Genomic DNA, 72,089 nt, shown 5'->3' with positions numbered 1-72,089 from the left:
TCTCGGGGTCCTGGGATTGAGCCCCGCATTGGGCTTTCTGCTGGGCAGGGAGCCTGCTTCCTCCTCTCTCTCTGCCTGACTCTCTGACTACTTGTGATCTGTCTGTCAAATAAATAAATAAAATCTTTAAAAAAAAAAAAAGAAAAGAAAATAAGCAGGGCCTCTTTTGGTAATGGATGTCAGAAATGTGATTACATTTTCAAAGGGCTAATAATTGAGTAAAGGCATAAAGGATATTCTAAAGGTTAGTTATACACTATATTTTGATAAATTTGATGGTTCTACAGGAAAGTCCACTTTTAAAAATCCAGTGATTTATATGCTTATAATTTATTCATTTTAATTCATGAGGAGTCTATCTTAATTTAAAAAGATAAGAATAAAACTTGATTATATTTAGATCTTACCTCATTTGTAGAACGTGGTTGAATTTAAATATGAAAATTAGTGCACAAATTTCTGTGATTTTTGGTAAATGAGATAATCTCTTTATTATTTTTTACTACATTTATAATAGATTGCAAATCACTCTATCCCCAGATGATTTGCACCTCCCAAAGCATTTACCATATTTTCTTATTTCACCCATTCGATGTTTTGTATCTTAATGAAAATCCTGTCTATGGACAAAATTTTTAAAATACCAATGTAAGTATTTTTATTCCCCTATGAAAATCTATTTGCTTAGGGTTTAATTGAAAGAAACAGAAAAAAGGATTATGTAGGAGAAACGGTACTCAGTGCTTTCACAGTATTTTATGTTGCTAGGAAAAATACGTGTGTTTGTGTTTAATAATTGGGTTCTGCATTAACCTCTGGTTAATTTATGTGTTATTGGAAATTTATAATGAAATTTGAAAATCACTGATTTCAGAGGACAATTTATAGCTAAAACCAGAGATTAGAAGATAAAACATCACAATACAAGCAACCCTACTTAGCCCTTTCTTGAAATGTAAATGAAAAGCTGATAGCCTATATTGATAGTTATATACAGATCCACATGCTTTATTACCCGGGTTGGGGCTTTATTTATCACTCATTCTTTTTATTCTTATTTACCATAAATTTCTCACTGTATAACATGTGCCTCTTAGGATTATAGAAAAATTAACATACATCCTTCCTAACTATAAAGCCACACATCACCTACTACTTCCAGGAGCTTGACAGGTACAACAGTCAGAGAAAGACTTTCCCCAAAATACTGTTTGGAGTTTAATAACACACATAGTAGCACAATTAAGGCTTCAAATTTTTGTGCGACAATATGTGAACACACTTTTAGCTGGTGTTCTTTTCTTTTTTTCTTTCTTTCTTTCTTTCTTTCTTTCTTTCTTTTTTTTTTAGATTTTATTTATTTATTTGAGAGAGAGACAGTGAGAGAGAGCATGAGAGGAGAGAAGGTCAGAGGGAGCAGACTCCCCATGGAGCAAGGAGCCTGATTGGGACTCGATCCCAGGACTCTGGGATCATGACCTGAGTTGAAGGTAGTTGCTTAACCAACTGAGCCACCCAGGTGCCCCAGCTGGTGTTATTTTCTATCAATCAAACAAATTTTAAAATGTTAATTTTTCATCAAAATGTATTTCTATACATCATTTTAGAGGAAGTTTTAATAAAAAGCAGGTGTAAGAATTAAGTACTTAAAAAGAAATTAAAGGAAACGATTGTTCGGGTGACATTGGTAGTTTATTATTTTATAAATAAAACTTCAGTGTTTCTTTCTTATCTAGAATAAAGTCACATTTACCTTCCAGTTGCTTCCAAATCAGGCTCATGCTAATATTTCTCAAATAATACTTGTTAATTCTATTGAGTAGTCTTTGCTATGTGCTGGGTATTTTGCAAATATTAAGTCTTATGTGGAATTATATATGAAGCAGCTATTCTCTGTATTACAAAAAGTCAAGGTATCTGATGTCCCATTATGTCATCAATGGACTGAAATTGTTAGTAACAAGTGGACCAGTCAGACAAGTGTCTGTGTCACGTATTGCTTTTTCATTGTGAAACTGTGAAGTGCTAATAGTATTTGTTTCACAGGTAGCTTTTCTCACTCTTTTGTTGTAATAAATACGAATGTGGTGAGGGAAAAGAAATGCAGGTCAAAGGAGTGATTTCCTTATATAGGAGACAATATATTACTCAAAAACTGGAAAATTTTCCTAACCAGATAATGCCAAATTTAAGGGATTCCAAATTCATAATTTTGGATCTGCTTAAGCTCTGTTCAGTTAACAGGCACATTATGTAATCACAGTCATTTAACTTTGAATGAAAGCTCTTTACATTTTAGAGCATTTTATAATGTATCCATTATATTTATTGGTTGTGGTACATTTGATATATTCAAGTTTAACCACTCTAAAAATACATTTTAAAAATTACTGGTGACTTCTGACTTCCAGTTACACATGTAGAGAGCTCAAGAGCCAGCACTTCATCCTAACAAGTAAAAAAAAAAAAAAAAAGGAAAAGACCAAAAAATCAACAGGTCTTGTATCCATAAAAGAAGAGAGAACACAGGGCAAAACACTGCCCCTTATATCGGGGAGACAGATAGGTTGGCATAAGAAATCATGACTTACCAGAGCAAAGACTGAAGAGCTAAAACTGTCACAGGAATCAGGGCTTAGTAGGAAAACTGGCACTATGATGAATTTCTGAAGGCTTAGTGTGGTTAACACTGAGAATTAAAATTTTCAGGGGAAAAAAAAAAAACAGTCAGTTTGGCCTTATTCTCACAGTAAACACAGCAGAAAAATCACCTCCTGTTTCCTGCAAGGAAAGGGGGAAATGAACCATTTTAAAAATCACCAGAGCACTCTCTTCTTTTTATTTATTTTTTTAATATTTTATTTATTTGACAGAGAGAAATCACAACTAGACAGAGAGGCAGGCAGAGAGAGAGGAGGACGCACGCTCACTGCAGAGCAGAAAGCCCCATGTGGGGCTCGATCCCAGGACCCTGGGATCATGACCTGAGCCAAAGGCAGAGGCTTTAACCCACTGAGCCACCCAGGCACCCCCAGAGCACTCTCTTCTTAATAAGGTCTGCCCTCTGGTGAAAATAGGTTACAGGAATTTAAACTGCTGGGGTATATTCAGATCCTAACCAACCCAGGGATGGGAAATACCCAAACCTCCAACCTACTTGAGCCATCTTCTTCCATTTAAAGATTGTAGGAAAACAAGCAAACAAACAAACAAACAACTGAGAAATTCTCCTGAAGCTCACATTCCAGAGGCATAGGTTGATTACAAGACAGAGACCTAATCATTGGACTATAGAGCACTCCCCCTCCGTCCACACCTTACCTCTACATTACTAAAGGCCTATTTACAGCAGTCCTTATGACATAGTACCTCATGTCTTGTTAACAAGAAAATATTACAGGGCATATCAAAGAATGAAAAAAAAAAGGCATGGTAAACATCAGAACCAAAAATGGCAGATATGCTGAATTATAAGACTGGGAATTTAAAATAAATATAATTAAAATACTAAGGGCTCTAATGGATAAACTAGCATTCAATGTAAGAGAGAGATGGAAATCATAAGAATCAAAAAGAAATATTAGAAGTCAAAAATACTACAATAAAAATGAAGAATTACTCTGATGAGCTCATTGCTGAGGGAAGACTCCCTGAGCTTGAAGATATTTCAATAAAAACATCCAAACCCAGAAAAAAAAGAGAAAAAGGACTGGAGAAAAAAAAAAAAAAAAAAAAAAAAAACAGAACAGAATATCCAAGAACTGTGAGACAACTACAAAATGTATAATATACACATCATGAGAGTACTAGAAGGAGAGAAAAGGGAGAGAAACAGAAGAAATATTTGAAGTATTAATAAATAAGAAGTTTCTCAAATTTATTTCAGACACAACCCATAGATCCTGGAAACCCACAGGCCACAACATAGAATAAGTTAAAAACAAACAAACAAAAAAATACTGCAACTACACATAAGCATATCATTTTTAAACTGCAGAACTGAAGAAAGTTAAAAATAAAGGGAAAAGCCCTGAAATGAACCTGGAGGTGGGGGAAGGGGTAGCGGATAAATTACCTATGCAGGAAGAACTATAGGGATTACATAGAAAAGAGAGTGAATGAAATAGTGTTGAGTGAAATATGTATATATTCCAACCCAGAATTCTGTACTCTGAGAAATTATCCTTCAAGAATGAAGGACAGATAAAGACCTTCTCAGACAAAAATTGAGGGAATTTGTTGGCAGTAGTCCCACCTTGCAAGAAATGTGACAATTATTTAGAGAAAAGGAAAGTGATATTGGTCAGAAACTCTTAATTGAGCTAACAGATAAGATATTGTTCAAAATAATAACAGCAACAGTGTATCCAATTATATATGTAAATGCATGAATCCCATATATGCTTATGTAAGTGAAATGAGTTACAGCAACAAGATAAGGGATGGGAGAAAAGAATTAGGATTATTTTGTTATTATAAGGTACTCCCACTACCTGTGAAATGTTGGAGTATTATTTGAAAGTGAACTTGGATTAGCTGTAATGTGTATTGCAAATTCTAGGGAATAACTGAAAAAGTAATAAAGAATAACTGATTTGTCAAGAGAGAGAGAAATATAATCATATACAATGTTAGATTAAAATCAAAAGGGCAGAAAGAGTGGAAGAAATAAGAACAAAGACTATGGGTAATAAATAGAACAAAGTAGCAATATTGTAAATATTAATCAAACTACCTAAATAATCATTTTAAACATCAAAATTCTAAATGCACCAATTAAAAGAGAGTTTTTCAGAGCATGTCAAAAAAACAAGACCTAACTATATGTGTCACATAAACACACATACCAATTAAGAGTAGATGGAGAGGGGCACCTGGTGGCTCAGTGGGTTAAAGCCTCTGCCTTCTGCTCAGGTCATGATCTCAGGGTCCTGGATCGAGCCCTGCATCGGGCTCTCTGCTCAGCAGGGAACCTGCTTCCTCCTCTCTTTCTCTGCCTGCCTCTCTGCCTACTTGTGATACCTCTCTCTCTGTCAAATAAATAAATAAAATCTTAAAAAAAAAGAGTAGATGGAGAAAATATACCACAATAATCCTAATTAAATGAAAGAAAAAGTAGCTATATTAATTTCAGACAGAACAGATTTTAAAACAAGGAAATCCATCAGAAATAAACAAGGACACTACATAATGAATGATAAAGGGGTCAATTCTCCAGAAACCATAATAATCCAAATACCTATTGAGCATGCACCTAACCACAGAGCATCAAGTTATGAGAAACAAAAACTCATGGAATTGCAAGAAGAAATAGATGAATCCAGAATCATTGTTGGAGACTGATACCCCTATACACAATTGGATGATCTAGCAGGTAGAAAATCTGTAAGGACATAGAGGAATTCAGCAACAATATAAATCAAAAGGATTTAATTGACTTCTATGGATTACTTAATCCAACACCAGTAGAATACATGTTCTACTCAAGCTCACAAAGAATATTTACTAAAACAGAATACATTTGGGCCCCAAAATCACACTTACGACATTTGAAAGAATAGATATCATACAATGTCTGCTCTCAGATCACTATGGAATTAAACTAGATATTAATAAGAAAGATAACTGCAAAATCCTAAAATACATAAATATTAAGCAACCAACACTTGTCTAAATAACACAGTGGTTACAGAAGAAATCAAGAGAAATTTTAAAGTATTTGAACAAAATGAAAGTGAAAGCACAAATAATCAAAATTTGCAGAATTTTGCAACACTTAGGAAAGGAACACTTAGAGGAAAACATAATGCATTGAATGCTTATATTAAAGCAGAAAGATCCTAAATCAATAATCTAGACTTCTGCTTTAGGAAAGTAAAAAAAAAGAAGAGCAAATTAAGTCCAAAGTAAACTGAAGAAAAAAAAATAACAATGAGAGAAGACATAAATGAAGTTGAAAACAGAAAATCAATAGAGACAATTAACAAAACCAACACTGGTTCTTTGAAAAGAACACTGAAATTGAATCACCAATAACCAGGGTAATTAAGAAAAAAAGAGAGAAGATACACATTACTAATATCAGAAATGAAAGAAGGGACATCACTACAGATCCTATGGACATTAAATAGATTAAAAAGGAATACTATGAACAACTCTAAACCCACAGATTTGATAACTTAGATGAAATGGACCATCCCTTGAAAGACACAATCTGCCAAGCCTCACACAAAAACAAATAGATCATCTGAGTGTACCTATATTAAAGAAATTGAATCAGTAATCAATATCCTTCCCAAATAGTAAGCACCAGGTCCAGAAGGATTCTCTGGTGAATTCAAATATTTAATATATAAGAAATATATTTAAGAAAGAAATTGTGTCAATTCTCAACAATCTCTTTCGCAAGGATAAAAACAGAAGAAATACTTCCTAACTAATTCAAGAAACCAATATACCTCTATACTAAAGCCAGACAAAAACATTACAAGAAAACTACAAATCAGTATTTCTCAAGAACATAGATGTAAAAATCCTCAATGAAATATTACCAAAACAAATCCAGTATTGTATAAAAAGAAATATACATCACAACCAAGTCAGATTTATCTCAGGTATACAAGGCTGGTTCAACATTTGAAAACTAATTAATGTAGTTCAGCATATCAACTGATGAAAGAAGGAAAATCACATCATCTTGTGAATAGTTGCAAAAACAGCATATGACAAAATTCAATATACATTCATTATAAAAATTCAGTAAACTAGGAATAACAGGCAAGCTCCTCAACCCAACAAAGATAATCTACAAAAACCTTCCAGCTAATATCATACTTAATGGTGAAGAAATCAAAGCTTTCCCATTAAGACCAATAGCAAGGCAAGCATATTCCTTCTTACCACACTTTTTTCAATATCATTAAAATTTCTGATTCAGTTAATAAAAAAATAATAAAAGTTATGCTGATTGTAAAGGAAGAAATAAAACTAATTTTGCTTTCAGGTGACATGGTTTTCTATGTAAAAACTTGTAAGAAAGAAAACTCTTGGAACTAATAAACATTTATAGCAAGGTTGTCGGATACAAGGTTATTATACAAAAGTTAGTCACTTTCTTACATACTAGCAATGTAAAAGTTGAATTTGATGGGTAAATTAGGTGAAGGGGATTAAAGGGCAAAATCTTTCAGTTACAAAATAAATCACAGGGATGAAAAGTATAGTGGAGGGAATATAGTCAATACTTTTGCAATAACATTGTGGTGACAGATGATACCTACACCTCCGGTGTCGAGTATTGGTAATATATAGAATTGTTGATTCACTATGTTGTACACATGAAACTAATATAACAGTGTAGGTCAACTATAGTTCAATAAAAATGTACCATTTATATTAATACCCATAAAGTGAAATATTTGAGTGTAAATATAACAAAATATCAGTAAGACTTATATGAGGAAAATATAAAACTCTGAACAAAATCAAAGAAAAACTAAATAAATGGAGAGATATTCATGTTCATGATGAGAAGATGAAATATTGTCAAGAGATCTGTTCTTTCCAACTTATTACATAGATTCAAGTAATCCCAATAAAAATCCAACCAAGTTATTTGATGGACTTTTGACAAGCTGATTCTAAAGTTTATATTGAGAGGCAAAAGACCAAGAATAACCAATACATTAAAAGGAAAAGTTGGAAGACTGACACTACTTGACTTCAAGACTTACTATAAAGCTACGGCATCAAAACAGTGTAGTACTAAAATAAATAGGTTAATGGAATAGAAATAGACCACATAAATATAGTCAACTGATTTCTCACAAAGGAGTAAAAGCAATACAATGGAGCAAAGGTAGTTTCTTCAACAAACAGTCTTGAAACAATTAGACATCCAACATGCAAAAAAATTATTATAGACCTAGAACTTATGGGCATGTGGGTGTCTAAGTCTATTAAGGATCAGAGTCTTGATTTTGACTCAGGTCATGATCTCAAGGTTGTGAGATTGAGCCTTGCAGGGGGATCTGTGCTTGGTGTGTGGTGGGCTCTGTTCTGGGCATGGATCCTGGTTAAGATTCTCTCTCTCCCTCTCCCCCTTCCCCTGTTTCTCTTTCCCCTTCTTAAAAAACAAATAAATAAAATAAAAATAAATAAATAAATAAATAAAATAGACCCAGAACCTAGTCCCTTTAGAAAAATTAACAAAGACGGATCACAGGCCTGAACACAAAATGCAGAACTATGAAAGTTCTAAAAGAATAACAAAGATCTGATAAAACCTAGATAATCTTGGGTATGACAATAACTTTTAGATACAACAGCAAAGGCACAAACCATGAAAAAATTAATGAATAAGCTGAATTTCATTTTTTTATGATTTTATTTATTTATTTATTTGACAGAGAAAGAGATCACAAGTAGGCAGAGAAGCAGGCAGAGACAGAAGGGGAAGCAGGTTCCCCACTGATCAGAGAGCTGGATCCCAGAACCCTGAGATCATGACTTGAGTCCAAGGCAGAGGCTTAACCCACTGAGCCACAAAGCACCACTGAATTTCATTAAAGCTAAAAAACTTCTACTCTATATAAAGACAAAGTCAAAAGAATGAGAAGCCAAGAAAGTTTTGGAAAAAATACATCTAATAGAGACCTGTTATCCAAATATACAAAGAACTCTTAAAACTGAATAATAAAACAAACAACTCAATTTAAAAAATGGTCAAAACCTTAACAAATACCTCTCCAAAGAAAAAGGAAGATGAAAAATAAATATATGAAAAGATATTCCACACCATATACCATCAAGGACATGTAAATCAAAACAATAATACCACCATTACACATTAAAAAGGTCCAAATCTGGAACACTAAGAACACTAAATGCTGATTATGATGTGATATAATGTTTCTATAATGATAGGAACTTTCATTCACTGCTGGTGGAAAGGCAAAACAGTGCAGCTACTTTAGAAGAAAGTCTGTTTTATTACCAAACTGAACTTACTAAAATAAAACTAAACTTTTCCCATATGGTCCACTCCTTGGTGTTTGTCAAAGAATATGGAAACCTATGCCCACACAAAAACCTGCACATGAATGTTTATGGCATCTTTTATTCATAATGGCCAAAAATTGAAAGCAACCAAGATGGCTTTCAGTAAGTAAATGGATATATAAAATGTGGTACATTCAGACAATGGAACGTTAACCAGTGCTAACAAGAAATGAGCTATCAAGTCATAAAAAGACATGTAGGATCCTTAAATGCATACTAAAAAGTGAAAGAAGCTAATCTGGAAAGTGTGTCTACTGTATGATCCAATATATGACATTCTAGAGAAGGCAGGTATGCAGACAGCAAAAAGATCACAGATGTTGCCAGGAGCTAGAGCAGCAGAGGGATAAATAGTCAAACACAGAGTATATTTAGGACAGTGAAAATATTCTGTATCACACTAAAATAATGGATGCATGTCACTGCACAATAGTCAAAAGCCATAAAATGAAGTACAATCTCAAAGGTGAACCCTAATGTATACTATAAACTCTGGATGATAATGATGTGTCAATATAGGTTCCTTGATTCTAATAAATGTACCACTGGGGTAGGGTGATATTGATAATAAAAGAAGCTATGCATGTGTAGGGGCAGAACATATCTAGAATGCTCTGTAATTTTGCTGTGAACATAGAATTGCTCCAAAATATTAAAGACTTAAAAAACAAAACAAAATAAAAACAATTGTTTCTACATTTTTTTCTTTTTCTAACTAGAAATAAATTGTACAGTGGTCCACATGTCATAGTTTTCTAACACTTAGTTTCCCAGTGCTTTACAGGTGTATTACAGGTGTAATTCAAGGGGTGGATTGTTGATTTTAACACCTATATATCACATAGATTTCTTAGTAACTATAAAAGATCAAACAAATGTCATTATGAATTATTTCCCAATTCTAGTTTTGGGGGGTCATTTGAAAATGTCAACTCTTAGCTCATTTATTAATTTATTTACTCACTTTATTTTATTTCCCTTGAGATTCTGTTCAATACAATACAGTATAGAAATTAAAATTGATGGAAAAGTATCATTATGTTTAAGTGATTTTTCTGTTCAAATTAATCAATAAATCAATGGGATTAAAATAATTTTTCAATGGAATACTTAATGAATTTGAGAAGCTAACCACATATTGAAGGATATCAAGTAATATCTTCATATTTGAAAATATGCTAGAATATCAAAGAAATATTGAAGAGGACTTATGTGAACGAACAGCCAGATATAAAGCTCTAAAAATTCAAAGATGCTACTGATGCAGGTAAGAGAACATGACTGTGCGTAGTGAAGATAATATTTTCATTCTTTATCCTTATATGTGTCAATATTCCTTTTTACGACAGGAAATGTATTTGTATATTATTTGTTCAATTTTTAAAAAATTAAGGAGAACAGCACTATTTATTAACATATTTGAGAGGGTGCTATAGTCTAAGAATCATTCTAGGTATTTTCATAAGTCTTGTCTCACTGACCTATGAAACCCTGCAAAGAACAGCTTTATTGTCCCTCTGTTTCAGAAGAAAAAACTGATGCTAGAAAAATTAACTTGCCTGAAGTTTCACAGCATGGAAATGCTCAGAGCTGAGATTTGACTCTGACTGGGTTTCACATGCCATACTGGTAACCATACTGCAATGCATAGAATTCTGTGACCTAAAAAGGCAATATATTTATATTAGGAAGATAATTAAACCAAATTACGGAAAAATACACGAGAGTATTCAACTTTCAAGAAAAAAAAAAGGCAACATAAAACCAAAAAAACATAAAACAGGGAGAGATACATATAACCTATATTACATATTATATGTATTACAAAATATAAAATATATCACATATACATATGTATTTCATTACAGAGACAATTTCCAGATAATCTAGAGGAATTAAAAATAATCTAAATATAAAAAGCTATAAACAGCATGTGTTAGTTTGCTTTTGTTGCCTAACAAATTACCACAGCCTCTGTGGCTTGAAAAACACCTATTTATTAGCTTACAGTTCTGCGGGTAAGAGTCTTGGATGGTAGAACTTAGTTTTCTGCTCAGATTATCATAGCACTATTCTATTTTGCATCACTAATGTGTCAGCCAGATGGAATTCTTGTCTTGAGGCTTAGAGAAGATTCTCCTTAAAAGCTCATGAAATTGTTGGCAGAATTTATTTCCCATCGTTGTAGGACTGAGATCTCCATTTGCTTGCTGTTAGCTGGGAGACTCTACTCCTTGAGGCCACCTGCCTTCTTGCCATGTGTCCTACATTATCTTCAAAGCCAGCAATGGAAAATTTCTCATAGCTCAACTCCCACTCCTGGTTCAAATGGATCTTACTTCCTCTTTTCTCAACTGTTAAACCCAGATTTAATGGGTTCCTGTTATCACATCAAACTCACCCCAATATGGCCTCTATTTTGATCAGCTGATTTGGAATCTTACTTACACCTTCAAAATCCATGCACAGCAGTGCCTAGATCAGTGTGATGATGAATTTTATGTGTCCACTTGATAAAGCTTTGATGCCCAGCTGTTCAAATATTAGTCTAGATGTGTCTGTGAAGGTATTTTTTTAGATGTGATTAACTTCGATAATCAATAACTTCAAGTAAAGCAGATAACCTCCATAATGTGAATGAACCTCATTCAATCATTTCAAAGCTGTATAAACAAAGACTGAAGTTATTCTGAAAAATTCTGCCTCAAAACTGCAACATAGAAACCCTGCCTGAGCTTTTAGCCTATTGGCCTATCCTACAAGATTACAACACTATCTGAATTTCCAACCTGTTGGCTTGCTCTGCGGAATTTTGACACCAACCTCCTTAACTGTGGGAGCCAATTCCTTAAAGTTTCTGTCTCCTGTTCTTAACTATCAAAACTTACCTGGCTTTAACACATTCTATTTTAAGTTTCAGTCACTGGTTTTTAATAGTAGAGCTTTGTATAAAATTGATGGATATAAAGAGGATTGTTCTCTGAGACAGGTTTGCTATATTTAGAAAATAAAATACAGCACGCTGAATTAAATTTGAAATTCAGACACACAAGGCATAAATTTTTTTCTTAATTTAATTTAATTTTTTTCAGTGTTCCAAAATTCATTGTTTAGGTACCACACCCAGTGCACCATGCAATACGTGCTTTCCATAATACCCACCACCAGGCTCACCCAACCCCCTATCCCCCTCCCCTCTAAAATCCTCTGCTTGTTTCTCAGACTCCACAGTCTCTCATGGTTTGTCTCCCCCTCTGATGTTTTAGTATAAGTATCTCCACAATACATATTTAGGCTAAAAAAAATTCCATTATCTTAAATTCAATTTTATCTGATGTCATTTATTATATCTGGCAACTCTACACTAAGAGCCCATATTTTCTTGAGATTTTAAGGAATGCCCCACATTTTTTAATAATTTTGTGTGCTTATTTAAGTTTTGGAAAGAAATTATTTAAATAATTAGAATGATACTTGTGTATTTAATGGTTATGGCATTCAGCATATAATTAAACCAGTTGTGTTTTAAATTGTAAATACTTCTGGAGGCAATAATAGAGAAGTTCATGTTGTTTTGAAGTCATTTTTAAATACTGATACATATTTATGTGTATAGTGCTTACAGAAAGTTAAAGGATTCTAGGAGATATTCTGAGACTTTAAAAACAAATGGCACATATTGCTAAACACACATTATCTAGAAAGCACTACAATTCACTTGTATAATAAGCTGTTCAACAATAGCATTATATACTCCTTGTCTTTCCCAAACAGACTGAAGACACTGCAGCTCTAGTCTTCCCATTAATAAAGATGGAGGCAATGTGAGGTGGGCAAGTTCGCATCCCTAGAACTCCTGAAATGCAGATCACAATCACTGTTGTGGTGGTTTCATAAGCTTTCAGATTGAAAGTTGACCCATTTTTCAAACATATAAGATGGTACCATCTTCACATAAAACAAAACCAACTTCTCATCACCCAGATTTCCAATTACTTTCTATTAAGCTGGATTGCTTTCCACACTGGGGCGGGGTGGGGGGGAGTAACAGCTGACCCTTACACAACCCAGGTTTGAACAGCATAGGTCCACTAATATGTGGATTTTTTTTCTTTTTTAAATAAATTCAGTATAGTATGGCAAGTGTATTATCGCTATGATTTCCTTAATAACATTCTTTTCTCTGGCTTATTTCTCTAGCTTATTTTATTGTTAGAATACAGTGTAATACATATACTGTATATGTATATATATTGTATATATTTTTATATGTATTATACATATACAAAATATGTATTAACCCTCTATGTTATCTGTAAGGCTTCTGGTCAATTGTGGCTTTAGTGCTGACATTTTGGGGGAGTCAAAAGTTATACGTGGATTTTTTACTGTACAGAGGATTGTTGTTCTTAACCTCTCTGTTGTTCAAGGGTCAACCATACTTCAAAGAAACTTTAAAAAGGAGGAAAAGCAAAATGACTGTCAATAGTGAGGTAGAAAGGATTCTTTTGCCTCATTTATGCTCAGATCAGCTTTATTGATATGGCCAATTACAGTTGGTCCATAAGGTAAATGTAAACAGGAGAGGCAGAAGGCAGTTCTGCAAATAAGGATGACCTTGACTGAAGGAAACTTCAAGCATTACTTGCTCACCTACCATGCTAACAGCAGGAAAAATTGCACAAATAAGGGACATTCTTACATTAAAATAGATTTTGGGGGGGGATAATGCCTCAAATATTTAAAAATAAATGTTAGGAATAATTAACATACCTGACCATAAAAACTCTCCATATTTATTTTCAGTCACTTCACTTTACTTTTTTAATATAATTCTCTTATATTTGCATAAAACCTAAATGTGTTACCATCATTTCAGTTTGTTATCCTTGTTAAGGACTTCACCATAAATGACTCTTAATCTCACAAAACAAACTGGGGGTTGCTGGGGGGAGGTGGGATTGGGAGAGGGGGTGCGGGCTATGGACATTGGGGAGGGGAGGCGAACCATAAGAGACTATGGACTCTGAAAAACAACCTGAGGGTTTTGAAGGGTCAGGGGTGGGAGGTTGGGGGAACAGGTGGTGGGTGATGGGGAGGGCACGTTTTGCATGGAGCACTGGGTGTTGTGCAAAAAGAATGAATACTGTTACGCTGAAAAAAAATAAATAAATAAATAAAAAGGGAAAAAAAAAAAAATAGACTTTAAAGCCATTTTCTTTTGTTTCCATATATCAGATGAAATCTCTTTTACTTTACTGTATCAAAGCTGATTAAGTATTGTTTTAACAGAGAAATAACATTATTTGACTATCAGTGGACTTACACACCAATACAAATTCATGATTTCTTTTTTGTAAGTTTTGAGATTTTATTCAATGTTTGAAAGGTATTTTTTTGTCTAATGGATATTTTAATTACATAATAATAAATGCATATATTTGTGATTGCAATTTTATAAGAATGTAATAAGCTATAATGCTATTAATTAAAATAACTTAATTACCTGTGAAAATAATAGCTTTCCTTTAGATTTGTTTCTGAATTTATTTATGGAAATCTTAAATTGCTGAGAAAAGTTCCAATATAGAAATATTTAATAGCTCTGGTTAAGGTTAATTGAAATCATTTTAAAAGCAACTGGGAAGAGCAGTTAAAATTTTCTCTCTATATATAGAATTCATCAAATGCATTTGTGAATAATGGCATTATATTTTGTTATGAAGTTGATATTTGACCCTAAACCTCATTAAGATAAAATTTATACTTGTGAAGTTACCTGTGGTGTTTAGAGCAAAACTGCTAAACTTCAATAATGTTAAATTTTCTGTATGGCTAGTCCTTAATTACTAAGAAAATTTTAACAAACTATAATTTAATTTTAATTATGTTGTCTGAGAAGTTATATAACAAGATATTTGTATTCCTATAGCTTCACTAATTGTAGTCTTTGTACCTTAGTTTTTTATTTCATTGTTTTGAGATCAACTGAACTACTTTGCTATTTTCTAAGGATTTAAATTTCACTATTTGACTCTTTGGAGTATACTCTTGTCTTTATTCATATGAAAAATTTCTATTAGTCTTAATAAGAATTGCAGGGAGTTCTATCAAGGGAATTATATCCCCATGTCTCTACCAAAGGAATTATTCATCCCTTTGATTGTAATAATTATCCACTTCAGCTACTTCCTTATGTATACATAGACAACCATGTTCATCTCATGAATAGTTATAACATAGTTATGGTAATATCTTTATATAGAGAAGAATGTGTTTTAACTACAAAGTAATGCCTCAGTTTCAGCTATAGCTGAATGAAATTTAGTTTATGAATATAACCATAGTCCATCTTGTGTAGACAGCATATTTACAATCATAATTGTATAAATGATTTAAAATAATACATGAACGGTGTGAGATAATGTTTTTTATCATAAAATTTTACAGTTACCTATTGTCATCTGTCAAATATAATAGGAGACACACTTTTACAAGTCCATAAAAACAACAAATTAATGACTTTAACTCCTGAAAAAGAACTGTCAGGACGAAACTCATAATTTTGTCAATGCATCAAGTATGTTGTTGTTTTTTTAAAACTTTATAAGCTCTAGTGAGATGATATGGAGTTTTCCATACCAAGAACCATGATCCTTAGTTTACACATTGACACTACTACTAAGAACACTGAGACCAGGCTATTGCCAGGCAGCTCCTGAAAGTTAGAGGCTGCTCTTCTCTTTCTCAATATGAAAAGGAAACAAATTCATATTTCAAAACATTTATAATAGTGTATGCCATAGAAATGTCACATACATTTTTATTTTAGATAAATAGAAATTAAAACATACATTTTTATTTTAGCTAAATAAAATAAATAAATAAAATAAATAATTTTATTTTAGCTAAATAAAAAATAAATACAAATATATTAATTTTCCACCTGTTTGCTTTAAGAACATAAATTTAAAAACAAAAATGTATCAAAAGTGTATACAGACCTAAGACATGGAATTTAGAAATACATATATTTAACTTACATCAATAAAAACAAAGTATGTTTTTATATCTCTGAATCTGATACATATTAAATCAGCCCATTTCACTTATTTAATACAGATCTGTAGTGGTATAGGCACATTTCCTACATCAAAAACTCATTGAAACTACCTGAGATTTCTGTCCACATTTATTTGGGAACTTCACTTGACTTAAACCCATGTCAGTGTGTCTTAGTACTGTCACTAGTAAATCATATATCACACTGTAGTTTGGTGATAACACATCGTGTGTGTGTGTGTGTGTATGTGTGTGCACATAAATGGCCAAGATTCTGAGTTTCAATGCTGTGTGAAAATGTCAAAATGAGCAAAAGATCAACAGCAAAAAGGAAGCTTCTGTTTTTCATAGAACAGAAAAATAATTACAGAAGCTTGAATGTGTTATCGAAGGGAAGCAATTTACTTAAAATATGTGGTCAGAAACTAGTACTGTATTTAATTTTTAAAAAATGCAAGTTGAAGTTTTATAAAAACAGTAAAATTAGTGAAAATATAGGGTAAAAAATCTTCTCACCATGAGGTAGCCAGAAATTACACTGAAAATTTGCTTCAGTAATGTCGAATGAAAGCTGTAACTCTGAATAATTTTCAGTGCTAACGACACAGCCTTCTACTGGTGTCATATTCTGGTAAAATGAATGAACAAAACTTTTCAGCTACAAGGTTTCACTTTGATAGAAATTTTAAAATGAAATCTGGGGGATGGTCAAAATGGGTGAAGGGGAGTGGGAAATAAAGGCTTCTGGTTATGGAATAATTAAGTCACGGGAATAAAAAGTACAACAGAGGGGACATAGTCCATGATGTTTTAATAGCATTGTATGGTGAATGCCAATAGCTGCCTTTATGCTGAGCATAATATATAGAAATATTGAATCACTACGTTGTACACCTGATACTAATGGGACTGTGTGTCAACTATATTCGAATAAAAATTAAAATTAAAATATCTTACTAAAAAAATAAAACCTCACACTTCAGTTTGATGAATTATGTCCTTGTATTAGTTTCCTAGGTCTGTCTTAACAAAGTGCTACCATGGGTGAGCAAAGAACATCATCAGATTTGTAAGATCACCAGATTGAATGTTCCTGGCCCCAGGCCCACACAAGGAAAAGACGGCAGTAATTGAAAAAAAATTCAATGCTGGAAACATTCAGACAACTTTCCTGTGTATTATTACATGTGGTTGAAAGCATGAGAAACACAAGAAAAAATTTTAGCTGGATCAGTAGCCACTTTGTACCACAAGCAAGCTCACCATAGTAGGCTGGTAAGACTGAATTTCATATAAAGAAAATATTTTCAAAATTTTCTTTTCTCCCAACTTGGATCTATAAAACAGCCATGTGACCAAGGACATTTGTGTCCCCAGGGGAGTCAGTATAAACATGTCCTTTGAGGGACTCCTGTGTGGCGCAGTCAATTGCGTCTGACTTCAGCTCAGGTCATGAGCTAGGGCACCAAGGATCAAGCCCTGCCTGGGTCTCAGCATGGGTCTTCACACTCTCCTAAGAACCTTCTTCTCTCCCTTTGCCCTTTCTCCTGCTCCTGCTCTCTCTCTCACTCTCTCTCTCTCTCTCAAATAAATAAATAAAATCTTTAAAAACAACAGAACATGTACTTTGAATTGCTGCTTGCTATATTTAGCAGAGGGCTGGAATTTGATCTTGGGGATGTCCCTCACCCCGCTCCAAGCTGCTTTATAACAATGTTTAAGAAAGAATCTGAATTCAAAGACCTTAGAAAGTCTTGCCATGCTGAGATTGTATCAAGATTTATTTTTTTAATTAATTAATTTATTTTCAGCATAACAGTACTCATTGTTTTTGCACCACACCCAGTGCTCCATGCAATACGTGCCCTCTTTATTACCCTTCACCTGGTTCCCCAACCTCCCATCCCCCACCCCTTCAAAACCCTCAGGTTGTTTTTCAGAGTCCATAGTCTCTCATATATCAAGATTTATTATTTCCACCAAAAGTTTTTAGCCAAATACATACTTGAATTTAAAGAAGCTGCAAAAAAATTAATTTTGGAGATTGGCTATTTTATAATGAATTAGAGTAAAATATGTAAAATAACCAAGAAATAGATGAGTGTCAATAACAAAGATGACGATTATAATCATAGCATTGAGAATGAGGATGAAAATATGACCATAGAATCTTGAACAAGGTACACGTGTTAGTGCTCATTTAAAAAGCTGCTTAGACGGGGCGCCTGGGTGGCTCAGTGGATTACGCCGCTGCCTTCGGCTCAGGTCATGATCTCAGGGTCCTGGGATTGAGCCCCGAATGGAGCTCTCTGCTCTGCAGGGAGCCTGCTTCCTTCTCTCTCTCTGCCTGCCTCTCTGCCTACTTGTGATGTCTCTGTCAAATAAATAAATAAAATCTTTAAAAAAAAAAAAGCTGCTTAGACAAAAGTGATGTTAAAAGAGTCAGAAGATACTAGAAGAAGTCTATTAAAAGTAGTCACTTGAGAAACCTACTTAAGGCCTATTATTTGATGTTCTCTTCAATTAATGAGTAAATTGATGTACTCTTTTCAAAAATCTTTGCTCAAACTGACAGAATAAGCATTTCAATTTACTGCATTATATATGCACAACATTCAATTTCATTTGATTTTTTCACATTTGTTGTTTTACATCTTAAGAATATTTATCATATTGGGGCGCCTGGGTGGCTCAGTGGATTAAGCTGCTGCCTTCGGCTCAGGTCATGATCTCAGGGTCCTGGGATCGAGCCCCGCATCGGGCTCTCTGCTCCGCAGGGAGCCTGCTTCCTCCTCTCTCTCTGCCTGCCTCTCTGCCTACTTGTGATCTCTCTCTCTGTCAAATAAATAAATAAAATCTTAAAAAAAAAAAGAATATTTATCATATTTACCTTGTTTACTTTGGGAATTACAATATAAAAAAAGCAGTAAATAAAATCTACCATTACGTATAGTTTTCCCATATCATATTCATATCTGTACCTATGAAAGTTTATATGATTATGAAGTATTACTTGAGGACCATCTAGGGATGTATTGTAAATGCCATTTGAAACCAAGGATTTTACACAAAAGAGCATGGACCTCTTTTAGTTGCTGGGAACCCCAAAAGAAATAGCATTATAAAACTAAATATGTCTTGAATGCACAGTTTTGACAAATTTGCTGGGGGAATCTGCGGTGATAAAATAAGCAAGCAATCAGTACTTATTGCAGAATAATAGATCTATAGGTCCTAAAATTCACCCTACGGATTTATCAGATTGGCAGACTACTCTTAATATCTATGGATTACTCTAGGAAAGTTACCTTTTTAATCCCGTAGTTATCTGCACTCATAGATGTAAATTCTAAAATATTAATAAATCTACCAAGGTCTAAGCCACATTCAGTTCAAATTAACTTCCAAACCCTTCCCCCCAAAATATTTTCTTCAGTGACCAAAGATTAAAAACTAGCACAGTGAAAATTAGGTGACACATAGCATCATTGAGAGTGGATGAGGATAAATGCCTGTATCACTGAAAAATTATTTCAGATTGTATCTTCTAGTTCTCTTCAAACTTATACTAAAGTTTATATAATTTAGTTCTATTACTCTGTTTAAAGAAAACTATAGAAAGTTTTCCTAAGTTCTGATCTTCTGATATTTTTATTATTTAATATGTTTCAGAAATTCTTCTCTAAACGATTAAGTTTCTTGAAATGATGGGTTTCTCTTACAGTTTCTTTCTTTCTTTTTTTTTTTAAGATTTTATTTATTTATTTATTTGTCAGAGAGAGAGAGCAAGCACACAAGCAGGCAGAGTAGCAGGCAGAGGCAGAGAGAGAAGCAGGCTCCCCGCTGAGCAAGGAGCCCGATGTGGGACTCGATCCCAGGACCCTGGGATCATGACCCGAGCTGAAGGCAGTGGCTTAACCAACTGAGCCACCCAGGCATCCCTCCCTTACAATTTCAATGAAAAGAGTATTGCATACTCTCTGATACCCAAATACGGTATCTCTGATACCTCAATGAGGTCAGCATGGGGAAAGATGTTGTGACTGGGTACCATGCATAAATTAACCAACTTGTGCATTTTCAATAGACACTCTAAATCTAAAACCGTATTTCTCTAACTTGTTTGCAACAAGGCTTCTAGATGTATGGAAGAAGGGGTGCACAGAGGATGGAAAGTAAACAATTAGAAATGTTTGCAATAAATTGATTTATCTTGTCAGCATTTTTGGAGAGGTTATGAGACAATTGGGCAGAGACTATAGTGTCTGGTTCCTATTTATTTATTCCCTATTTCATATTTATCTTGTGCTAAGAAACTCCAGATATTTTTAATATCTCATTTAATCCTTTAAATTAATTTTTAATTAATTTAATTAATTTTAATTAATTAATTTAATTTATTAAATTTATTAAAATAATTTAAATTAAACTCATTTAATCCTTATAATTTTAAAGTATAATCACTGTTACTATTCTCATTTTAGAGATGGAGAGAACTAAAGGACCCCTGATTTCCCAATGAGGCTAAGGTCTCAGGGTAAATGAATGGTGGAGGCAAGATGTGAATTTAGCTAGACTTGTTCCAGGGTCCATGCCCTCAACCACGATACTATGTTATTTTTTCATTCATCTTTCCTAGCATCCCTACAATTTCAGACACTGAGTAAAGTGTCAGTGAATTAATGAGATTTCTAGAATAATTTTAGAAGTATTATAGTGTGGTTATTTACTTTGGCTTCTACTGTTCCTAGCTATGCAGTTTCGAAACTGCAGCTAGGAGACTTGGGAGATTCTAAGAGATACTTAAGATGGCCTTTAATCATTAATTAGCACATGTGTTATTCCCTGGAACTGGGAATGTAAGCAATATAGTAATTGGCTACAACAGGTCCGTTCAGAAAAGACACTCTCAGGGAAATCTAGGATTAGTGATTTCACAAGTTTGAGATTAAGTCAGTGAGGACCCAATGAACACAAAAAAGGATACGACACTAGTAATCCATGACATGCAGTGACAAACTATTTACTGGGCATTCATTGGCTTGTACACATCCTCTAGTCACATGACTATCTTCTCCTTGTGTGCCTTCGTAATGTCTTCCCTCTGCACATCTGGCCATGTCCACATTTCGCCTTTTATAAGGACACAGTCACACTGGTTTATGGCCCATCCTAATAACCTCACTTTATTACTTCTCCAAAGAACTTATTTCCGATTAAATTTGCATTCTGAGGTGGGAATTAGGGCTTCAACATATATTTTTTAAGGGATAAAAATCAACTCTAATAAATATAAACGAAATACCTAGTCATTTCAAATATTTTGTTACATTAGGACATTGACTAAGAGAAAGTAGGATGGTGAAGTTTGGAAAGATATAATTTGATAGGATTCCAGTGACATGGATAGGATTCCCAAACCCCTCCAAAACCCTCTGCCAAAATATAAGACTGTTCCTGTCTTTTTCAAATACATATAATGAATCTATATGGGGGAATAATCTTGCTAAGAATGCAAATTCTCCTCATACTCCTCTCTTGTTTTCCTTGTCACCAGACCTATAAAAACACATCTAAGATGTTCCAAGGGAGAAATTACCAAGCCAAATTTTGTATAAAATGGTTTATACACCAAGATAATTGTAGAGTTGGCTTGTATATTAAGGCCTGTAATCTAGGAGTTATGTATGGAGATTTGGAACTTTCTAGATGAAAAGAGGAATAATATAATTGCACATTAGGCCAAATTTATTAATGTGCAACATCTGCCAAAAATTCTTGAATCAGTGTGCCAGCTTGAGAAATCAGATGTGGCTTTAATTGTTGGTTCATTCTGTTGATATTATTTGGAAGTCAATGGCTCATTCCATATGAAGCTGAAATTCCAGAAACTCCATGATGAAACATAAAGGAAGATACTCAAACACTGAGTGAACTGGAATGTTGGAACTGTTGGATCATGCAACATTCATTCCCTATGTCCCTGAGAGAATTTAGAAAAAACTGTTTTTTAAAGTATTGATAAATCTATTGATAAGTAGATTATCAACCCTGGAATTCTGTGAAACTATTCTTTGTATTACATAGGAAATGCTACCACTGAAGTAGATTCTCTATTTAGATTTGATTGATGGATTTCTGGAGTGGCAAAAACAAAGTAGTAACACAAAATTGCCAAGGCAATGCTGTTTTAGTCACTCTTGGTTAATTTAAGAGTCAATACTGGTGTACTGGTAATCAGAATGTAAACTTCAGGAATCATGGTGCTGGCCGAAGGATGATATTATGCCTAGGGATGTTGGGGTTAATGTAGAGCATGAAATCATCCATAATACCTTGCTTGTTAAAATGTAACATGGAGGCCGCTAGGGTAGATGGAAGGTTTCAGAGAAGGATGTTGACCTCTGGAATGCAGAGGACCACTCTGCCCTAGGAATACCTTCCCTAGTTACCTTTCTGGAAGCTTTCTTAGCCCAAACAGCCACCTTATGATCTAAGAGATGTATGCATTGTCCTCTAGAGCTATTTTTAGCAGGACAGATTAGCACATTGTATCTTTACTGTAATCAGTCTCTTCTTTTTTCTGTAAGACCCCTTGCTACACATCACTTGGTTGAGAAACAGAGAAAGACTTATAATTATCCTGAAGCATGAATAAAGGCGAAAGCAAAGAAAAGCAAAGGGTCTTCATCTCTGAGCTCTGACTCCCTTGCCTTCTCCTCTCTTTCACAGCAAAGTCCGGAGTAATCTCTCATCCTTCGGTATAGAGATTGCTGGTCATTCCCGGCATAGAACTTACTAAGTCTCACTAAGATCGCCTTTGATTTTTTAACTGGAATTGGGGTGGGGGAGTCCTCTAATTCTGGGGATTAATTTGACTCTCTTTTAATGGCTCTGGTTGTAATTCCCAATCCTGAGTTAGTTCACAAGTACAGAATTCCTTGAAAAAAGCTGAGGCTGGTTTCTACTTTGGAACAATCATGAGCTAACTCCATAAGTATGTCTTCCTCCTAGTCTTCCCCAAATGGCGCTTGCAACCATTTACCAGAGGGAATGTCTACTGGAAAAACTAAATTTGGGGAGATTTTTAGAAGTATTCACTGAGCTACCACTAATCCCTGGAGACAGAAATCTACTGTTCTCCACCATCCAGAAGAAGAGAGTTATATGGCCCAGTTGGTAAACGATTGATGTGAACTATTCTATGGTAATTTCCTTAGATCATAGTTTCATAATGTTTCAGTCTTTATTATGAAATAATTATAGATTCACAAGAAGTTAAAAAGGTGTTACTAGAGAGGACCAGCGTACTCTTCACTCAGCTTCTCCCAGGGGTTACATCTTACATAATTATAGTACAGCACCCAATCCAGGAAACATTTGTACAATATGTCTGTATAGTTCTATAGCATTTAGTTACATATGAGCATATACAATCAACATACACGCTTATTCTGTCAAAAAAATTAAAAACCCTCCCTTATGCTACATCTCTACCCCCTCCAGACATTACTAATCCTGGTATCTGTTTCCATCTCTATCATCTTCAACTTAGTCATTTTGAGAATGTTGCATACATTGAATTAAAGTTATCAGCCTATGAAGAGGCCCAGAATATTTTGGTGAGGGAAACAGACAGTTACAAAACGAATCTATAAGGAGATGATTTTTTTTAAGATATTATTTATTTATTTGACAGAGAGATAGAGAGCACAAGTAGGCAGAGTGGCAGGCAGAGGGAGAAGAAGCAGGCTCTCTGCTGAGCAGGGAGCCTGATGTGGGACTCAATCCCAGGACCCTGAGATCATGACCTGAGCTGAAGGCTTAACCGACTGAGCCAACTGAGCCACCCAGGCACCCCTAAGGAGATGATTCTAATGAAAGTTCTCAAAGTGTGGTCTCCTCCCCTCCATGGCCAGCAGGAGCCCTATCCTGATCTTACCACCTTGAGATCATGACCTGAACCCGAGACCCAGAGTTCCACCTTAACAAACTGGACCACTAAGACATCCCACCCTCCCCAACACTTGAAGGGAATGAAATTGAAAGAAGAAACAGTGAGGATCCTGTCTTGCCCTTTATTTCCTTCTTTCTTAAAATTTGCTTTTGTTGAAACAAGTATATACTATTTCATAACTTTTTAAACAATTTAGATGTATCCAGGTTCGGGTTTGGTCATTCAGGTCACACAATGTCCCCCACTACTCTACCCCCTCACTGTCTCCTGACTGTGAACTATTCCTTCTTGCTGCTTCTGCTTTCCAGTCAGACATGCCGTCTGTATCCTGCACTACCCCAACCCTCCCATTATTCAGATATCAGCACACAAACACTATATTTTGTTTCTTCTGAGAGTTCTCTTTGCTTTCTCAGCTTACTCAGGCTCGTTCCCATGCAGGGCACTCACAGTCCCTGTGGTATCACCCTGTGCCACCCCATGTGAGGTACACCTGTGCCTGCGCTGGGTGAGCCTGTGTGTGCTTGCAAGGTGTCCTGGGCTCTCTGCTGTGAAGTTAAGATTATGGAGAGCAAAAGACTCCATTTTTTGTTTGTTTTTGTTTGTTTGTTTTGCTTTGTTTTGTTTTGCTTTTCTTGTTGTTGTTTTTGTTGTTGTTGTTTTGCAGGGTTTTTTTTGTTGTTGTTGTTCTTTTTTTGTTCTTTTTTTCCTTCACTTCCTGGAGCTCAAGGCCTTACATTGTGTAGTTTAAGGGAGAACATGATGAGAGGATGCACTTATGCAGTTAGCGACTTTCCTATTACGAAAGAGAGATGATAGGATTTGCTGATTGGCTGCTGGGATGTGAACCGCAAGAGAAGAATCTCCTGGGGCCGTTCTGTACACCTCTATAGACAAGCTTCTCAAAAGATTTTGCATTTCTCCTTCAGGGAATACTGACACAGAAAAATGTCCTTTTAAATAAGGTGGATGAAGCATACAAATTGTTCCCCCTGAAACTCCCTAAAAATGCCCCTTAAAGTACAAAGGCCAAACTCCACCTCCAGCCTCACATCTCCTTTTTCTGACTCTACTTGCCTCTCTCCCTCTTTTTTTTTTCTTTTCCTTATTTTTATTTTTTTAAGATTTTATTTATTTATTTGACACAGAGAGAGAGAGAGAGCAAATGAGCATAAGGAGGGGGAGCAGCAGAGGTAGAGTGAGAAGCTCTCATGCGGGGCTTGATCCTAGGACCCTGAAATCATGACCTGAGCCAAGACCAGAAACTAAATTGACTGAGCCACCCAGGTACCCCCTCCCTTCTTCTTATAAGACCCTGTGATTATACTGGACCCATCTGAATAACCCAGGATAACCTTCCCTATCTTGAGAGCCTTTACTTCAACATACCTGCAAAGTTTCTTTTACTATGTAAAGGGGTATTTTTATAGGTTCTGAGAAAAAGGCTGTAGACATCTCTGATGAAACATTATTCTGCACCATAAGAGCTAAGGTACTCAGTGTGCTCAATGGATAAATTAAGATCTAGTTCTTCAAGTATATTATCAAGAATTAGAGAGGTAAATACCAGAAAAAAAAATCACTTTAAGGGGAGGTAGAGCCACAGATGGGGAGGCAGGGCCAGGTGACAGTTATTTTTATTATAAGCTTCTTTTTTTTTTCCCCTTTTATTTATTTTTTCAGCGTAACAGTATGACTAGTTGAGTTTTTAAACCCTGTGTATCTAAGGCCTGTCATAAAGAATAAAATGACACTGTCAGGCCCAACATCGCACCCAACAAATCAAAATTCTGAGAGGGAGCCTTAGATTCAGTGTTTTTAATTTTTAAGCCTTCTCCCCCAGTTGTTAAAGGCAGAGCCAGTCCAGGGTAGGTAACTCTGCTTTTGCCCAGCTCACGTCTGTTCCAGCCAGTAAGGGAGGGGATAGGAATCTAGGCCCATGCACCAGATTTGTTTTGGACTGTCTCTCACCCAAGTCTGTTGCATTCCATGTAGAGGCCTCCTGAATTAACATTCACTAAATGCCCATGGAATGACGCATGGACATATGACAAGTCTCAAGGGCAGGTTTCTGAGCTCCCAGAACAGTGGTTTCTTAGTACCCATCTTCTGACTAGTTTTGATTCATTTTAAAATGTTTTCCCTAGTCTTCAAAAGAAAGAAGAAAAATAAGTAATGTGTATAGGGAGTTTGCATATACATAAGTAATTTAATTGAAAAATTGTCCTTTGTTTCGAGATAACTTTCATGGTCTTTCTTTTTCTGTTAAAAAATATCCTTTCATAAAATGATAGCAATTATGAGTTTGTTTGTTTGTTTTTTATTTCTTATTTGCACAAAGGGAAAGGTTTTGTTCCTAATGAAATTGTAAATGTCTATGAAATTTAAACTCTCATAACCTCTGAAACAGAGGCTGGCTTGTGAGGTCCATAACATTTTCGTTGCCATGGTTCCTGGCCTTCATTGTATGTTGCCTTAGACCAATGTTACATGTCTAAGGGCATTGCTGTTGGGCAATTTCCTGTGTCATTTTGGACAATGACTTGTTTTGGTGACCTGATCAATCATTATTTGGTGAATAAATTAATGAGTGAGTGGATAACTCTTAGGAGCTAAGAATGTAAGCCTGATGAGAAATCATTTCTGTATGATGTTCAAGAATCATATATTCATTGATTGTACTATATAATTAACCCTGGCAGCGACTTTATCCAAATCTACATTTCAAAAGAGTCTCATGCATTTGGGTGGTTAATAGGGGTTTAGCGATGATGAGCATTCTATGGGTATCATAATTTTTTTTTCCCCTGTATCTCATCATTATTAGACTGGTCGATACAGAAGGATGCCTTTCACAGTGATCGTTATCCTGGGATGTGGCCTTCCACAGTTCTGCAGAGATGTGACAGAAATTTACTCATCCCCGAGAGAGGTTTGGGTATCAGAAGGCTACCCTAAACATCTGGAAGAGTAAGTTATACATTTTTGATGTAACTCTTTAAAAAAGACCATTATTCCTTACCACAGTGGAAAATAGGGAGCAAGCCCTTAATCCTGAAGGGAATTGATAGCATAGCGAGCTAGTTTTGATTCCGTAATGAGGAGGCGTTAACTGGGGCTGAGAGGGCTTTAGAGCAACATCAGTTCCTAGCAGGTTATCATTTTAAGGTCCAAATCTTCCATCTTGTATTTTATTGTGTTTATTTATTACCTTACATTTCCAGCTTGGACATTTCCTGTGAAAGTTCAGACCCATCAATCCATATTCCATACAACATTGTTTCTGATCAAGGAACTCACTTCACAACAAATAAAATGTCACACTGGACCCAGACTCATGAAATTCACTGGCCTTACCATGTTCCCTACCATTATGAAAACAGGATTAGTAGAATGGTGAAAGAGCCTTTGAAGACTTAGTTTCACCACCAAGTATATGGCAGTGCCTTTCAGGACTGGGATAGAGTCCTCCTGGAGGTTGTATGCTTTAAGTCAGTGCTGCCAGTATTCAAAGGTTTAGAAATCAGGAGTGGCAATGAGGGGGCATACTCACTCTTACCCCTACTGATCCCCTAGTAAAATCTGTGCTTCTTATTCCTGTGACTTTATGCTGTACTAGACTAGAGGTCTTATTTCTACAGAGAGGGAGGCATCTACTAGGAGTTATAACAATAGATTGCATTTAACTGAAAGTTAAGTTTGTCACATAGCAACTGTAGGCCCCTTGTGCCTCTGAATCAACAGACAAGAAGAGCATTATTGTACTGGCTGCAATAATTGAGCCTTACTTCCAAGAAAAAATTGAGCTGCTACTACACAATGGAATTAAGTGCATCTAGAATAGAGGAATTCTCATAGGGTGTCTCTTATTTTTACCTTGCTCTGTGATTAATACCAATGCAAAACTATAAAAACCCAATTCAGGCAAGATAACTAATGACCCAGACTCTTTAGGAATGTAGTTTTGGGTAAAGAACCATGATCAGCTGAGATCCAAGCTAAGAGCAAAAGTATACAGAATTAGATAGTGGATAAAAGAAGTTACAAATACAAACTACAACCACATAACAAGTTACAGAAATGAAGATTGTAAGTTCTATTTCGTCCTTATGGAATTATGAAAACGTTTGTTTCTTTTATCTTTTTTTGTTCTCTTTCTGATCCTCTATCACATAAAATAAAATACGTTGACTTTATATCATAGTATTGAAGTACTGTTAACTTCATAAAATAGTATTTAAGTTATTACAGGATATCAAGAAGAAAAGTTGTCCTCATCCAGGGTCTTTGCCTCCTCTTCTGGGAAGAGATCATGCATTTTCATAGTTTGGAGGACAGTATACAACATGTTAGGTAGAAGTATTATTGTGTTTTTGTCTTTATTTGGAGATTAAATACTTTTTTTTTAATATTTTATTTATTCGACAGAGAGAAATCACAACTAGGCAGAGAGGCAGGCAGAGAGAGAGGAGGAAGCAGGCTCTCCACGGAGCAGAGAGCCCGACGTGGGGCTCGATCCCAGGACACTGGGATCATGACCTGAGCCGAAAGCAGAGGCTTTAACCCACTGAGCCACCCAGGTGCCCCGGAGATTAAATACATTTAATGTAATGTGTATAGGTGCCAAGTAGACAAGGAGTGGACTTGTGATGCTGTCAATCTGGTTAGGCCATTCTACTCAGATAATTGACCAGACATGTCTGGATGTGTCTGGGAAGGTGGTATTTGTTTTTGTCTTTTCATTTTATTTCTTTTCAGTGTTCGAAAATTCATTGTTTATGCAACATATGCAGTGTTCCATGCAATATGTGCCTCCATAATACTCACCACAAGGTTCACCCAAACCCCCACAACCCTCCCCCCAAACCCTCAGTTTGTTTCTCAGAGTCCACAGCCCCTCATGGTTTGTCTCCCCCTCCAATTTCCCCAACTCACTTCTCTTCTCCATCTCCCAATGTCATCCATGTTATTCCTTATGCTCCACAAGTAAGTGAAACCATATGATAATTGATTCTCTCTGCTTGACTTATTTCACTCAGCATAATCTCTTCCAGTCCCGTCCATGTTGATTAAAAAGTTGGGCATCCATTCTTTCTGTTGGAGACATAGTACTCCACTGTTTATATGGAAGGTGTTTTTTGAATGAAAATAACATTTAAATCAGTAAACTTTGAGTAAAGCAGATTAACTTTTTATTGTGGGCTAACCTCAGCCAATCAGTTGAGGAGCTTAAGAAAAAGATTAACATCCCTCAAGGAGGAGGGAACTCTGCCAGCACACTCCCTGAGGTCTCAAGCTGTAATATTAACTCCTCCCTAGGTTTCCAGCCTGCTGGTCTACCATGAAGTTTTTTGTTTTTTTTTTTAACTTGACAGCCTCCACAATTGCAATAGCATTTCCAATTCCTTAATGTAAATCAGTCTCTCCTTCCTATGTATATAAATACACATAATCATATATAATAGATAATATATAATCATACACAACAGATAATTTTATACACATATGAGTAACATAGTTTCATATGTTGTAGATGTGTTTAGTATGTACATTCTATTAGCTCTGTTTCTTTGGAAAACCCTGACTTCTACAAGGCCAATCTAACCATATGAAATCTTAAAATGTAGATCCTTCTCTGGTTGGTAACAAGGGAGATGAACAGAAGTGGTGGTCAGAGAAATTTAAGATGTGAGAAGGACTCGACCAACTACTGATGACTTTGAAGCTATATGAGGGACTATGAGCCATAAAGTCTTATAGAAGCTGAGAACAACTACTGCTGAGAATAAGGGCCTTAGTACTATGTTCACATGGAACTAAATTTTACCAACAAACTGAATGAGTGTGGAAGTAGACATTCCTGCAGGGTTTCAGATAAGTGTCCAGGCCTATAGATCCCTTATTCTCACATTGTGAAACCCTAAAAAGAAGTATTCACTCTAGACTGCCAAACTTCTGACTTATAGAACTGTGAGTTGATAAATCTGTGTTGTGCCAAGAAGATAAATTTTTGGCAATTTGTTTCTCAGAAATAAAAAATAATCATAATATAGGAGATAACCCACGGATTACAGTAAAATGTTTAAGGTCCATTTGTCTAGGTTTTATTTGAAGTATTATCTCCATTAATGAGTGCTAAATAATTTCTCTGACAGTCTTACTTATAAATCGTTGAATTGATCATTGAGGATAAAATTATAACTCTGTAAGATCCCCATCTGTCAAGCTTAGGGTGGTGGCATGCAGGATAAGATATATTTTTTGAAGAAGTCACTGTTATATAATCTCAATGTTCTCAAAAGCAAGTTATTAAGATACTAATACGAAGAACATAAACAGGAGTGGAACAACTCATTAATAACCCCAAAAGGTCTACTTGATAATATTTGATTCTCATCCATACAAATATTCATTCTGCTGAGTCAGAGGGCTTAATATCCAATGTGTTGCTTCCACTAAAAATTCTATGGTGGTTCTGTTTAGAAGAATATAGAACAACTCGACAACAATTTTAACTTTTCATTCAAAGGGGGGAAAAAACAGAAAAATAAAGTGTTTAATGTTTTGGCTGGGGACCTTGATCCTAATTATCAAAAGAAAATAGCATTGTAACTGCATAATAGATTCATTGAGGCTGATGCCAGTTGGAAGTGGTTACTGAGAGGACATGACTCCTGGTTGAACCAAGAGCTGGATGCAGACAATCAGAAGCTACTCACCCCTTCTCCTATTCCTGGAATGTGCACTCTATCTTTCCTGAGCTATAAGCTGCCTTGCCCAAGAACACAGCATTGATAGTAGTGTGATGTTGAGATCATCTATACAGTACACATCACCGAGCCTGGTTAAATCCTCTATAAATTTTTAAGATTCTGGCAGGCAGGTGGTGGAGATTGGCCTATATTGTGACTGCCCACAACATGCCTTCTATTTGAGTTCCTTTACTTTTTAAAACTGCAACCTATCAATCTGGAACAGTCGACCTCTTTCTTTGGTCTCTCTTTGCCCTCTGTGTACAGGGACCCATCTGTAAACCGACAGAAACCTGGAGTTCAAAGGACCCTCTGGGATATCACATCAAACTGCATACCTATTAACAAAATGCAGTCGAAATTATACCTAGTCCATATAGGTTAGACTACTGAGACCTCATAAGAATATCTGTTTGACTCAGTCCCACAATACAAGTATAGCATCCTGACCATTGGAGTTGTTGGATAAAGACAAATGGATGAGTAAGTAAGGAGAAAATTATAAATATTAGTTTTTTGACTTAGGATTTATTTCAGAAAGGAGAAATATAGGTGCTAGTCAAGTGTGTTCCCTCATTGTTCCACAATATGACATTGTTATGTTGTATTTATATTCATTAATCAATTATCCCTTCCCCTCGCTTTCCTCTATAATTTTATTCAAGATATGCAGATTGTCACTAAATACATAATTCAGTCCTTATTTACAGTAGTATAGGATTGCAACTGAACTTGGGGAGGAATGAATATTAGTCAGAGACTGGTATAGAGACTGTTGAAGCATTACCTCTTGCCTTTAGGCAGAAGGGCAATTGGTTTTATTTTTATGAAGTAAAATTGCATTTTGTTAGACAAGGGCATTGTGTTATTGTTGTTTTTATATGGTGAGTATGTACATAGATGTTAAATGCTCCAGTGGTAAAGTGATTCTATGGATTAGCTTATTCAACATCTATTCTACTCCCCTTCAACCCTGTATTTCAGTAAAACGATGTTTCTCAGGCTTCTTTGATACTAGAGTAAGTTCCAGATGTGGTTTAGGTTAGGCCAAGCAGTAGCCCCAATAAAAGACCTGAAAGAAGACATGAGCAACATGGAACATTGGATGTGAATGGGAGGACGTATTTCTTTTAAGCATTCTGCTATAATTACTTAGTTCTTTTGATTCGATTCTGGTAGAAGGTCAGTCTTTGGTCTATAGCATCATTAGTGGTAAATGCAATAGCATTAAAGAGTGGTTTCCTGATGGAAGAATTTTGTGGGATGAAAATCATTTTTATTGACTTCAATTTTTTTTTCATGTAGCATTCGCATCTTATTTTCCATTTCTTCTGTATTTTTAATTGGCTAGTTAAATAAACTGTAATATATCTATTTCTCCCTAAACTATATAGAAAGGTGTGGTTATTTGTAACTCAAAACCCTAAGCAACACAGAATAAAAAGATTTTCCATATTATTATAATTGAGAATAAATGAAATATCATTTCACACCTGTCAGAATGGCTATTACTGAAGAGAATAAAGATAACAAGTGAAGATATGGAGAAAAGAAAGCACTTGTTCATTTTTGGTGAAAATATAAATTGGAAAACACTATAGAAAATGGATATAAGGTTCTTCAAAACTTAAAAATAGAATTGTTGTATGATCCAGCAATCCAACTGTGGGTATTTTCCAAAGGAAATTAAATCAGTATCTAGAAGAGGTATGTACACATTCATGTTCATTATAACATTATTCACAGTAGCCAAGATACGGAAACAACCAACGTGTCCATTGATGGATGAATGGAAAATGAAAATGTTGTCACACACACTAGAATATTATTCAGCCATAAAAAGAAATAAATTCTGTTATTTGGGGCATGATAAACCTAGAGGCCATTATGTTAAGTGAAATATACCAGATATAGAAAAACAAATACCATATAGTTACCACTTACATGTTGAATCTGGAAAAAAAAAAGCTGATTTCATAGATAAACAGAATGGAATAGAAGTTGTCAGGTGCTTGGAAGAAGTGGAGATCAGGAGATGTAAGTCAAAGGGTACAAACTCTCAGTAATAGGATAAACAAAGTAGGTTCTTATGTACAAAAAGGTAACTATAGTTAAAAATAAGGTAGTATATACTGGAAATTTGCTGAGAATGGATCTTAAACATTCTTACCACACACGGACACACACAGTTAACTATGTGGGTTGGTAAATTTGTTCATTTTCTTGATCTTGGTAACCATTTTATTTTTTTATTTTATTTTTTTAAAAGTAATAAAAGTTTATTAATCATATATGGTATAAAATTTTCTTTCCTAATTTGAATTGCACTCCTTATTTATACAAAATATCTTTTGTCTTTTGAACTGAATTTTCTCTGGAATTTAACCAGAGCTGACTTTTGCTATATTAAACCACAATTTTTTCTTTTGTTTTTCTAATATGTCTTCACTAGACCTTATAATCATAAGTTTATGATTTAAACATAAGTTTAAATGAGTTTAAACATAAAATCATTTGTTGATTTTTGTTATTGCTGTTAGCAGCACATGATCAGGTCATTTGAACCTAGTTTCTTTTTTTCTTTTTTTGTCTATATTATTATTATTTTTTATTTGTTTATTTACAGCATAACAGTGTTCATTGTTTTGGCATCACACCCAGTGCTCCATGCAGTATGTGCCCTCCCTATTATCCACCACCTGGTTTCTCAACCTCCCACCCCCCTGCCCCTTCAAAACCCTCTGGTTGTTTTTCAGAGTCCATGGTCTCTCATGGTTCATCTCCCCTTCCAGTTTCCCTCAACTCCCTCTCCTCTCCATCTCCCCATGTCCTCCATGTTATTTGTTATGCTCCACAAATAAGTGAGACCATATGATACTTAACTCTCTCTGCTTGACTTATTTCGCTCAGCATAATCTCTTCCAGTCCCGTCCATGTTGCTACAAAAGTTGGGTATTCATCCTTTCTGATGGAGGCATAATACTCCATTGTGTATATGTACCACATCTTCCTTATCCATTCATCCATTGAAGGGCATCTTGGTTCTTTCCAAAGATACAGATGTAGTGAAAAGAAGAGCCATCTGTACCCCAATGTTTATTGGTAACCATTTTATAATGCATATGTATCTCAAGTCATCACTTTGTACACTCTAAATATGTACAATTATATCTGTCAATTATTCCTCAGTAAAGCTGAGAGAAGAAAAAAATACAAGGATGAAGCAAGTTTTAAGATTGTTGTAACCCATGTACAGCTTCCTTTATTTTGTTGAATTTAAATTTAGTCATCTCCATAAATATTTCAAGCTAACTTTCTCAGGAGTTGTATTCACCTGGCAGCCAATTTCCAAAGAGCAATCACATAGTACATTTCATTTTTTTATTTTAGTACATTTCATTTTTAACCAATGGGTGAATGTCACAGAGAAATCACAGGAGCACTTCATTTTTTTTTCATTTTTCCAAGCAATTAGAGCTGTTCTTAGTACTGTTCTCAGAACTGAACCATTCCAGTTAAAGTTCACTTGCTATTTCTGTTCAAAAACCTCTCTTTCAAAGGTATATTTCTCACCCATTTAAATTTATTTTAAATGTACAATTGATGGCTGTCTAGGCATGATTATTTTATTGAAAGATTACATAAATACATTAATTTTCATGATATAAAATAACATCTATTATGAAGAATAACATCCAGTATGTCTGTCAATGAGAATTTCAGTTTTTATTTTCAAATTATGTAGTTTAATAGAAATGACTCAAAATGACAAACATACTGATCATAATAAAATTCTTAGAATACAATCTATTCATCATTTCATATGTAACTCTTCTAATGAAAAAGAGTTTAGATTGGTATAAGTGTGCGTTAGGAGTAAAAAAGAGACTCTCCTTTCTTAATAGATCAGTGTGGTGATTCTTAACAATTCAGAACCTGCATTAATCTTACCTCACTGACTCAGGATAGGACAGAATCTGGTGTTGCATTATGTAGCTAAATTTTCTTACTTGTTTGGGTATTTGAGACTAACTTTATTTGTCTGTGCAGTACACAGACAAAAAAGTACTCATTTTAGCTATCAGGTGGCCAGATAATAATCTAGGTATTTTCGGCAGAATATGAGTTATTTTTAAGTATCAGAGATACTGGTGGCTTTAATACTTGACAACTTTGGATACTATAGTGAATAGTATTTTAATTTTATTATTTATTATTTATTAATTTATTAATTTTATTTTCAATATCTTTATATCCAATATCTTTATTGCTCACATATAGAAATACATGCATACAAACATACACAAAACATAGGTAAGTGAGAAGATTGATCAATTGATTGACCAATCAATAGATAGATGCATACATGAAATTAATGATACTTTCCCACATATCCAGAGACTTTACTATGTAGAATTATTAACTCTGTTTTTCTATAGATTTTTCTGGATTTTGGGATTTACAATGGTAATTGTTATGAAGTCTGCAAATATTTTTTTTTTTTCTTTTTTAGTGCACTTTTCCAGGACCTCAAATGAGTATTGAATAAATGTGGGGATTCAAGACTTCCCGGGAATGTTTTAAATATTTTACTGTTTTTGCTATTAGTTTAATGTTAGCATTGCTTTCTGATTGGAAAGCCTCTCTTCTTTGTAATTTACTAAGAATTTTAATTATGATAGTATGTTTATATCTCCCAAATATTTTTTTGAATGTTTAAAGAGTGTCATGTGGTTATCTTTTTTACTCTGATGCCAACATCTTGTAGTGATTAATTATAGATTGTCACATGTTAGCACTTGCATTCCTGGAATAAACTCCACTTTTTCATATTGATTACTTTTATTTGCCAACATATTATTGTATTTCATGACAGTATTAGGCTATAGTTTTCTCTCTTGTAATGTTCTTATCATTTTTAGTTTATAGGGCTTTAAAACTTTATAACATGAATTTTAAGACTTTCCCTTTTTGTTTTTCTCTGGAAGAGTATGTAGTAGATTAGTGTTAGTATTTTCACATATTATTTTGGAGCATTAATTAGTTCATATGGGCCAAGGATTTTGTTTTCAAAATGAGTTTTAGTAGCAGATTAATTTATTTAAATAGATAATAGATATTTCAGATTATTTTTCTCATAGTCAACTTTTTTAAAAACCTTTAATCAAAATTGTCAAACTTATTGCTGTAAAATTGTTTATATTATCATTTTATTTTACTTAATGTCTTCTTGATCTATAGTACGCTCCTGACTTAATCATCAGTATTAGTATTTTGTTCTCTTTCTCTGTCCTTCATCAGTCCAGTAGTTAGAATTTTACAAATTGGCTAAATATTTTCAAAAACTCAACTTTTTGTCTTTGTTGGTTATGTCAATTCTATATTTGCTTTCTATTTTTTTTTTACCTCTGTCAGTTTCTTCCATCTCATTTTGCTATTCATTTTCTTTCTTTCTTTCTTTCTTTTAGATTTATTTATTTATTTGGGGGAGATTGAGAGAGAGAGAGAGAGAGCACAAGTGGGAGGGGGTGGAGGAAGGGGGAGAGAATCCCCAGCAGACTCCACACAGAGCATAGAGCCCAATGTGGGGCAGAATTGGGCAGTGATTTCACAACCCCAATATCATGACCCAAAGATCATGACCTCAGCTGGTACCAAGAGTCAGATGCTTAACTGAATGTGCACCAGATGTCCCCATTTTCATGCTTTTTAAGAGAGTAGCTTAGGTCATCTATTTTTAACCTGTATTCTCTTCTAATATATGCATTTAAGGCTATCAGTTTATTTTTAAGCACTATTGCAACTGTAATGAATTTTTTTTTGGCTACATCATCATTATTCAGCTCAAAATATTTTACTATACAATTTTTTTGGGGGGGGAACCAATAGGTTTGTAAGAAGCATAGTCATTCATTTTTAGCCATTTTTTAATGGGAAATTAAAATTAAAATATAAAATATTTTATTATAGTTACTATTTTACAGTTTAATTCTGCTGTGAAATAATATTTTAAATTGTTTTAATCCTCTGAAATTTATTTAAGCTATATCCATGGCTGAGAATCAATAAAGTTTTTATATTATCTTATAAAGTACTTAAGTTTTGTTATTATATGGTGCTATGTTTTGCATCAGTTGTATTCAATTAAGACTTTTCTAAATTTCCAGATCTTCTGTAATAATATTGAGAGTTATTTTCTTCTTTGGATTATTTTTTTCTTTTAAAAAATTATCCACTGAGAGAATTGTTTTTAAATTTCCTACTGTTTCTTCCTTTAATGATGTCCATTTTATGGAGTAACATTATTGGTTACTTTCAAATTTATGGAAGGTGTTTTATTCCTGGGACATTGGTTATGTTGTCATTATAAGACATCCGTCTTTATTCTTGGTAATGTTGTCTTCTTTGAAGTTATTCTGAGCAATCTTATAATAATTCCTCTAGATTTGTATTGGTTATTGTTTGCATGATTAAATCTTTTGATATCAAATTTTCTATGTTCTTACATTTTGCTTACATTTCCTGTAATCGCATACACATGGATTTATCTTTTAAATTTCACCTTATATTTGTGTTTTCATCAGAGTGTTGGTTCTTGTTTATATTTAATGTACATTCATGGTATATTTGTATATAAATTTACTGTTCTACCTTGTTTTCTATGTGGCCCACTCACTGAAGTCTTATGTTCTATTTTCTCCACTTGACTTATTTTGAAATATATACATATGATTTTATGTCTTCTCAAAGTTACAGTCAATAGATGTCACTTTTTTTTATCTCTTTATAGAGCCATGTTCAAAGCTTACCTTCCAGTATTTCTACTTTTGAAAGTATTACCATTTCAAGTCTTAACTGATTTCTCTCTTAAGAACGCTTTTCCTCTAGTTCTATTTTTTTTTAATTTTTTTAATTTTTATTTTTTGTAAGAAATGAAATGTCCTCTTTTATTGAGGGCCTTTAAATTCTTTTTTCTAGACATAATTTCTGGCATCAAATATAATAATTTTTATAAAATGAATTTAGGTTTCCAATATTCAATTTCTTTTGTCCTTATACACATTTTAAACTGCTTTAAAGAAAGACATTTTAAAATATGTACAAAGGGTACCTAACAAAATATTGGATTAGAACATTTCTTGATTTAACAATACTATAACTTCCACAGAGGAACAACAGAGTATGGAAGAGACTGTACTTTGGAATAAGATTGTTGGTATGTATAGGATTTCTTAAATAAACTCCATTAGCTGACGGACACCAGCAACCCTTCCCTTTGTCTCAGAAAAAAAATGGTCTCTTCACTGTGCTCTGAGCTACTCCCACCAGCTGAGCTGAAGGCTTACTGGATTTATATATAGTGCCAATTATGGTTGCATACATTGGATTTTAAATTTTAATTGCACATTTTTATAAAAAAATATTTGATTAATAGTTGTAATGAAAACCTGAAAAGACAGAGAATCATGGCAATTAAAACCAAACTAAATGTTGCAGGAAATTCAAGACAGTTAAGTTGCTAATAAACATGCTGTGAAATTACATATGGGTCAATAATTTTGAAATAAAATCCAGAAATAAAGTAATAAAATTGAAATCAATTCTTCTGTCTCTGTGTTATTAAATGTCTTTAAGTTCTAACTCTTGAAAGGAAACAAACTGGAAATGATAAATGAGTCTTGGTTACGTTAATAAAAAAAAATCTAGGCACTCTTGGTGGCTCAGTTGGTTGAGCACCCAACTTTTTGTTTTGGCTCAGATCATTATCTGAGGGTCCTGGGATCTGGCCCTGTGTGGGACTCAAGCTCAGGACAGTGGTTATTTAGGATTCTCTCTCTCTCCCTCTGTCCTTCCTCCATCTGTTGTCATTCTCTCTCTCTCAAAAAAATAAATAAATAAATAAATAAATAATTGAATAAAATTAAAATCTATGAAAGGACAATCAGTAAAACAGATTCAATGGAAAAACAACTCATAAACTATTCTTTGACTTATATGAAGTGTTTGGCAAATGTGAATGTGCTCTTAAAATTGAAATGTAAGAAAAAATGTAAGAAAAACATATTTTTGATGACTTCTTATTCTATATTCACCTTTTTTATTCTATATATTCTATATATATTCTATATTCACCTTTTTTGATTGATCTGCCACCTATGGTTTCTGATCCTGTTGGATATAAAGACTTGTATTATAGTAAAGATGGATAATTTAATAAAACACAAAATTAATTTCTTCTCGGAATAGTAGCTTGCAGGTTCTGAATTAGCTAGCTGGAGGAAGTTTCAAAAATGAGTAGTTTTAAAGCAAAACAGAGAAGGTTTAAAAGCTTTTTTCCTGTTACTTGCCTGGTTCTCCAGTGGAAATCTTCAAATCCGTGGTAAATTAACATAGGCTTTGTCAGAGCTCTCTCTCTAAAGTTTTTCTTAAATTCTGGTAACACACTCCTGTATTTGCTGTTCTTTTACTTATTGGACTTTATAAAATATGTGAACATTAGTCTAGGAAACACTTCCAAATATCTGTTAAAATATGTTCAGAGAATACTTTTCCTAATATAGGCGAAGGTATGGAAAAGGGGAAGTGACAGCAATCTTCAAAAATGCCACTTAAGATTTTCTTTCTTCCATTAAAAAAAATTTCTAGTTGCAAATATAATTTGTCCAGTTTCTCCTTCATCTGTATTGGTAAAGATAGATATCCTGGCATTAAGAATTTCACTTAAAATGAAATCTAATTTCCAGATTGGGGAGTGAAGTTGCAAACTTACAATCCATTTCTCCTATTGCATAAAAGCAAATAGTTGTTAAAAGTAGAATTCTACTAGCAATACTACAGGGAGATTTGACACTATTTTTATAAGTTAACTGGAATTTTGGAGTAGCATCAAAATACACAAACTTTACCTTCAACGTTGATGCATTAATAAACATTATTACTCACAGAAGTAAATATATCTAAATAGGTGAACTAAACCACAATCGGTCATTCAAGAATTTAATTTATAAGAAAAAAATAGAATCTGGGTTTCTGGGAGTTAGAAAATACATTTATACAGGCTATATGTAGCTTTACAATGATAAATAACTCAAAATCCAAAAATAGTAGCCCTAAAGTCTTTCTCTAACTCTATCACTAACCTGCATTTCCCAGTGTTTGATGTTAATATACTTTAAATTAATTTGAAACTAGTGAAGTTTCTAGTGTCCTTAGGGTCCTAATACCTTCAGTATCTCTCTTGAACCTGGCAGCTTCAATTCAATTGGAATTACTTGACATCATTTACGAAAGTCTTTGAAGTGCTTCTTCCTTAATTCAGGCTGAATCTACTCTGAAGTTAAAAAAAAAAAAAGTGGTGGGGGAACAAACATGATTTTCAAAACCTCTATTTTTAGCCTGACTTTATAATTTATCTCTCTGTTTATGACTTCTGAAGCATAATTCATTTTGAGAAAAATAATGTGTTCCATTTTTTTATGGTATAATGCATTTACTTGCTAGAAAGTGACATTTTATGATAATCTTAGTATAATTTTTGGCTACTTCCTATGTATATACATCAACAGTATATTCTTGGATCAAAGTGTATAGCTTATTGCCTGGGTTATAATAGGGACTAAACAATACATAGTACTAAATAGTACATAGAATGCAATGATCTCTTTGCTAACTAATTATGTAAATCATTATAACCTTTGTTTATCTTTTACTTTCCAGAAAAAAAGAATATTTTAAGAAAGTTATGTCATACTATACTACTCATTAAAAAATAGTAAAATAAAAATAAGTAAAAATACCCATCCTCAAAAATTATACAACATAGTTTCTATGGTAAGTTTGTTGCCCCTAGACATATGTTGATATTACAGTAACAGATTTAGGCGTTCACTAACTTACTTATATTAATTCCATAACCCTAACCCCATACCATTTGACCAAGAGCTTATTTTTCTCATCATCAAATGAATCAAACCTGTAGTAGCCTCAAAATAGAAGGTTAGCATTTTATGAAACATTCCACCTAAATTTAATTTTGGATTTTTTCCTTTATAAAACATAAGTATAATTTGCTTATATGTATTTTCTGTTATTATTACACCAGAGAACATTGCAAATCTACTAGAAGTAATATTAGTTTATTCATGGTTCTAATGAATATCATAAGCTATTGACTCTATGAACATGAACAAATACCTCTGTTGAGTAGATTACTTTACTAATTACAGATATTTATATGGAAAGTCTATCAATAGGACTTCCAGTATTAGACTAATGGAAGTAGTAATATGCTTTTTCAGAAGTAGGAGCTGTATGGCAGATGTGGCAACACCTTTCTTTAAAATTTCCTAATCATCAGGGGGTCTGGGTGGCACAGTCAGTTAAGCCTCAGACTTGATTCCAGCTCAGGTCATGATCTCAGGGTGTGAGACTGAGCCATGCATTGAGTTCTGCACTTAGTGAGTCTACTTAAGTTTCTCTCTCCCTCTCCCTCTGCCCCAGTTCTCCCTTTCTCTAAAATAAATAAATAAATCTTTAAAAATTTCCTAATCATCTTAACATAAGTAGGATATCATGAACACATAGTACATGCTACCAGCTAATTTTTTATGTATATTCTTGATAGATGTTGTACCAAATACTTTTTTAAGGTACAGAGATTTTCCATATGTTCCCTGCAGCCACCCACATGTACAGCCTCCCTGTCTAGCATCCTGTGCCAGAGTGACACATGTGTTACAATCAGTGAACCTACATGATACATTTTAGGGTTTCTTTTTGGTGTTGTACATTGACAAATGTATAAAGATATGAATTCACCATTGTAACAACATACATATTAGTTTCACTATCCTAAAAATCTGTGCTTTATTTAATCATTACTTCCTCTCCTAACCCTGGCAACTACTAATCTTCTATTTCCATAGTTTTGCTTTATCCCCAAATGTCATATTGTTGGAATCACATAGTATGTAGTTTTTTCAGATTGACTTCTTTCACTTAATATATATTCGTAGTTCCTCCATATGTATTCATTACTTGCTAGCTCATTTCTTTTTAGTGTTGAATAATACTCCCTTGTCTGGAAGGACAATTGTTTATCCATTCACCTACTGGAGGACATCTTGGTTGCTTCCAAGTTTTTGATTATGTATAAAACAGCTATGAACTATGTATATATGCTTTTGTATAGACATAAGTTTTCAATTCATTTGAGTTAATACCAAGGAGCACAATTGCTGAATCATACGGTAAAATTATGCTTAGTTTTGTAAGAAACTGCCAAATTCTTTTCGGAAGTTACTATAAAATTGTACATTCTCACCAGCAATGAATAAATGTTTTTGCTTGTTGAACCATTCCTTACAAGCATTTGGTGGTGTCAGTGTTTTGGGTTTTCACCATTCTAATAGATGCATTATCTTATTTTAATTTAATTATGTAATAGCATATGGTGTTAAAGTTCTTTTCATATGCTTATTTTCCACCTCTAAATCTATGGAAGATATGAAAGGCAAGGAAACAGATTCCCCCTACAGTCTCTAGAAGAAATGCAGAAATGCTTACTATTTTGGCCTTCTGACCTCCAGATATATAACAAAATAAATTTGTGTTGTTCTAGGTCACTAGATTTATACTAATTTGTCATGGAAGGAATAGGAAATTAAAACAACCACTTTCTGTTCTATCATTGGAGATGGCATTGAGAATACTAATTGGTCATTTGTTTGTCCTAGAGAACATTTATAATATTTAAGGCAAATCCACACTGTTCTATCACTTCGTCATAGAGAATTGCTTTCTATTTTAAGAGGTGCCTCTTTTTTTTTTTTTCTTTAGGGACTTGTGTTTATTTGGCTCATCTGTTTATACAAAACTAACACTTGGGAGTTACATAGCTTCATTCAACAAGTAGAGTAGACCTGCTGCTCCACTAGATTTTCCAGGGACTACAATTTTAATTACATCCATTTCAATTATTTATAAAGAGTTCAGCTGAGAAAATAAGTTGAATTTTTTTTTAAAGATTTTATTTATTTATTTGACAGAGAGAGATCACAAGTAGGCAGAGAGGCAGGCAGAGAGAGTGAGAGGGAAGCAGGCTCCCCGCCGAGCAGAGAGCCCGACGCAGGACTCGATCCCAGGACCCTGAGATCATGACCCGAGCCGAAGGCAAGTTGAATTTTTGAGAAAAAAAAAAAAAAAACAATTTCTTCTCACTTGTGCTAAAAAGATACCAAGATTTAGTCATATCAACTGATATCTAGGTTCCTATAAAGTACTGCTACTTACCACTTGTATTCCAGTCTTCCTTTCCATTAAGTCCCATGAATAATCATCTTTGCTTAATGGCTCTGTTGAGTCATTTCCTAAATTATAAATCCTGGTGGATCGAATTTTTAAAATATATTCTGTGACTATTTTAAACACAGATTTCCTTTCTGGGTAATCTTTTTAAAAATTTTATTTATTTGTTTTAGAGAAAGAGGGGGGAAAAAGGGAGAGCAGGAGGGAAGAGTACCAGGGGAGGGAGAGAGAATCCTAAGCAGACTTCATGTTAAGTGTGGAGCCCAATTCAGGGCTCCAGGTGGGGCTCAAGGTGGAACTTGATCTCATAAACCCATGACCCTGAGATCATAAACTGAGTCAAAACCAAGGGTTGAATGCCTAACCTACTCTGTCACACAGATGTCACTCTGAGCAGATTTTAAAAAAATCTGTAGAGGTGAGGTTGCATTTGATACACGGTAAGAAAACTGTGTCTAGCTTTGAAATTCATTGTTTCATCCTCATTCTTGGTTCTAACTCTTCTCAACATTGTTTTTATATCTTTTAAATTATGTTTAATTTGTTAATTTCTATTACATTTTGAGAACTCTTTTATAAGCCAATCTGAAAGATTTAGAGGCATAAATCATAATTAATTAAAAAAATAAATCTAGTGAAAATATTAAATATTGAGCCCATGTTTTTAAAAGTTAGGTATAATGATGATAAATAACAGAATTTTTTTGTACTAATAAGAATTTCCAGAATGACAATTGAATTAGGATCATACTGTCATTTTTCTTAATGCAAGTATTATTTACTATAATTACCCTTGAGTTTTTTATTCAATTTCTGAATTTTATTTAATTCTTTGATATATTCATAAATATTTGAAAGATGAATTTCATCTGGAAACTCACTGACTCTGTTAATAATTATTTTATATTTTGATATCATCTGTGATATTTTACTGAAACTTCTTCTTTCAACATAAAATTTGAATTCATGAAGACAAAAGCTATTTCTATCTTTTTTTCTTTTTCTCTCATTGTCACTTTCTTGTTCACATTTTTGTTATGTTCTCTGAGTGTTAGCATAGTTCATAAATCAGGCCGGGAGAACAGAATTTACTCTAAGTTCAGAAAATTTCCAACCAAGATCAAGGAAGCCCATTTGAAGATCTCCCTTGAAATGTCAAAGTATCACAATGAAAATTGCTCTGAGTTTCAGTTTTAGTCAATCAATGCCCTAATTTGAATATAACAAATAAGTGTGGCTGTGAATTCAGTTTGCATTATAATTTATCTACATAGAGGATCAAACTTTAGGTGTTTTGCTCAGCAATATCAACCAATAGGACTTGTGTGGAGAGAGAGACACACAGAGAGAAATTTATTTTAAGGAATTGACTCATGCAGTTTTGGGGGCTTCATAAGTACAAAATCTGCAGGATAGTTCGGTAGGCTGGAGACTCGGGCAAAGCTGCATTTGGAGAAGGCTGGAAGAATTTCTTCTTTCTCAGGAGAAGTCAGTCTATGTTCTGTTAAGACCTTCAACTCATGGATGAAACCCATCCGCCTTATGGTCACTGATACACTTGAAGTTCAAAAATATAAATATTAATCTCATTAAAAATATTACCTCCATAGTAACATCCAGAACATTTGATCAACTATCTGGGCATGGTGACCCAGCTGAGTTGACATATAAAACTAACCATCACAGCCATACTATAAGATTTGTTTTTCTGTTTATTTCTTATTCTCAGAACTTAAAGCCATGAGCTTAATGCTGTATTTCTTTGAGTTTTCCGGTATAGTCAGGATTCATCTCATGTCATAATCTACTTTTATTTCTATCCATAATACTCTATTATTACTACAATGTGATACCTCAAATCTCATCCTTTTTTAGGTTCTTCAATACATACAAATAAAATGTGTGTAACTATTTTGGCCCTTATCTTCCAGGATTTCAGTTAACATTATTGTTATTTTTTTAAGTGTTTTCATTTTATTATTTTTTTAAAGATTTTATTGATTTATTTGACAGACAGAGATCACAAGTAGGCAAAGAAGCAGGCAGAGAGAGAGAGGAGGAAGCAGGCTCTCCACTGAGCAGAGAGCCCGATGCGGGTCTTGATCCCGGGACCCCAGGATCGTGATCCGAGCTGAAGGCAGAGGCTTTAACCCACTGAGCCACCCAGGCGCCCCTTCAGTTAACATTATTAATGAGATCATCACTATCTTCAATTCTAATCCAATCCAATCTGTTACTCTAGAATCCCATGTTTAAGGTTCTGTTCCCTTGAGACCACTTTGAGTGCCCCAAACTATCTGGGTTTAGACAAACAGAGCCCAATTAATAAATTCTGAATATAGAGGATTTAGTATAGAAATTAAAGAATTACAGGGGCACCTGGGTGGCTCAGTGGGTTTAGCCTCTGCCTTCGGCTCAGGTCATGATCTCAGGGTCCTGCGATTCAGCCCTGTATTGGGTTTTCTGCTCAGTGGGGAGCCTGCTTCCCCCTTTCTCTGCCTGCCTCTCTGCCTACGTGTGATCTCTCTCTCTCTCTGTCAAATAAATAAATAAAACCTTAAAAAAAAAGAATTACATAAATTTGGAAGAGTGGAATAGTGAAGGACAGGGATGCAGGTACTGGAGATCAAGGAAGCCAAAATGAAGATCTGATCCTACAACACTACAGAGAACAGTTTTCAATTCTCTCAACAAAATTGGTGTAGTCTGTGAGAATTAACATACAGCTATAGAAAAAATGGGTTTTTGAGAAATATAAATTCAAGATTCTCTTCTGCAATGCAGAAACAACCTTTGAAAAGAATGACAGTGATATTAAGTTTATAAATAACAACCATGCACACAGATGTCAAACATGTGGGGGGACTTCAGTAAATATGTATTAAGTTAAATTCATTTGGTCCATTACTGCAGGTACTGTGATGCAACATTTAAAAATATCTGGGTCACTTAGTAAAATGGAATGATCTGCTAATTATTTCTGCCAGAATATGCATAACCAGATTATCACCATGCCATTTTCTTTTTTTTTTTTTTTTTAAGATTTTATTTATTTATTTGACAGAGATCACAAGTAGCAGAGAGGCAGGCAGGGGGTGGGGGAAACAGGCTCCCCGCCGAGCAGAGAACCCGATGCGGGGCTCAATCCCCGGACCCTGGGATCATGACCTGAGCCGAAAGCAGAGGCTTTAACCCACTGAGCCACCCAGGCACCCCTTACCATGCCATTTTCTGATCATGATATATGGTATTGTCTACAAAAATTATTGTTATTAGTATTGTTCTTGGAATAAAAGTCTGCTTCCTTTATTTGATTCTTGGCATAATGTATTTCTCAGAGAATACAAACCTTTCTACAGGGGACGCCTCCTAATAAAATGTCTGGTATCCAGGCACCTGGGTGGCTCAGTGGGTTAAAGCTTCTGTCTTCAGCTCAGGTCACGATCCCAGGGTGCTGGGATCAGGCCCCACATTGGCCTCTCTGCTCAGCAGGTAGCCTGCTTCCCTTTCTCTCTCTGCCTGCCTCTCTGCCTACTTGTGATCTGTCTGTCAAATAAATAAATAAAATCTTAAAAAAAATAAAAAAATAAAATAAAATGTCTGGTATCAATAGCTAAAATTCTCACTGTATGTGTCATTAAAAGCTAGATAGCCATACCAAAACATCTACCTAGCAAATGTCTCATTTCTTTTGACCAATTTGACAAATTCAAAAGAAATTCAGCAAAATTATCCAATGCAAAGAGTTATGTGCAACCTGTGAAAGTTTACCCTACTATCTTACTTAATATTATTGTTCCCTGCCACAAACTGATGTACTAAAATTGCAAACTCTCAACTAGCAGTAGTCTCATTACATATTTTTGTATCATGCCTTGTCCCTATCCTATCATTTCTGAGGCCAGTATCAAAGAATAGGGACAATGTCAGTTAGTTTGTTTTGAGTCTGTTTGGCCTGAGGGGCTGATCTTTCAAAGAAGAAGTAGTGTGTTCCAAACGGACACACTGAGAGAGAAAAGACACTCTCTGAAGCAGAAGTCACACCTGAGAAGCCAGAAGTCCAGGGTTAGAGAAGTGCCTATTAAGAAATGGAACGGAAAGAAACAGGATGGTTGAGAATACAGAAGTGGCTGTTAAATAGGCAGAGATGAAGGAAAAATTGCCTAAGGACAAAACTTGCTGATGCCCCCAATTCAGGCAGTGGAATTCAGTTGATTAAGCCTACTTCATATTACAAGCTCTCAATATCCCTTTTAGAACCTCTATACATGGAGAAAAGTAAGGCCCATGAGCTATGCTTTCCGGAAGGATCCAGTGTGAATTTTCTAAGCACTGCTTTCTCCTTTAGCCATGAATTCACCAATTCAATTCCAAGTAAGAAGACATTTTTTGTTCCTTTTTTTTAAAAAAAAACTTGATTTAAACACCTCTCCTTCAGCCCATTAGTCCAGCATGTGAATATAATGAATAGATCCTGGGCTTATTAGCTAGTGTCTAAGACAAAGCACATTAGTTTTTTCTTCAAAAATTTATTCCTCTGCTCGAAATCTTGCAATGTTTACTCTGTTATTAGAATTCTTTCCAGATTCCTAGAAAATCTTAACACATCACCATGGTCGTACATAAAATTTCCCATTGCCTCTGTCTACCACTGTCTCCATTAGCACACTCTGGTCACACGAGCTTGCTTATTTTTCAAATATGCCAAGCTCATTATTGGCTCAGGCCTTGGCATATGCTGCTCGCATTGTTGGAATTAATGCTCTTGGAACTGACCATTTCTGACTTTATAAAGTCATTCAGATCTTAGCTCAAGTGACAATTTTCAGAGAGGCTCTTCCTGATCCTTGCATTTTTGCCTCCTCCCAGTGATATCCTCTAGACCAGTCCCCTGTTTTATTCTTCTGCTACCACTTATGTCTGAAATTGTCTCAGTTGGTTGTTTATCATTGATTGTCACTTCTGTATTAAATGCCAGGGACGAAGTTTGTTTACTTTTAGGCTGTTTTCCTGGTGTCTAGATCAGTTCCTGACACAATCTGTGTATATTGGTGTGCATGTGTGGTTATCTACATACATGTAAAATAAATATAGATTTAACTAATTAATTAAGTACCTGTGTCTTTACTTTTTGCTTTCAACTGCAGACTCACTGGAGACTTTAACATTTGCCAAGATCTCCTTGGGATTCTGGAAGCCACCCCCCAAAAAAAAAAAAAACCAAAAAAAAAACCAAACACATTATCTAACCAAAATACAATGTTTGCATTTTAAATGCAACAAGGAAAATCCCAGTACTGAGATACTTCTTCCAACTGTATAATAGATGTTGGCCTTTTTGATATAGAGCTCTTGGAGCTGCTATGGGCTGCAGATGCTCAAATTGCTTAGCAAATTTTCATTCTGTGCATTTACCCTGGTAAATGCTTCCCTTTTCCCAAATCTGGCCCATAGCTTTGTTGACTCAGCCAGCTGCCTGACTCATGACCACTGCTATTTTTCTCCGAGAGGCCATTTCTCACTTTTCTGAAACATACCCTCTGTTTCTATAGGATAGTTTCTCTTCAGTTGCTTATTCCCAAATTTCTTAGACCCAATAGTGGATGTAGAACTATTTATTAATTGCCTATGATAGTGGCTTCACATTTAGCAGTATTTTAATCAAAGCCAGGAGTGACACAAGGGAAACATGAACACACACAGAAACAAATTTACAGATGCTACTAGATGGAGTTTCTCTAACAGCCTTCGAGCCCACAGACCCAGGGACCACCACTGGTCTCTGTCGGCCAGGAAGATGCCTCCCTCACCATTCCCAAGACCATACAATGTGACAAAAACCAACTTATCTTGTCCTGAGACAAATATTTTTGACTATGCCTAAAAATCTTTGCCAATCAAAGTTTTTTATCATTTTATTTTATTTTTAATTATTTTATTTTATTTTTATTAACAGATAATGTAGTATTTGTGTCAGGGGTACAGGTCTGTGATTCATCAGTCTTACATAATTCACAGCACTCACCATAGCATATACCCTCCCCAATTCCCTCACTCAGCCACCCCATCCTTCCCACCCCTCTCCACTGCAGCAACCCTCAGTGTGTTTCCTGAGATTAAGAGTCTCTTATAGTATGTCTCCCTCTCTGGTTTTATCTTGTTTAATTTTTTTCTCTCTTCACCTATGATCCTCTGTCTTGTTTCTTAAATTCCACATAAAACTGACATCATATGATAATTGTCTTTCTCTGATTGAATTAGTTCACTTAGCATCATTGCACATGGCAGTTTTATTTCAACACATCATTGCTAATGGCAAGATTTCAATTTTTGATGGCTGCATAATATCCCATTGTGTGTGTACGTCTGTATGTATACACACACACATATATATAAATATGTATATATAATGTAATACAATGCAATGCATGTAATACAATGGGATTATATATAATACACACACACATGTGTAAATATATATATATATACACATACATATATATGGCCATTGTTGGCACTGCTGCTATAAACTTTAGGGTACATGTGCCCCTTCATATCACTATATTTGTATCTTTGGGGTCAATACCCAATAGTGCAATTGCTGGAGTGTACGGTAGCTCTATTTTCAACTTTTTGAGAACAGTATGCAGGTTCCTTAAACTTTTTTTTTCTTTTTACAGTTTTGTTGTTGTATAATTGGCATGCAGTAAATAATACATTTAAAATGTATAATTTGGTAAGTTCTTACATATGTAAACTCTCATAAAATCATCAGCTTAATCAAGATTTCTAGTACTTTCTCATTGTAAGTTTTAGCATAAATGTCCCTACTCAGATATATATATTCTCTGACCACCCTGTTAGAATAAAAAGTACCTGCTAGTTTTGTTTTCGCTTTTTTTTTCCTCCTCATTCTCTTAGCATTTCACTGATTTCCAAATTGCATGGTTTAGCACCTTTTCTACCCACCACCTTTGGAGTGGCTATTTCATATAATTTAATACAGTCTTTTGTCATTGTGTATTTTACATTGGAATCTACCAATCTCCTAAGTGATATTCTTTAATTTGCATACATTACGGTTCACTAGTCTGTAAATTTTGATGGGTTTTGACAAAAACATTATATCATATACCCATCATTACAGTGTCATACAGGATAGTTTCACCACCCTAAAAATTTCCCCATGTTCCACAAATTCAGCCCTCTCCCCACTCCTTCTGACCCCTTGGCCCTCACTGATACAGTTGTGTTTCACCAGAATATCCTATTAATGGGAAAATATATGATGTAGCCTTTTCCTCTCTGTATTTCATGGCTTGACATCTTATTCTTTACCTTTTTTTTTAAGGTTTGTATTCAATTCGTTAACAGTGTAGTATTAGTTTCAGGTATACAACACAATGATTCAATACTTCCATACAATGCTGGGTGATCATCACAACAGTTGCACTCCTTAATCCCCAGCACCTATTTCTTTATATCACAAAAAAATTCCTTTATATGGAAGTAGACAATTTATGTATAACAGAAAAAGGTCATCTTGTTTGCTTGAAGTTTTTGCAGTTATGAATAAAGCTTATATAAATCTTTGCCTGAAGTTTTTGTGCAGGCATACAATTTTAAACCAGTTAGATACATGTTTAAGGACCCAGTTCCTTGATCAAATGGCAAGATTATGTTAGTTTTATAAAAAACTGCCCAAACTTCAAAGATGCTGTACCATTTTGCATTTAACCAGCAAAAAGTTTCAATTGCTCTGTATCTTCCTCTGAATTTGGTATTGTCAGATTTTTGGATTTTAGCCATTCCAATAACTGCATGGTAATATCTCATTTTTGTTTTTGTTTTACTTCACAATTCTCTATGACAAGTAACGCTGAGAATTTTTTCTTTTGTTTATTTGTCATCTGCTTATCTTTTTTGTTGTAATGTCTATTCATATCTGTTGCTTATTTTTTAATTGAGTTTTAATTGGGTAACACGTTTTCTTACAGGTGAGAAGAGAATCAAGTACCCGTAGATATTTAGAGTACACCCTTTATCAGATATGTGTTTTGCAAATATTTCCTGCCTTTTTTTGTGTGTTTATTCTTTGTGCTTTGTTCTTTTAACATTTGCTTTTTCAGAGCAAAAGCTTTTAATTTAATTTTAGTAAAGTCCAACTTGCCAATATTTTATTTCATGGATCAGGTTTTGGTGTTTTATTTCAAAACATATCACAAAACCAAGGTTACATAGATCTCTAGTGTTTCTTCTGGAAGTTTTTTTTTTCTTTCTTTTCTTTTTTATGTAAATTTTAGGTCTATGATCCATTTGAGTTAATTTTTGTGAGGGATGTAAAGTCTGTGAATTGGTAGTGAGTTGGTGGGTATGTTAATTATCTAGATTGTGTAAGTACCAGGTATATACATCTGTCAAAACTTATAGAACTGTATGTTTTATGTACAGTTTATTGCATGTGAATTTTGGCTCAAGAATTAGTTACTGTTGGGAGCCTGGGTGGCTCAATGGATTAAGCCGCTGCCTCCAGCTCTGGTCATGATCTCAGGGTCCTGGGATCAAGCACCGCATTATGCTTTCTGCTCTGCAGGGAGCCTGCTTCCTCCTCTCTCTGCCTGCCTCTCTGCCTACTTGTGATCTCTCTCTCTGTCAAATAAATAAATAAAATCTTAAAAAAAAAAGAATTAGTTACTGTATTATGGATGGCCTGTACTCCTAGAGTTTATTGGGAATTTTTTCTCTTCCTTGTTTTCTGTGGGAACGTTTTGGACCACATGAATGAGAGAATCTTCTACAGCAACTTAAATCCTGTTCAAAGAGCATGGCCTGGTGGGTCCAAAGAATCCTGATCTGATGTATATGTAGAATAATATAAGATAAATAGATCCTTGTAACAAATTGAAAATTTAGATTTGGATCCATACATATGTAAGCAATTGATTTTTGAATTTATAAGCAATTGAATATATAAGCTATTGAATCTATAAGCAATTGAATTTTGAACAAGGAACCAAGTCAGTCCACTCAGACACAAAAGTCATTTTAACAGAAGGAGTTGGAACATCTGAAGATATCTATCTCTCTAGCTATCTAGCTAGCTAGATAGACATAGATATAGATAGATATGCATACATACATATACATATATAGATATAGATATATAGATGTATATAGGCACATATCTAGATAGATATAGATATAGATTAGATATAGATAGATATCTAGATAGATAGAGATATATATAAACATGAATTTTTACCTATATCTCTCTATGTATGTAAATTAATGAAAAAATTATATGCTAACATAAAAGCTAAATATATAAGGTTTCTGGAAGAAAACACAAGATAATATTTTTGTGGTTATCAGATAGACCAAGATAATTAGGGAAAACCTATTATGCACACATACAAAAAAAAAATAAATTAGGCATAAAATTTTAAATAACTTCTAGTCAAAAGAAATCATTAAGAAAAAGTATTAGACAAGAAATATAATTAGTAAAAGCAATTTGAAAATTATTTTTTCTGACAAAAAAATTCATGTCAAGAATATATAAATGTCAAGAATACAAAAATATATAAATTATGTAAAGAATTTATATAAAAATAAAAATGGGTAAAATACTTTAATCAAATAATCAAGTACTTCATAAAAGAAGATATACAAATAGCCAATAAACATAGGAAAATATGCTCAATATCAATATTTATTAAGGAATGTAAACCAGGACCATAATTTAATACCATCTCTCTCTCTCTGTGTCATATAGGCACACACACATACACACACACCATACATACACACTGGTAAAGTTACAATTATTTTGGACAATTGATAGTTTATTTAAAAATAAAGCATATACTTAGCATTCCTAGGTAATAATACAAGAGAAATAAAAATGTACACTTGCAAAAATATATGTACAATGATGTTTATTATAGATAGAAAATTGGAAACACTAAAATTTCATCAAGAACTGGAAGATATATTGTGATATATTCATATGATGTAATACTGTTGAATAATAAAAAGTAATATACTATTGATGTATAAAAGAAAATAGATGAATCTCAAGTGTTAAGTGGCTCTAATGTTGATGCACATAAATGCATTCTAGTAACAGGCAAAACTAAAAAAATTAGTGGTGATGGGAGTGAAAAAGTAGTAACCTGTGCTTCATAGTTTGATTATGACATCATTTCTCCTCAAATGAATTCTCTCAGCTCTTATCTGTGTTTGAATATTCTTATTTATCTTTTATTTTTGAAGGATGTTTTCAGTAGATATAGAACTGTAGGACGACTTTTTTCAACATTTAAAAAAGCATTCCATTGTCTCTGACCTCCCTCGAATCTTGTAAGTCACCTGTATTTCTTATTCATATTCCCATTTATATTTTATTTCTTTTCTCCAGCTGCCTGATTTTTAAACATCTCTTTGCTTCGGTTTTCATAACTTGACTGTGAAATGCCTAGTGTACACACACACATATTTGTGGTTCATGGAGCTTCCTAGAACTATCTTAATTTTGGGAAAATTTGGATCATTACTCATTTATCCCTTCAAATATTTGCTATGCCCCATTCTCTCTTCTTCTAGACCTCTGATTCCATATATATAAGAATATTTGATTTATTCCATCTCCCATGTCCTGGGCATTGTTTTCCTGTCAATTCTCAGTCCCATTTTTCCTACAGAGAGAAGACTATAGGACATTATGTATTTAGTAGATATTTACACCATGTTAATCACAATATGGTATATGTATGTGTAATACACATATAAGCCCATTTCCGCACACACATATGCACATTCTTATATGCACAGGCACACATTTTCAGTAATATGTTAACTGTCTTAGAAAAAATATAGACTTGTATGTATTATTTACCTAAAAATACAATGGAATGCATTTAAAACAATTAATCTTTAGTTTTTTTTTTCCTTCTTTTATATTATATTTATAGTCTTCCTTTACCTTTTATCTCCATAAAATAATGAAATATCTAAAGAATATAATAATTAGGTGAAGCAGAAATATATTAGAGATATAGAATGAAAGATGTCATATGAGTAGTATACCAGTTTAAATATAAGCTGTTTTATAGGTATTTGATTATCTATTTCTACTCTGATAGCATCAGACAAAACCCATTATCATTTACAAGTTAAGGTAGCTACAACAAAAAAGCCCAGTTTGAAGAGTGATGTTGCTGTTTATAATGTTGTCTCTAGAAAATTGCATGTTTGTGGTGTTTATATAAATGACACTATATTTAATAATAACTTATACTTTACTATCTTTGGGTGGATTTATACACTGTTACAACTTAAAAGAGTTACTTTACTTATTCTTGTTTTGCTTTTTCAAATAAACATTTGCTTTGATAAGATGTTCACTGATCTGCTTTAATTTAATTGGTAAGTCCTTTGGTGTAATAGAAATATGCAAAATGTAAATATTTCAACAACATGGTGATATTAAGGGCAGAGGAATTATATATGATGATCTTTTTTTTCTTTAAAAATATATTTGTAGTGTTGGGAAAACTGGACAGCTTACATAGAAAAGAATGAAACTGGACCAATTTTTATACCATATACAAAAATAAATTCAAAATGGATTGAAAAAAATAAAAATAAAAAAGACATCAGCTATAAAGCTAATTTATATCCAATTGAATCTACTGTCTCTCAATGACCAGGTTTATGATGTTTTATGTATCTCTAATGTTTTTTGTCTCAGTTTCTCCAACACACAATGAAGATAATAGTGCTTATTTCAGAAAGTTTTAAGGATTAAACTAAAGATTATTTATATTTTTCTTGTCATACTAACAATGTCAACATATGGAAGCTACTGCGTAGTTCAAATACTTGTTCAAATCTTGTTTTCTTTCTTTTTTTTTAATATGTGAAGAAGTGACAAAGTAGCTCATCTCCCAGTAAAAAGAGATGAAGTAGTTCTACTATTCTTCAAATTTTTTAAAATTCTGTGATTATAACGTTTCAGATGAGATATGCATTGGTGAAACTGAACACAAACATACATGTGTGTGTACACACAAACACACACAAGCATGTACAAAAGATTTACATAACATTTCTAACTTAATAAATGAAGTTTATAACATCTTACTGAAAGAAGGTGATCTTACGAGCAGAAGAGAGTGAAATGATAAAGTAGCTTAGAAGCCATATACTGGCACATTATCTGAAAAATGTAAATTCGGGGTGCCTGGGTGGCTCAATCAGTTAGGCATCTGCCTTTGGTTCAGGTCATGATCCCAGGGCCCAGGGATGGAGCCCTGCATCATTGGTCTCCCTGCTGAGCCGGGAGCCTGCTTCTCCCTCTGCCTCTGCTTCTCCCTCTGCCTCCGCTATTCCCCTGCTTGTGCTCTCTCAGTCTCACTGGCAAATAAATAAAATCTTTTTAAAAAGACCCATTTTTTTAAAAAAATGAAAAATGTAAATTCAATAAATTGGCAAGCTTTAATTATTGACTTAATACTATACTTTTAAACTCAAAAATTATATTATCTTTTTAGAAGAATTTCCAGTGACAATCTTTGGGCTTCCTTTTAAAATAAATAAATAAATAAATAAAAGAATGTTGGAAAATATGTACCGAGCTTTAAGAATGCCTAGTCAGGGGCGCCTGGGTGGCTCAGTGGGTTAAGCCTCTGCCTTCGGCTCAGGTCATGATCTCAGGGTCCTGGGATCGAGCCCCGTATCGGGCTCTCTGCTTGGCAGGGAGCCTGCTTCCTCCCTTCTCTGGCTGCTGCTCTGCCTACTTGTAATCTCTCTCTCTCTCTCTCTCTCTGTAAAAAAGAAAAAAAAAAAAATTAAAAAAAAAAAAAAAAAGAAATGCCTAGTCATATTCTTCACTGAAGGAAGGAAGAACAATTAGTGGTGTCATGTCTCTGATAATATTTCAGCTTCTATATTCCCATCTTTTTGGAAAACTTATCCTCATGATAAAGGATACATTATGTACTTTATGCAATGTCTTTAATTATTCCTTGTGTCATTCTATCATTAGGTTTGAAGTACCTGCATGGAAAAAGTCTTACTTCTTTTCCATTGTATAGAGTCAATAAATATTTGCATAATTTTTGATGCATTTACTTTCAAGTGAATTTCAATGCAAATTATATCTGCCAAAAGAGACTCCCTAGTGTAAATATATTTTGATTAACACCATTAAATGTATTCCACTTAGCTTAAATGTTTAGAAATCATTTCCCCATATTATTTAAAATATACATCTGCTTACAACTTTTCATCTTTCATTTCTATATACTTCTGTTAAAGCACAAATTATTTAAATGATTAAACATCAAGTATGATTCTATTTCTACAAAATCACTTTATTGCTCTTATTGGATATCTTTTTGATGTTATTAATATTTTTGATATTTAATCTGTTCATCTATAGATTCTATAATTTTAATAGAATTCTACTTTGAAAAAAATCAAAATTAGAGAATTTTTGAAATACATAACCTATACATTTCAGATGCTAATTATAGTAAATAGTCAAATTATCTACCACAATCCAAATCCTCTAGTGCTAAGACAAAGTCTGTCCAGATTGTTAAGTATCAAGAAAGTTTATTCAAAAAGCAATTGAGCTCCTATACAATAACAATCTTTTATTATGTCATCTATTCTGAATTTATAAATCCCTGGATTATGTTTGTTCTTGAGTTGTATTGCTATTCACAAATTAACATTTGGTATTCCTCGTTAGTACAGAAAAGCATATGAAGAATGGTTGGAAGTTAAATTTATTTTCACATTCTCAAAAGCACATGGAAACAGGAAAAATAACTGCTTCAGAATTGTCTATTATGCAGATTATAATTTCACAGTTGTTTCTCACATCACTTACATCAGGCCCGCTAATAACAAAAATAATTCTAACATAACTCTAACAGTGACTGAGCTGCCAAAAGTATCACTGCCAATGAATTAAATCATGTTGTTTACAATAATTTGCTGACTTTTAATCTGAAGAAAGTACTTTGTGGAACTAATGCAGATGCTAATTCTGCATTTTTATGCTCTGAAATGACAATGATATAATGAAAAGTGAATCTCATTTTAGTGTGCATTTTGGATGCAAAGCACAAAAGACATTACAAAAGAAATCTTGATTGAAGTCTGTTAAAAAGTAAAGTTTTTAGAAAAACTAAATATTTCTTCTTATCTGCTTATGCCTGTGAACCTTCTACACAGTCAATTTTTTTCTGGGTTGTGGAGCTTACGATAAGTGTTTGGCACAAAAAGAAATAAATATTTATTTTTTATGGCTATAGGCAAATTTATACTAAAATATATGTCCAAGATTTAATAAGAACACTAACAATATACTGTGAAGCTTAATTTAAAAGGTAAATGTCCTACTACAACTGTAACATTTTAGCAATACTAGAATTTGCCCTTCATTATTTAGTAGCTGATTTTTGATTTAGTTGATATTATGGTTCTTTGACCATTGTTACTCTTTAGCTTATGTATTACATGAAAAGCATAGAAAGAACTAAAGAGCAAACTTAAATTACCTAAGATTTTTATTATCATCTTTATTATTATTTCCATTTGTTAACAATTCTATCATTATGCTTGGTGACAAAGCTGAGTAAAAAGAGATTTGGAGAAAACTTGTCAACTGAAAATTAGCATGTTCACAAATGTCAAAGGAAATCAAGACTAGAATGAAGAAAAAGCTTTCCAAAAAGAAGTGGTGAAAATCAGATTTTTTAAAAAGAACTCAAAATAGTAAGAGGTTCTAACTGAAATTGTTTTCTTATATATTTAGCCATCCCTCCAGCAGAAAAGTCAGATATTTTCTAGCAGACTCTCATGGGTTTCTCAGTTGGAGATTTAGAATTACTTTTTAGAATGGATAAATCATTTCATTAAAGTTTAAGCTGTGTTTAAAACTGAAAAGTTTCTTAAGTTTAGAGTTAAATTAAAATTCTGTAACTTGCAAAGATTCTTAAAATGTATGTGCTTTATTAAAATCAATATTAATTTATTTTGTTAGACAATCTTAAATACAAAAATAAACAATTTTTCAAACATATGTTCTTTGGGTGTGTATTTGTTTTTTTAAATTATCTAAGCCCAACATGTAATAATTATGATAATAAAATTATATATATTTAAAAATTAAGAACATGCATGGTATCCAATAAGTAGTTAATTTTTGTTACATATATACTCTCCATTTAAAGCTATAATTGCTCAATGAACATGTTTAATTCATTTAAAATGAAACTAAGAAATTTCTATTGACCACAGTATAGAATAGCTATTAAAAGAAATGAAATGATAAAATCTGGTCGCCTTGAGTTCTATACACATATAAACATGTTGTATATAAATAAATAAACATTTATATTTTGTTCCTTCTTGTATGTATCATTTCTACTTCTTTTTCTGGGCATTTGTAATGTTTAGAATCTACACATTCTTGCTGTATCCTGAGTCTTAGGGGAACATGGTTGTTGTTTCACCATTAGATATGATTTTCTTAGTGTTCTACTGCTGTGTAACAAGTTACTGAGAACTTACCGGGTTGTATCAATCAATACACTTCTATTATCTTACACTTTTAGTCATGAATCTGGGTATAAGTAAGTGGTTCTTCTGATCAGGGTTAGTCTGATCAGCTTGTCAGCTTTGCTATATTCTCATCAGGAGGAACCAATGGGGAAGAATATACTTCTAATTTCATTCAAGCTATTGGTAGGATTCATTTCTTTGTGAAAACAAGACTGAGACTCCAGGTGCTGGCTTTTGGCTGGAGGCTCTCTTTAGCCTTGAGGCTAGATGTAGTTCTGAGTCAAGTGAACTTCTCTATCATGTTTGCTTATTACATTAAGAATGCAAGGATAGTCTCTTGTCTTCAGAGTATAATATGGTATATGATATATATAGTACACTCTACTGGAAATAACATTATATCACCTTTACTATATTTTGATGATCATAAGAAAGCCTCATATACCTCCCACACTCAGTGGATGGGAACTGCACAAAAGCATATTCACTAATAGGTGGGGATCAGTGGAACTCACCATATGGCTTGTCTATTACAATCCTGCTAGCTGTAGGTTTTATTACTTTGTTTGAGAAAGTCCTATCTATTCCTAGTTATAAAAAATTTTTCAATTATAAATGAATGTTGAATTTTATTGTGCTTTTCTACATCTATTAGTGAGTGTAACTTTTAACTTTTAAGAAAATAATGCAGTGGGGTTACCTTGGTGGCTCAGTTGGTTGAGTGGCTGCCTTTGGCTCAGGTCGTGATCCCAGAGTCCTGAGATTGATCCCTGCATCAGGCTCCCTGCTCAGTGAAGAGTCTGCTTCTTCCTCTCCCTCTGCCTGCCACTCTGCCTACTTGTGCTCTCTCTATCTCTCTGTCAAACAAATAAATAAAATCTTTAAAGAAAAAGTACTGGGATGGATAACATTGATTTATTTTTAGATGTGAAACCCATCTTATATTTTGGGAATAAATTCCATATAATTATATATGTATTGTTGAATTTCATTTGCTAATATTTTATTAAGGATGTTGAATTAATATTGATTTAAATATGATTTATGTTAGTTTTTCATTCTATTTCTTGTAATATCATAGTAATCTTTTATATAGTTTTATTTTCATAAACAATTAAAAAATTCCCACAACTTCTTTTTTTAAAGATTTGTTCATTTATTTTAGATAGAGAGAGAGAGGACACAAGTGGGAGGGGCAGAGGGAGTGGGAGAGAGACTCCCAAGTAGATTCCATGATGAATGGGGAACCTGAGTCTGGGCTCAATCTCACCACCCCAAAATCATGACCTCAGCTAAAGCCAAGAGTCTGTCGCTTAACCAACTGTGCAAGCCAAGGGCCCTTCAAACCTTATTTCTTAATATTAATATTGTATACTTCTTGGCAATGTTCCCTTTTTCTAAATCTATTTGTCTAATGTATAGTCATTCAAGCTTTCTTTTGATGAAAGCTTAATGGTATATAATTTTTTATCTGTTCACTTTTTTAAAAAGATTTTATTTATATGTTTGAGAGGAAAAACTGAGAGAAAGAATGAGCAGGGAGGGTGGCAGAGGGAGAGGGAGAAGTAAACTCTTCACAGAGCAGGGAGCCCGATTCAGAACTCAATCTCCAGGACCCCAGGATCATGACCTGAGATGTTTAACCAACTGAGCACACAGGTGCCCATATCTGTTAGTTTTTAATTATCTTTTTTCTTTTTATTTCAAGTGGTTTCTGTAGGTAGTATGTAGTGCATTCTTGTGTTGTTGTTTTTTTTCTATTTTGACAGTCTCTGTTTTCAATGGGAATCATTAGATTACTTTTAATATAATGTGCTGCTATGTTTAGATATAAACATCTTATTTGCTCTTATTTTTCTGTTTTTTCTATATCTTGATTCTTTTTCCTCAACCCTTCCTATCTTTATTTAGATTATTTTTAAACTTTCATTTTATCTTTACTCTTAATAATTTCTCCCAATTTTTAGTCTGTATGTTATGACAGAATTTACATATACATTCTAATTAATCACAATTCACCTTGTAATAATTATATCACTACATGTAATAACCTTTTTTTTTTTAATAAATGTATTTATTTATTTATTTGACAGAGAGAGATCACAAGTAGGCAGAGAGGCAGGCAGAGAGAGAGGAGGAAGCAGGCTCCCCACGGAGCAGAGAGCCCGATGCGGGGCTCGATCCCAGGACCCTGAGATCATGACCTGAGCCGAAGGCAGCGGCTTAATCCACTGAGCCACCCAGGCGCCCCATGTAATAACCTTCTAACAGCATATTTCTATTTTATTTCTCCAACATTTTGTGCTGACATAGTCATACAATTTCTATTTTATGTATATTAGAAATTATACACACACACATATATAGACATATATATATATATATCTCATACAGTGCTTTACATATACTGTTACCTTTTAAAATAAAAGCAAACAATCAGAAAACTAGAGGAAAAAATTATTTTTACCTCCATTCTTCTTTATTTCTCTGTTATACCTAAGTATTCAGACAACAATATATATACTCTTTAAACCTGAAAGTACTCTTTAAAAATATCTCTTGTAGGGAAGTTGTAGTGAGAATTAATTATTTTAGCTTTTGTTTATTTGATGTTTTATCTAAAATTCTGAAAATAGTTCCTTGGGCTATAGAACTCTTGGTTGATAGGGTTTTGTTTTCTGAGTTTTGTTTTTGCTTTCATTTTAGCACTCTACAGATGTTACTTCATAGTCTTCTATTACTGTTTACAACAAAAATTCTGCTGAAATTTTTATCTTTTTTCTTTCATTAATTTCAAGATATTTTCTTTTTCTTGGTTTTCATTGGGTTGATTATGCTGACCCCAGGTATGTTTTAAATTTATGTTTGTTGTTTTTTTCAGGTTTTCTGAATTTCACAAATTTGTGGTACGCCATCATTTATTAACTTGGGAAAATAATGAGTCATTATTTTATTTTTTGAGGGGGACAAGAGGCAGAGGGAGGGGAAAAGAGAAAATCTTAAGCAGACTTCATGTCCAACAGAGTGCCGAACTTGGGGCTTGATCTCATGATCCTGAGATCATGACCTGCACCAAAATCAACAGACACTTAACAAACTGAGCCACCCAGGCACCTCAATGAGTCACTATTTTTTCAAATATTTCTTCTACCTTGTTTTTCTCTCTTCTCCTTCTGAGTTTCCAATTATATGTATATTAGTTATCTATTACATCTCAAATGTAATGGGTCTTTCATTATATATTTTTACTTATTTTCTTTTTCATTTTAGTTTGGATCACTTCTATCAACTTAGAATCATCTTCTCTCACTTTTCTTCTCCTGTTTGATCTACTTAAAAAGCCATTAAATAATTTTTTTTGTCTTTTATGTAATGTTTTAGTTTTAGTGTTTATATTTGACTATGTCTTTCAGTTTCCATTCCTCTGCTTAAATGCTCTGTTAATGTATTTTGTTCTCCTTCCCAAACATCTTTTAGCATAGTAATCTTAGTTATTTTTAAGTCTCAGGAAGTTAACATCTGGCCTGCTATAAGCTCTGTTTCTACAGACTATTTTATCTCTTGGAAATTTTTTGAGGGGAGTTCTGGAGAATTTTTTTTTTTTAGTGTTGTTTTACTCTTAGCTTTCTGCAGGTCATTCATTCCTATGCCAGCGAGTTCTCTCTCCCCGTGCTTTTGCTGCCCCCTAGCTATAGAATGAAAGCCTCATGTTAAGTGCAAGAAGGCTTTCTTGGCTCTTGTTCTAGTTTAGGTTTCAGTTAGCCCCTGAACACCTGGACTGCGTTAGAGATTTCTCAGCATTTCTTTCCATTATTCCTCATATTAGCTAAACTCTACCTTTTATAAATGGAGGATCTCTTTTCCCTCTTCCATAAGTACTGGACGTCCTCTTTGTATCAGTAAGTGATCTTAAACCTGAACAATGTTTTTGCTTTGTCCCCAGTGACAGTGTTGTTTATATTCTATGTTACACAGAGTAATTATGTCACTTAAAAATTGCTCCTTTTTTTTTTTTAGTGATAAGTCAGGTCCAGGCACAGAATAACATCATGGAGAGGTGTTTGAAAGTGAAATAGACTAATTATACTTACAGGTCCTGGAAGAGGAATGGCATATCATTCAGGGGGTCGTGTAGAGGAGTATCAAGGGAGTTGGCTCAACAAAGAAGGTGAGCTGCTGAGAGAGTGAGGACTCTGTGATATCTCAACATCCTTAATAATACTAATTGTGGTATATAACACTTGTTACCATGATTGTGAAGATGTTAAAAATAAGTGTTATTTGGCTATGGAAAGCAAACTATGACAAAAATGACATACAGAAAGAGTTATATTGGGCATATTATCCACAACTGAAGATACCACTTTGTGGGCAATAGTCAAGAGAACAGGTCAGACATCTCTAATTTTAGGGAATCTGATGGAAGATTTTGGTTAGATTATGAAAGACTTTTAGCTCTTAGCCTATTTCTTATAGTTTGGCCTGTACTTTTTAAGAGTTAAACATGCACATGTAGGAGGTTGTACCCCAAATGGCACAAAACCCTTTTTTCCTAACTAGTAAATGGTCAAGAACCAGTATGTAATCCTTTACCATTTGGGCCAGTGACTCATGGGCTAGTTTCATAAAGGACAACATTTCACATACCCTTTGAATATGTTCTCAAGGGCTACTGGAAGATTTTGGTTGACAGTTATAATTTGATTTTGTTTGACGAAACCTATTGTACTGGGGTCAATGCTGGTGGCTCTGGTTTCAATGGAAAGCTTAATTAGGATAGAAATAAATGGTCTTTTTACCTGGCATTCTTGGATTGATGGAAAAGGGGATGTATCTGTTGAGAAAAGAAGTGTGGGAATCCCCAGAATAATTACTGAACATTGGGTTATGGTTTTATGAGGATAAACAAGGAAAGGATACATATATAAGATGATGTGCCTGCCAATTTGGGTAACAGTAGAACCCCAAAATATGATTATTCATAGTGTAATGTACCTGAGGGAATTGGTATTCTGTTTAAGGGGAAAGAAAGGTTGCAGTGGTCATGTTTGGAGATGCAGATATGAAATGGTATGGATAACTGGAAAAGATAAGAAGAAAAGTCATTAGTAAGTGGGTGGTCTTCTCAGAGGGTCAAGGGGTTCACTGATACGAAAAAGGTACCTCCTTAGGAAAGCAATAATCTCCATTGATTTTTCTAACCTCTACCAGATTGTCTTTTGTTAGGGATGTATATTTTAATAGAGAGGGAAAAAAATACAAAGATAACACACTAAGCAGATAATTCAGAAACATAATAGGATTCCTAATATTAGAGGAAGCTTATATTAAATGTTAATATAAGGCCATTGTTGGCCAAGGCATCCAGTGCTGAGATGATTGCCTCGAGTTTGGCTAGGTAAGTTGCTTCTTGGGTACCATCCTTTATCAGGGACATTCTGGCTAAGGGATGGAAAGCAACAACATTCTACAGAGCTCCATCAATAGAGATGGTAACCAAGGCTGATTGTGTAGTCCACCAACGTCCGTTACTATTCAGCCAGCTAATCCTGAGGAATCTTCAAGTAGGCATTTAGATTTAAATTCCTCTAAATTTAAAGGAATTTAGAGAAGAGGTGACCTAGGGAATAGGAGGATAGAAGAAGTCACCCTTCTGAAGGTGGACTTTATCTAAGATCCCAGTTTTGGTTCCATCCTGTCTGATAGAGTTTTGGTAGCTGTGTTGGGTTTGTGGGGTGCTATTTTTGTAACCCAACATGTATATTTGATGATCTTAATTTGTAAGTAAAATTTATGAATGAGGAATATGTTGTCACCAGAACTCACAAAGGATTAAAAGATGTTACTTTTTAAAATTTTTTTATTTGAAAAATTATTTATTTATAGAGAGAACACATGAGCAAGGGGAGGGTCAGAGGGGGAGAGAGAGAGAGAGAGGATTTCACAACCCTGACCTGAACCAAAGTCAACTGTTGGACACTCAACCAACTGAGCTACCCAGGCACTCCAGGATGTTACATTTATGAATTATTAATAACTATGTCAAATGGAGGGGGGATGTTTTCAATGTCATGTTATACTTACGTTTTTAAAGAAAGGTGGAAGTAGTCAAAGTCTTGTCTGCAAAGACTCTGTGTGATGGCAGAGCTACTGAGATAGGGTGTGGGTAGTTCCGAATGGGTATGTTGTGTCCCTTTAGATGCAGAGGCAAACTGAAGTTGAAACCCTGTTGATCACACGGTTTCACTAACATAAGGAATAACATGGAGGACATTAGGAGAAGTACAAATGTTTTGGCTATTTGGATGTTTATGGAATTGACAAATACTATAGATAATTTTATAAAATAATACTATATAAGGGAGATCAGAACTAATGCATAGGACATTTTAAAAGAGTTGGTTTCTAAAGATTTGGTTTACATAAAAATAATAGAGGAAATGCTTAATATTATGAAATTTTATATTTTATAAAAAATACTTTGACTTCTTTGTATAATATCACCTAAGTGTGATATCCTGAAAGATTACTGAATTCATTAAAGTGTTAAATTACCAAGTAGACATTTTTATTCAACATTTAAAAATCTAATATGATTTAAAATGAATAAAATAAGAAAATAGAGTTGGCCTTTGAACAACATGGGTTTGAACTGTACTGGTCCACTTAATATATATGAGTACAGCAAATGTATTTTCTCTTTCTTATGATTTTCTTCATAGCCTTCTCTTTTCTTTAGCTTACTGTAATATCATATGATCTCACTGATATGAGGAATTTGAGAAACAAGACAGAGGATCATAGGGGAAGGGAGGAAAAATGAAACAAGATAAAACCGAGAGGGAGAGAAACCATAAGAGACTCTTAATCTCAGGAAACAAACTGAGGGTTGCTGGAGGGGAGGGGGATGGAAGGGGTGGGGTGAGTGGGTGATGGACATTGGGGAGAGCATGTGCTATGGGGAGTACTATTTTTCTTTCAGTCTATGTGTTTATACTTGTTTTAGCAAATTCATCACAGTATAATTAACTGTATCAATATATAATATATGATAATATGTGATATATCTTAATATATAAATATATAAATATAGCACATTTCATGAATTTTGACATATGTATTCACTCACAAAAATACTGTCATAATCAAAATACAGACTATTTCCATCAATGCAAAGTTTCTTTGTGCCAGTTTGCAGTCCGTCCCTTCCTCTACTCTTGGCTCCAAGCAACCCCAAACTTCTAAGGGTCACTACAAATGTGTTTACAGTTTTTAGACATGTACATTGATAAAAGCACACAGATTTTTTGACATTCTTTATTTAATATAGGAATTTTAAGTTCAATCCCTGTTCTTGTGTCAGTCATTACTACCTTTCCATTAATTAGTAGTTTTGCATTACAAAGACATACATTTTGTTTGTTCATTGACTTACTATGAAAGCTTGTATTGCTGCCAGTTTTTGAGTAGTGTGAATGAAGCTGCTATTGACATTTGTCTGCAAATCTTTGAGTGAAATATATTTACATGTCACTTGGGTAAACACTTAGAATTGCTGAGTCATGTGGGAGTTGTCTATTTAAATAATTTTGAGACTACTAAACAGCTTTCCAAAGTAGTTTTATTATTGATTCTTTATGCTCAGCAGCAGCATACGTGAGCTCCTTGATGGGTTTTAGGCCACACTATCCCAAAATATGGCACCTTCCTGTACTGAATATTTTAAGCTGAAGAAGCTTGAGAATATAGTGGGGAAGTCACTTTGGCTATACTACACTCCCTTCCCTTCTTCCCTGAAATTGACCATAAACCCTCATTTGAGAGGAACCCTCCCTATAGGGATAGAAAAGGAGCATCCTATCTCAAGATAAAGAGATGTCAAGAAGAATCTCCACAAACAGGACTTGCTAGTTTTCTACCAGTTTATTACAATTACTTCATACTCCTTAACCTACACTATTCCTTCATGACTGTCCATTCCATCAAATTTAACATAAAAGCACATAGGCCTAGCTGTTTGCTTGGGCTTCATTTCCTTATAATGGTTTCAGTGTCATCTAAAATTTATACTAATAAAGGTTGCATGTTTTTCTTCTTTTCATCTATATTTGTTAGTTTAATTTTCAGACCCAGTCAGTGAGCCTACGAGGGTCAAGGTAAACCTTTAATTTCCCTATCTCCTCTTTCTCTACACATTCACAAAATTTGGAATTAAGTTTTTCTATACTTTTATCTTATTGTGGTTTTAGTGTGTATTTGCCTGATGACTAATTATACTGAATATCATTTCATGTGCTTATATGCAGTTCATGTTTTATTTTGTGAAATAGTTTTTCAAAACTTTCAAACCTTTGGCCAAAATTTTGCTTATCTTTTTATTTTTGTAATTGTAAGCATTCTTAACATAAGCTGGATTCAGGGCCTCTGTCAAATTTAGAAAAAAAATGTATTTTATTGCATTCTGATTTTGGTTTGTTAAGTATATTAATGAAGGTTTTTAAAAACAGATGTTTTAAATTTTGATCAAGTACAAATTATTGATTTTTTCTTCATTGCCTTTTGTGATCTAATTAAAGAATCTTTGCTTCTTCTCCCAAATTACCAAGATTTCTTATTTTTTCTGGATATATTATAATTGTGCCTCTCTGATTTAAGTCTATGATCTACTATGAATTACTTTCTATGTTAATGTGAGACAGAGGTCAGTGTTAACCTTTTTTCTCCATATGAATGTATAGTTGTTCCAGAAAAAATGGATGAAAATGTACTTAGTTTCCTAAGTGCAAGAAACACACACACACACACACACACACACACACACACACATCATTATTTCCTGCCACCTAAATAATAAGATAACTAAGCAGGACATAGGTGATGGCATACACAGTCATTCTCCAAGTTTTTATATGATCCATGTACCTAGTTTTTATACAATCCATGTGCCTATCAAAGTTTACCTCTTTAGGGACAGTAAGTAGCTCAATTGGTTAAGCCACTGCCTTTGGCTCAGGTCATGATCCTGGAATCCCAAGATTAAGTCTCAGGATAGAGTGCTGAATAGAGTCCAACATCCCAGCATCTATTTAATTAAATAGAATTGGAGACAGTAGTTCCCATAAGATATTTTAATAAGTGCCTTACTGAGATAACATTTTGATAGTTTTGTTAAAGTTTCTAAATTATCATTATATATCAAGGAAGAATAAAAACTGAACGTGAAATGATTAGTTATTGAGGAAAACTAAATTTAAAAAAGGAGGAGAGTGTATCCAAATATTAGACACCTAAATAATTTTGAATTCCTCAGATTCTTCTTGATCATGAGACCTTTTGTTATATATTAATGGATTTTATTCCTTAATATTTTGTTAAGGAGTTTTGTGTTTGTGCTTATGAAAGATTATATATATATATGTATGTATATATATAAATATATATATATAATTTCTCTTTTTATAGTATCTTTGTCAAATTTTGATATTAGGTTAATCTTATTCTCATGAAATGAGATGGGAAGTGGTTCATCCTCTATTTTCTAAAAGACGATATAATATTGGTTTTATTTCATTTTGATGATCTTATATAATTTATGAAACAATTGGGCTTGTACTTTTTCTTGTTTGTTTTGGTGTTGATGTTGTATAGAGTTTTATTTACAAATAAAATATCTTCAGTGGATATAGAGCTATTACGATTTTTAGCTTCATCTTGTGTCAGTTTTAACAATTGTATTTATCTATCCATGATGCCCCAAATAATTTTTTTGTAATATTTTCTAGATTTCCTTTTAATATCTGTAGGATTATGGGTTTAAGCCTTTTGTTTTATTCTTACTCTTGATGATTTGTTTACTCTTTCTTTAGATATCCCCTTCTGTAATCATTTTATGTGCTTGGATATTCTGTTTATTTTTAAAAATAATTTATTTTTGACTATAGTAACTTTTTCTATTGTCTATTTTCAGATCTGTGTTTAAATTTCTGCTTTCTTGTTGATATTTTATTATACTTACTTTGGATTCTTTTTCTTCTCTCAAGTTTCTTATATTATGTATTTATCCATAGTTTGATTATTATCCATATTTTTTCCAACATAAGCAAGCATTCAACTTATATATTCATCTCAGATCCCAAGACCATGGAATCATGACCTGAGCCAAAAGCAGCCGCTTAACCAACTGAGCCACCCAGTCACACTGCTCCCCGCATTTTTTTAATTCATATTTTGATAGTACTATTTATTTATTTATTTATTTATTTATTTATTTTCAAAGACTTTTTATTTATTTATTTGACACAGAGAGAGAGATCACACGTAGGCAGAGAGGCAGGCAGAGAGAGAGGGGAAAGCAGACTCAGTAAGAGCTGACCCTACGGCAGAGGCTTAACCCATTGAGTCACACAGGTACTCCTATATTTTGGTAGTTTTTAACCCAAAGTTATTTTTCATATCCTTAGATCTGTCCAGATGTATTACATTTAGTTATCATGTCTCCTTAGGCTTCTCTGCTGTGACAGTTTCTCAGGCTTTCTTTGTTTTTGATGACCTTGACAGGTTTGAGGATTGAAGTTCGGGTGTTTTGTAGAATGTTACTCAATTTGGATTTCTCCCAGTTAGATGGAGCCCATATGGATTTGTGGGAGGATGACCATGAAAGTAAAGTGCCATTCTCTTCACAACATCTTAAGGGTACATGATTTATCGTCATGACTTATCCCTGTTAATATTAACCTTAATTGCCTCACTGAAGTAGTATTAGTGAGGTACAATTTGGTAGAGTTACTTTTTAATCCCCTTTTCTGTACTGTACTCTTTGGGAGGGGGTCACTATGCATGGTTTACACTTAAACCATGATGAGGAGTTATTCTCTATATCCTTGAAGGGATAGTATCCATATAGATTATTTGGAATCCTATATGGAAGTTTTCCTATTCTCCCTCAATAATTTACTTATATCATTATGGGCTAATGGATATTTATTTTATATTTTGGACTATAATCCAAAACTACATTATTTACTTTGTTCCTAAAAATATATGCATTTTTATCTAAGTAAAATTGCTTATATAAAATATTTCAATTAATGATGACTTTGTTTTCTGAAATAGAAATGAATGCTGCACTATTAGTCATAACATAATTTTTTGTTACTTAGATTATTATATTGTAAAATCATTACCAGGAAACCATTTTTTTGAAAGATTATTTATTTATTTATTTGACAGACAGAGATCACAAGTAGGCAGAGAGGCAGGCAGAGAGAGAGAGGAGGAAGCAGGCTCCCTGCCAAGCAGAGAGCCCGATGCCGGACTTGATCCCATGATCCTGAGATCATGCTGAGCCGAAGGCAGAGGCTTAACCCAGTGGGCCACCCAGGCACTTCCCAGGAAAACATTTTTAACTTCAGCTATTTAACCATTGTTTTAAATCTAGTTCCTTTGTCATAGATATAAATCAAATTTCCTTGTAATCCTTAAAATTTATCAACTAGTTAATTAAGGTGCACAAAAATATAAATTAAGTAAGGTTTTTATCAATTAAGTCTTATTTTTTTTTTAAAGATTTTATTTATTTACTTGACAGACAGAGATCACAAGTAGGCAGAGAGGCAGGCAGAGAGAGAGGAGGAAGCAGGATCCCTGCGGAGCAAAGAGACTGATGTGGGGCTCGATCCCAGGACCCTGGGACCATGACCTGAGCCGAAGGCAGAGGCTCTAACCCACTGAGCCACCCAGGCACCCCAATTAAGTAAGTTTTTTATACTAAATGTTGCCTATCAAATCATCAAGAATGAATTATACATAGATACACACATATAATTCTTCTTTTACATCATAAAGATTTAAGAAAATTGTACTTTTGTATAGATGCCTCTAATGGTAGTGCTTTAATCTCATTTCTTCCCCAAAACCTGAAAACAAATGGGAATGCAGCATCTTAAAATTTATTAGATTTTAATATACTGAGAGCATCATTTATATGAAAATTTAATTTTTACATAGAAAGACTCTCTGTGTATAGAACAACACACCCTTGGAACTCAGGTTGTTATAATAATCTCAAAATAAAGCCTCATCACATATATTTATAAGTATGAGGATTTGGTACATGGATTAATACAAAAATCTCATGGTATTTTTTTGCTTAAAATAATTTATCATCTTGATTTTCATTCCCGAGGGCCTCATTTTGTCACATTCTGGGGAAAAAAAAATTCTTCCAGATATTTTTCTTTAGAGAATATAGATAGTGCAAGTAGTAAAAATAATTAATATTATTTACCAATTTACCAAAATGTATTGAAAATTTTTCAATTAAATAATTTTCTGAATTAGTGATATCCTGATACATTTTGCAATAGTTTGGACAGAATTAAAAATCATGTCAAGTAGTTTTTATGCTTTGGGAATTCCTTTTATATAAAGAAAAAAAAAAGTGACTGTCCAGGGAACTTCTGGGAAATCCCAAATAGAGTTAAGGTTTAAAACTTCTTAGAAATTATTTGTTTTTGTTTAAGATCTTAACTTTGGAAGCTTAAAATTTTAGAGATGTTTGTCCATTTGATTAAAAGGACAAGAGGGTTCTGAAAAGAATGCGTGAGAATCTTTGCTGCTCTGTAATGAAAGTGACAAAAGAATATTTAAAAATATACATAGAAAAATGCAATGCAACTGTCAAGTACTTCACATTTTTAGAAGGTGGTTACTTTCTTGTTAATAACAAAAAGATAATCAAGTGCATAAAACACTCAACATAAACTACGGTATTATTCTGTTTAAACTTGGAATCTCTTTTGTCTGAGCAAATGACAAAGAAGGTAAAGAATAACATTTTATTAACTCTTGATAAGTACAACTAAATTCTCTAAGAATAATTTGTCATCTTGAGGGATAAACATATTCTAGACATATGTTACTTATAATATTTGTCACCAAAGATTTATAAGTTCTTTTTAACAGTATTATGGATCTGCTAGAACTAAGCAAACACTGTCAAAAATGTAACACATTTTTATTTCTTCTTTTTAGACTCAAATTGCAGAAATTATAATGAAGCTAATAAAATTCACTCCCTTCATGTCTTCAACCTTTATTAAGGTTCTTTTTGCTAGCCATTATTTTCTTTTTTCATTAAGAACAAATCTGTGTCCATTCACTTTGCTAACACACTTACTTTATACAGGGAAAGCCTGTATGTTCATTATTCTAGTCTACTTATATTAAAAGAATGTGGTGGAGTGTTTTATACTTTCTAGACCAAGTTATTTCTGCTTTTGTTCACCACTGACCTTGAAGTAGGTGTAGACTGAGTGTATTTGACCTCTGGAAATAAGTGTTTGCACAGATATTTCACATCCTGGGTTTTACTA

This window comes from Meles meles, chromosome 2, assembly GCF_922984935.1.
Source record: "Meles meles chromosome 2, mMelMel3.1 paternal haplotype, whole genome shotgun sequence".
Lineage (NCBI taxonomy): Eukaryota > Metazoa > Chordata > Mammalia > Carnivora > Mustelidae > Meles > Meles meles.
This window is presented reverse-complemented; position numbering follows the sequence as displayed.